This window comes from Triticum urartu, chromosome 7 (assembly GCF_003073215.2).
Source record: "Triticum urartu cultivar G1812 chromosome 7, Tu2.1, whole genome shotgun sequence".
Taxonomy (NCBI): Eukaryota; Viridiplantae; Streptophyta; class Magnoliopsida; order Poales; family Poaceae; genus Triticum; species Triticum urartu.
The window spans coordinates 148,142,695-148,213,926 of record NC_053028.1 but is presented as its reverse complement, the minus strand read 5'-3'; the positions used below and the strand labels follow the sequence as shown (position 1 = coordinate 148,213,926).

Sequence of the window (71,232 nt, the reverse complement as noted above, 5' to 3'; positions counted from 1 at the left end):
CTTTGTTCTCATACATGGATCCCATCTCAGATTTCATGGCCTCAAGTTATTTCATGGAATCTGGGCTCATCATCGCTTCCTCATAGTTCGTAGGTTCGTAATGGTCAATTAACATGACCTCCAGAACAGGATTACTGTAACACTCTGGTGCGGATCTCACTCTGGTTGACCTACGAGGTTTTGTAGTAACTTGATCTGTAGTTACATGATCATCATCATTAACTTCCTCACTAATTGGTGTAGGAGTCACAGAAACAGATTTCTGTGATGAACTACTTTTCAATAAGGGAGCAGGTACAGTTACCTCATCAAGTTCTACTTTCCTCCCACTCACTTCTTTCAAGAGAAACTCCTTCTCTAGAAAGGATCCATTCTCAGCAACAAATATCTTGCCTTCAGATTTGTGATAGAAGGTGTACCCAACAGTTACTTTTGGGTATCCTATGAAGATGCACTTCTCCGACTTGGGTTTGAGCTTATCAAGATGAAGCTTTTTCACATAAGCATTGCAACCCCAAACTTTAAGAAACGACAGCTTAGGTTTCTTGCTAAACCATAGTTCATACGGTGTCGTCTCAACGGATTTAGATGGTGCCCTTTTTTAATGTGAATGCAGCTGTCTCTAACGCATAACCCCAAAACGATAGTGGTAAGCCAGTAAGAGACATCATAGATCGCACCATATCTAGTAAAGTACGATTACGACGTTCGGACACACCATTACACTGTGGTGTTCCAGGTGGCGTGAGTAGTGAAACTATTGCACATTGTTTTAACTGAAGGCCAAACTCGCAACTCAAATATTTTACTTCTGCGATCATATGGTAGAAACTTTTATTTTTGTTACGATGATTCTCCACTTCACTCTGAAATTCTTTGAACTTCTCAAATGTTTCAGACTTGTGTTTCATCAAGTAGATATACCCATATCTACTCAAATCATCTATGAAGGTCAGAAAATAATGATATCCGCCGCGATCCTCAACACTCATCGGACCGCATACATCAGTATGTATTATTTCCAATAAGTCAATTGCTCGCTCCATTGTTCCGGAGAATGGAGTTTTAGTCATCTTGCCCATGAGGCATGGTTCGCAAGTATCAAGTGATTCATAATCAAGTGATTCCAAAATCCCTTCAGCATGGAGTTTCTTCATGCGCTTTACACCAATATGACTTAAACGGCAGTGCCACAAATAAGTTGCACTATCATTATTAACTTTGCATCTTTTGACTTCAACATTATGAATATGTGTATCACTACGATCAAGATCCAACAAACCATTTTCATTGGGTGTATGACCATAGAAGGTTTTATTCATGTAAACAGAACAACAATTATTCTCTAGTTTACATGAATAACCGTATTGCAATAGACATGATCCAATCATATTCATGCTCAACGCAAACACTACATAACATTTATTTTAGGTTCAACACTAATCCCGAAAGTATAGGGAGTGTGCAATGATGATCATCTCAATCTTGGAACCACTTCCAATACACATCGTCACTTCACCCTTAACTAGTCTCTGTTCATTCTGCAACTCCCGTTTCGAGTTACTATTCTTAGCAACTGAACTAGTATCAAATACTGAGGTGTCAGGACCGGATTTTCGGAACATTATTTCCCAGAAAATGGCCCTTGTGCTCACCAGCCCTAGGATTACTGTTAGCTGATGAGGCACCAACTTGATACAGAAACTCCAAGCAAAGTACATCATATGTAGTACAAGACCATTCTGGCCTATGAGTACAACAAAATGGTTTCTAACGGTTGATGGCGGAAGCGGTTTGCGGATCACCAGCGTCTATGGGACTCCATTTCCCACAGGAACAGCTGACCAGGATAATTCCTATCTTCGCGAGGCTGCTATCTCCATTTGCGTAGGTTCCGGGGCTGTCATCGCAACGCTCCTCTCCACGCAAGAAATCTGGCCAAGACAATAGCCAGGGACAAGCTAGTGAGTACTTTTGAATGTACTCGCAAACATTGTGAACACGGGTATAATATAATGAATGAATAAACATGCTCTGAAATTTTCTATGATCACAACATCATTCATAAAAATAAACCATGATGCATGCAAGCAGGTTATTCATGTCAAATATGACTATGCAATCAGAGAGTAGAAATAGAATGCACCGATCGGGTGTCTGAAGCGACGCCTCGAAAGGATAATAATGTAAAGCATGCCTCAGTAGGGCGTCTGAGCGACACCTCATAAAGGGCTTATATATGAAAGATGTAACAAGCATGCCACAGTCGGGCATCTGGGCGACACCACATAAAGGGCTTATAAGTAATTGAAATAACAAGTAGGCCACAGTCGGGCGTCTGAGCGACACCACATAAAGGGCTTATAAGTAATTTAAATAACAAACATGCCACAGTCAGGCGTCTGAGCGACACCACATAAAGGGCTTATATAAGAATAATCACATTGAATATCCGAGAGGTAGAACCACCCCAGGGATACTCAATAATTCAAATAATACAAATGGTTAGTCCACAATAATAATAACCATAATCATCACATGTCATAGGTCATAATCAATGTTCTGGTTTTGTAGTTTTTCCTCCGAAGACCGACACTTGACCCATCCCAGACTGTAGTCCTTAACCATGGACACGGATATTCAAATAGGTATAATCTCTGCAGAGGGTGTACTCTTTACCCACGAGTAACGGATTTCTTTAGTCCACCGGGACTAATTCCGTCTACGGTCTTTTGATTGAAAACACACCTGACTACACACACCAGCCTAACTCACCGGTGTCTGGAATCACCCTTGGCACCTGTTAAGCAAAACTCTAAGTGGGAAGGCTACAACCTCGACTAGCATGGGATCACAAAATTTATACCGCGCGCAAACTAGGGGAGCTACGCCTTCGGCTACAACCGAAAACACCCATGCCCCCGAACTAGGTGGCATGCCTACCGGATGCCTCCGGTATCTTCCACCATGGCCTCTCTGTACGATGTGTGCTAGGAAAGGGGTTGGCAACTTACTAAACCGTACCCTACCTATGGCAGGGACAAGTGGTAGCACGAAACAAGTATGGGGGTTACCGGAACAAGACTCGATCTATGGCCGACTCAGGAGGTTTAAGTATTCCCTACACGGTTAGCATAACAATTATGTTTCAGCCAACAAACACAATCACCACTCATCATGCCTCACTATGTTGTACCAGACACAACCGTCTCAACGAAGACTGGAGACAAGCTCGTGTGTACCCAAGACAGAGACTTTCCCGGCTTCCTTCCGATAGGCACGAAAAGCATACGAGGGTAATCGCTATCAACATATCAAATTTTCCATAGCACGGGGTCATCAATATGCACTTATGAGTAGGGTCATATCATCACATAAAGTAACGAAAACTCCGAGACAAGGTGGTGTTGTACTGGGTCAAACAACATAGATAATATTATGCCAGGGTTCAAAAATGCTTGCCTTCAAGGTGTGGAGAGGTGAGGTCCCTCCAAAACTTTTGCAAGTTATAATCTCCCCTCCAAATTCCTATTTAAAAGAAATATTCAAATAACGCATACTTTAAAAACAGTACAAAAAGTTGTCCCAATTATTTTTGAAATAAATCTTAAAATAAACTAGGTGAAATTTGAGAGAGGTAGGAAAAGGAATCAACTCATTTGGAGGTTTATTTTAAAAGATATGTCCAGTCAAAGTTTAGTCAAATTTCTGTTTTTAAAATAAAAACACAAAAAGAAAACGGTTCGAAAGGGAATACGCTTTTGAGGTAGAGGAGACGTACTATGGGTTTTACGCCTCCACTTACGCCAGCGTGGACCGGCTCGTGGTCACTGACAGTGGGTCCCTTGGGCCCACTAGTCAGGTTCGACCAGTCGCCCCCCGCCTCCTTCCTCCTATGGCCGAACAAAGGCGGGGCTCCGGCGATCGACGTCAGCGATTGGCGGCTCCTCGCGGGCTCCGGAGGGCATGGATGGATCCGCCAGCCCAGGGCAGTCCTCCCTGTGGTTGTTGGGTCGGCGGGGGTGGAGGGAGTCGCCGGCGGCGAGCTTCGCGGCGGAGGAGGCTTCGGTGGATTTAGGGGCTCGGGCTACGGTGGTTCCTGGTCGCGTTTGAGAGGAACGGTCGTGCTGGAAGAGTGGGGAGGCTCTGCTAGCGATGCACGGCACCGGAGCGTGGCGGCGGCCGCACTGATCGGAGACGAGGAAGAAGACTTCCCCCCGACAATTTGCTGGCTGTGGGGGCTCCATGGGGATGGCCTGAGGCTGCCTGAGTGTCTGGACGAGCTCGGGGGCCCTTCTTATAGGCGATCGAGGTCGGTTCTGCGGCGGCCATGGATAGGATCGACGACGAACTGCCATTCTGTAGTTGCGGGGCGACGTGGCGGCGACGTGCGCTAGGGGACGAGCTTGCAGATAAGCTTGAGTTGCTCCAGGGGGCAGCTGGCGAGCGAAGGTGGCTCGGGCGGCGCCGTCCGCAACAGAGGCTGCTGTGGCCGGCCGCTAGCTATTGTGGCCGACCTGACGGCGGCATTATAGGGCTCCAAGGACGACTCTGCGGTGAGGGAGGGGGCGGGCGTGTTGGCTGCGAGTGGGGAGAGGCCAGAGCGGGCACGGGGAGGCGGTAGTGCGACGCAGCGACTCGGTACGCGCGTGTGCAAAACGTGCGCTCTGGGCACGCCCAGCGCACGCACGCTGCCTGTTCGGCATAATGCCAGGGCATGCTAGGAGGCTGTGGTGAGGTTGGGGATTAACAGGTCGTGGTTAGTGTCATCTAGGAGCTTAGTGGACGTGCTAGTTTGTCCAGAGGTGCAAGGTCATAGTGCAAAGACAAAAATCATGCCAAAATTGTCCATGCCCTCAAGGTGTTTGACAGAATGCCAATGTCATCTAGGCAACTCTTGGGGTGGCCAAAAACTCCAGATCAGTGCCTCTCTAGATGTAGGTAATGATGGCAAGGTCATTTGGGCAAAGCCAGAAACTTGCTAATGCAAGTTTTGTAAATCTTCAGTTTTGGACAGAAAGAAAAAGGCCTCATTGCATTTACTTAAAATCCTCCAATGGGTCCACTCTCCTGGACTTAAGGGTTTTGTAGGGTGAGCTATAAGCAGGAGAAAGCTCAAGGGCACTAGAGCAAAATAAAATAGGGTTGAAGTAGAAAAAGCCAAACTGGACCAGAAAGAAGATGAGGTTGATTCACTCAAATTTTTCAAAGAACATCACTGGGTTTTTGCATAAAGTTGAATTATATGCTACCACTAACATCCCATAATTTTGGTGGAAGCTTTAAAGAAATATTTAAATAGGTTGTAGTGAAAAATTACCAACTGGACCAGTTTTGAAAACTTGGGCTAAAGTTCAAAATATCCAATGAATGAAATATATTTTTGCATAAAAGTGATTTAAAAACATCACATGACATCCCCAAATTTTGGTTGGAATTTTAAATAAATTTATCAAAGGGTTGTAGTGCAAATAGAGCTCCAAAATTTAAGAAAAAACACTTTTAAGGAATAAAGCTCGGAGAAAAATAATTATGCAAATAAATCCACTGATAATAGAAATGTTTTTCTTGAGGGAAAAGGCAAGTCCAATAATACATTTGGAAAGTTTTCACTTGGGGTAAAAACTCCATAAAAATCAAAGAAAGGAGTGGTTCTGGAATCAAGGAAAAACCAGAAAATGAAAATTTTAATTTCCTGGCAAAATTTTAATAGACAAATCATGTTTAAATTTTTGGGGTGTCACAACACTACCCCCCTTAAGAAAAATCTCATCCTCGAGATTTGGTAAAAGCTGTTTTTTTTAAATATACTCTTACCAAAAAATAACCACTGTACTATGCAATAAAATGTGGCTACAGTGAGAGGGCAATAAGTGGTGTAAAACTACAGTGTGGAACACTGGCGTTGCGTGGAAAAATCCACGGTTAGGGGAAAAACGAGAGATTTCTATGTTGGATACAGTAAATTTAGAATAAATTATAAATTCTAAAATACACTGGCCGTACCCGAGGGCACAGTGCTCTCTCTAGCTGACAGATGGACCCGGGGCCCACTGTCAGCCTCTTCTTCTTCCTCTGGTTCTCTCTTCTTCCTCTCTCCCACGCGCTTTTCCGCGCTTTCTTCACCGGCGATGTCTAGCGCGTAGGGCATCTAGGCCGTACTGCGGTAGTGCGCGGCGTGCTAGCTGCCGGCGTAGCGTGCACTCACCTCGTGGGCCAGCGCGCTGTCGGCACTGCTTGCGGATTCGCCTCCGAACACCGGCGATCGGGCGACGAGCGGCGCTGGTGGACTTCGCCCACCGTACACCGATCTCGAGCTATAAAATGGCCGAGGTGCTTCTCTCTTCTTCCTCACACCTGGCCTCGCTTCTCCTTCTCCTTCTTCCTCCTGCATTTCCGTTTACAGAAGCTCGAGACGAGGCTCTAATGGCGGGGGCGGTGCCGGACTGGTACATGATCCTGGTGTGCGGAGGGCTGGCGGCATTGCTGGGGTTCTCCGTGCTCCTGTGCGCGATGATCCTTGATGATCGTCGTGATGCTGCCGCTCGAGTGTTGGCTCTCCGCGGTGGTGGTGATCACGAGGATTAGGTGTGGTGTCGGGTGCTAACTGTTGTCGGTGTGCTGGAGGTAACGTGCACCTGGATGATTACCCACTGATCTCTCCTTCAGAGAATGTGGTGTGCTAGGGAGGTGATCAGTTAGATGTAACATAGTTACGAGGTTTCGCAAGCAGTGTATGTGTTCGAGTGGTTGTGGTTATGAGTCTGCTGTCGTGGTGCTGCGTGAATAAAAATCCATGTCGCGAGGAGATATACGCTGCAGCAACTCAGGGAAAAGAAATCTCAATTCGGGATTTATTGCGAGTGAAAATTAGTTAAATCAATAGCAGTAAAAACCACTCATATTGATTGAAACCAAATAACGTATCCGCCGCACAAACTCAGGATACCACGCATAAGTTACAACACAAAAATAATTGCTGGAACAATAAACGTAGCAGTGATGTCTAGAATGAAAACGGTAACTGGACGGGGTCCCGAGAAAACGTCGCTGGCACTGGGACACACTCCTCTTCTATCGGGGGAAGCGGATTGACTAGTCGATGAATACGTCTCTCCTGGTTGGGCCTCAGTGGTCTGTCGATGGCGATCTGAGGATTTAAATTAGCGAGGCTCTGGAGATAGCCCATTACTCGCTGGGTCAAACGTTCTTGAGCGATGACATACTGGACAAGGTTGGCCAGTACTGGGTCTCTCTCAATTCGTCCACCGGGAAAGGATGCTACTTCTCCGGGTGCAGCGCGGCTTGGAAAGTAATAATACCCTCGTTCGCTGGCATAAGGTACCGCGAATCGAAGGCGAACAGTTGCTTCATGTGCAGTAGCTTCTATGGCCATTTGCGGAGTCGGCATAGATTTCCCCAGGAAGGAGACTTCCGTTGGGTCTTGGTTTGAGTTTACGGGAGGGATGTGCACTACTGCCCAATATTTCGAGGTGGATGAGGTGATCCTTGATTTGAGCAGCTCGTACTGGGGTGGCTGGGTAGAACCCATGGTACTGCAGGTAAAGTCCCACAATATTTTAATGAAACTCCCCGGGGTTGCATCTGGGGTTCTCAGATAAATGCTAGGGCTCGGCATGGCAAGAAATGGTTGAGAGGGTGGTGTACAAGGTGAGGGGTAATTGGCAAGGTCACGAGGTGGCCTTTTATATAGCAACTGGGCTGGGTTATTTACCGCGGTGAGGGGTACTAGTTTGTCGGTCCTGCTCTCATGGGGTCGGGGTCCAGGCCACAGATACACACATCTCACAAAAGTGACGTGTTACTGTGGGTGCCGTCGGGGTTGGTTTTTGGTAGCTACGCCCGGAATTAAAAATGCAATTGTACATCAACATACTTAGGCACAAGTACTATTTAAAATAGGGCGCACATGCAGACAACATTGTGGCGATACAAGATCACACAATTTACAGGGTGTGGACATACTAAGACTCGGTACTACTCGAGTGACTTAGTCCACCTCGTTTATATCTAAGCGGGTGTGCCTTGTGGTTGTCGAGGCTTCTCCACGGGTTTCACCATCGGAGTTAGCTGCAGGGGTTGAGGAACTGTAGGGTCCGGGTAGCGATGATGACCATCGCGGGGATTGTTGGCCACAATCCCGTTGGAGCGTGTTCCCAAAAGGCGACGAAGCACTTCTGGGGTCATCAAAGCACCTTGGTCGATGGCTGGGGCTGACCTCAAGGTCTCAATCGGTTGTCCAAACAGCACGACTGGGTTGTCGGTGTCGCGCTCATCTTCTCTTCTTGCTGGGGCTCGGCGGATCAGTTCTCCTCGAGCTGCGATCAGATCAAGGGTGATTTGATCGAACAATTCCTCTAGTGCACTTACATAGCGCACCAGATGCAATAATGCAGGATCCGTCTCATGATCTCCATTGGCAACTTGGGGTGGTCTACCATACCCGTCACGGCTGGGGTAGTAGTAGAACGAGCGACAGTTAACTCTGGGCAACAAGTGCCGGAGTTGAACTATAGCTTCTCGAGTAGCTGGATGGCTTGTGGCTCAAAGGAAGTTGTCCTTCCGGTGAACCTGTAGGGGCGTTCTGGCGATAGACCCCTACCATAGATGTGCACAGTGGCCCAAAATTGACGGCTCTCACCGCTCATGGACCCCTGGTACACAACATATTCTGGGGGTTCTTCTAACGCGAAGGCACGGCGGGTGAGGTTTGCTAGCACGGTCACAAAACCTCCAAGGTTGGTTGCTGTGGTCTCATTGTGAACAATGGGTCCAGGCATTATAGCTCGGTTTGGGGTAGAGGCGGTGCTGTGCTGGGTTGAGGCTAGCGTGCCCTTTTTATAGAAAAAGGGGACGAAGTCTTCCTTCGCACGCTTGCGAAAAAGACTATTTAGGGGCCGGTCACTGGCGCGTGATCGACAGGCTAGGCTGATAGGTTGGGCACCGACTGCCAAAAAGGTGTCGGGTCACTGTGTGGCTATCTTACACGAGAAGCTTGGCCGGGGTTTGGTTAAGTTCTGGTGGGTTGGTTAACCTAGGTTTATCGACCTGGCTAAGATAGGATTAGCCAATGGTCAGCCTGGCTCTGATACCAAGTTTGTCAGGACCGGATTTTCGGGACATTAATTTCCCAGAAAATGGCCCTTGTGCTCACCAGCCCCAGGATTACTGTTAGCTGATGAGGCACCAACTTGATACAGAAACTCCAAGCAAAGTACATCATATGTAGTACAAGACCATTCTGGCCTATGAGTACAACAAAATGGTTTCTAACGGTTGATGGCGGAAGCGGTTTGCGGATCACCAGCGTCTATGGGACTCCATTTCCCACAGGAACAGCTGACCAGGATAATTCCTATCTTCGCGAGGCTGCTATCTCCATTTGCGTAGGTTCCGGGGCTGTCATCGCAACGCTCCTCTCCACGCAAGAAATCTGGCCAAGACAATAGCCAGGGACAAGCTAGTGAGTACTTTTGAATGTACTCGCAAACATTGTGAACACGGGTATAATATAATGAATGAATAAACATGCTCTGAAATTTTCTATGATCACAACATCATTCATAAAAATAAACCATGATGCATGCAAGCAGGTTATTCATGTCAAATATGACTATGCAATCAGAGAGTAGAAATAGAATGCACCGATCGGGTGTCTGAAGCGATGCCTCGAAAGGATAATAATGTAAAGCATGCCTCAGTAGGGCGTCTGAGCGACACCTCATAAAGGGCTTATATATGAAAGATGTAACAAGCATGCCACAGTCGGGCGTCTGGGCAACACCACATAAAGGGCTTATAAGTAATTGAAATAACAAGCAGGCCATAGTCAGGCGTCTGAGCGACACCACATAAAGGGCTTATAAGTAATTTAAATAACAAACATGCCACAGTCGGGCGTCTGAGCGACACCACATAAAGGGCTTATATAAGAATAATCACATTGAATATCCGGGAGGTAGAACCGCCCCAGGGATACTCAATAATTCAAATAATACAAATGGTTAGTCCACAATAATAATAACCATAATCATCACATGTCATAGGTCATAATCAATGTTCTGGTTTTGTAGTTTTTCCTCCGAAGACCGACACTAGGACCGACACTTGACCCATCCCAGACTATAGTCCTTAAGGACACGGATATTCAAATAGGTATAATCTCTGCAGAGGGTGTACTCTTTACCCACGAGTAACGGATTTCTTTAGTCCACCAGGACTAATTCCGTCTACGGTCTTTTGATTGAAAACACACCTGACCGCACACACCAGCCTAACTCACCGGTGTCTGGAATCACCCTTGACACCTGTTAAGCAAAACTATAAGTGGGGAGGCTACAACCTCGACTAGCATGGGATCACAAATTTATACCGCGCGCAAACTAGGGGAGCTACCCCTTCGGCTACAACCGAAAACACCCATGCCCCGGACTAGGTGGCATGCCTACCGGATGCCTCCGGTATCTTCCACCATGGCCTCTCTGTATGGTGTGTGCTAGGAAAGGGGTTGACAACTTACTGAACCGTACCCTACCTATGGCAGGGACAAGTGGTAGCACGAAACAAGTATGGGGGTTACCGGAACAAGACTCGATCTATGGCCGACTCAGGAGGTTTAAGTATTCCCTACACGGTTAGCATAACAATTATGTTTCAGCCAACAAAACAATCACCACTCATAATGCCTCACTATGCCGTACCGGACACAACCGTCTCAACGAAGACCGGAGACAAGCTCGTGTCTACCCAAGACAGAGACTTTCCCGGCTTCCTTCCGATAGGCACGAAAAGCATACGAGGGTAATCGCTATCAACATATCAAATTTTCCATAGCACGGGGTCATCAATATGCACTTATGAGTAGGGTCATATCATCACATAAAGTAACGAAAACTCCGAGACAAGGTGGTGTTGTACTGGGTCAAACAACACACGATAATATTATGCCAGGGTTCAAAAATGCTTGCCTTCAAGGTGTGGAGAGGTGAGGTGCCCTCCAAAACTTTTGCAAGTTATAATCTCCCCTCCAAATTCCTATTTAAAAGAAATATTCAAATAATGCATACTTTGAAAATAGTACAAAAAGTTGTCCCAATTATTCTTGAAATAAATCTTAAAATAAACTAGGTGAAATTTGAGAGAGGTAGGAAAAAGAATCAACTCATTTGGAGTTTTATTTTAAAAGATATGTCCAGTCAAAGTTTAGTCAAATTTCTGTTTTTAAAATAAAAACAGAAAAAGAAAACGGTTCGAAAGGGAATACGCTTTCGAGGTAGAGGAGACGTACTATGGGTTTTACGCCTCCACTTACGCCAGCGTGGACCGGCTCGTGGTCACTGACAGTGGGTCCCTTGGGCCCACTGGTTAGGTTTGACCAGTCGCCCCCCGCCTCCTTCCTCCTCTGGCCAAATAGAGGCGAGGCTCCGGCGATCGACGTCGGTGATTGGCGGCTCCTCGCGGGCTCCGGAGGGCAGGGATGGATCCGCCAGCCCAGGGCGGTCCTCCCTGTGGTTGTTGGGTCGGCGGGGGTGGAGGGAGTCGCCGGCGGCGAGCTTCGCGGCGGAGGAGGCTTCGGTGGATTTAGGGGCTCGGGCTACGGTGGTTCCTGGACATGTTTGAGAGGCTGGGCAGCTCCGCATGATCAAGTGGAGTCAAACGGTGGTGCTGGAAGAGTGGGGGAAGCTCTGCTGGCGATGCACGGCACCGGAGCGTGGCGGCGGCCGCACTGATCGGAGACGAGGAAGAAGACTTCCCCCCGACGATTTGCTGGCTGTGGGGGCTCCATGGGGATGGCCTGAGGCTGCCTGAGTAGCTGGACGAGCTCGGGGGCCCTTCTTATAGGCGATCGAGGTCGGTTCTGCGGCAGCCGTGGATAGGATCGACGGCGAATCGCCGTTCTATAATTGCAGGGCGATGTGGCGGCAACGTGCGCTAGGGGACGAGCTTGCGGATAAGCTTGAGCTGCTCCAGGGGGCAGCTGGCGAGCGAGGGTGGCTCGGGCGGCGCCGTCCGCGGCAGAGGCTGCTGTGGACGGCCGCTAGCTGTCGTGGCCAACCTGACGGCGGCGCTGTAGGGCTCTAGGGACGACTCTGCGGTGAGGGAGGGGGCGGGCGTGTTGGCTGCGAGTGGGGAGAGGCCAGAGCGGGCCCGGGGAGGCGACAGTGCGACGCGGCGACTCGGTGCGCGCGCGTGCAAAAAACGTGCGCTCTGGGCGCGCCCAGCGCACGCACGCTGCCTGTTCGGCATAATGCCAGGGCATGGTAGGAGGCTGTGGTGAGGTTGGGGATTAACAGGTCGTGGTTAGTGTCATCTAGGAGCTTAGTGGACGTGCTAGTTTGTCCAGAGGTGCAAGGTCATAGTGCAAAGACAAAAATCATGCCAAAATTGTCCATGCCCTCAAGGTGTTTGACAGAATGCCAATGTCATCTAGGCAACTCTTGGGGTGGCCAAAAACTCCAGATCAGTGCCTCTCTAGATGTAGGTAATGATGGCAAGGTCATTTGGGCAAAGCCAGAAACTTGCTAATGCAAGTTTTGTAAATCTTCAGTTTTGGACAGAAAGAAAAAGGCCTCATTCCATTTACTTAAAATCCTCCAATGGGTCCACTCTCCTGGACTTAAGGGTTTTGTAGGGTGAGCTATAAGCAGGAGAAAGCTCAAGGGCACTAGAGCAAAATAAAATAGGGTTGAAGTAGAAAAGGCCAAACTGGACCAGAAAGAAGATGAGGTTGATTCACTCAAATTTTTCAAAGAACATCACTGGGTTTTTGCATAAAGTTGAATTATATGCTACCACTAACATCCCATAATTTTGGTGGAAGCTTTAAAGAAATATTTAAATAGGTTGTAGTGAAAAATTGCCAACTGGACCAGTTTTGAAAACTTGGGCTAAAGTTCAAAATATCCAATGAATGAAATATATTTTTGCATAAAAGTGATTTAAAAACATCACATGACATCCCCAAATTTTGGTTGGAATTTTAAATAAATTTATCAAAGGGTTGTAGTGCAAATAGAGCTCCAAAATTTAAGAAAAATCACTTTTAAGGAATAAAGCTCAGAGAAAAATAATTATGCAAATAAATCCACTGATAATAGAAATGTTTTTCTTGAGGGAAAAGGCAAGTCCAATAATACATTTGGAAATTTTTCACTTGGGGAAAAACTCCATAAAAATCAAAGAAAGGAGTGGTTCTGGAATCAAGGAAAACCCAGAAAATGAAAATTTTAATTTCCTGGCAAAATTTTAATAGACAAATCATGTTTAAATTTTTGGGGTGTCACATGAGGGGTTGCTATAAACATTAGTAAAGTACACATAAATAACATGTATATCAAATATACCTATGTTCACTTTGCCATCCTTCTTATCCGCCAATTACTTGGGGTAGTTCCGCTTCCAATGACCAGTCCCTTTGCGGTAGAAGCACTCAGTTTCAGGCTTAGGTCCAGACTTGGGTTTTTTCACTTGAGCAGCAACTTGTTTGCCATTCTTCTTGAAGTTCCCCTTTCTTCCCTTTGTCCCTTTACTTGAAACTAGTGGTTTTGTTTACCATCAACACTTGATGCTTTTCTTGATTTCTACCTTTCGTCGATTTCAGCATCACGAAGAGCTTGGGAATCGTTTCTGTTATCCCTTGCATATTATAGTTCATCACGAAGTTCTACTAACTTGGTGATGGTGACTAGAGAATTCTGTCAATCACTATTTTATCTGGAAGATTAACTCCCACTTGATTCAAGCGATTGTAGTACCTAGAAAATCTGAGCACATGCTCACTGCTTGAGCTATTCTCCTCCATCTTTTAGCTATATAACTTGTTGGAGACTTCATATCTCTCAACTCGGGTATTTGCTTGAAATATTAACTTCAACTCCTGGAACATCTCATATGGTCCATGACGTTCAAAACGTCTTTGAAGTCCCGATTCTAAGTCGTATAAGCATGGTGCACTAAACTATCAAGTAGTCATCATATTGAGCTAGCCAAACGTTCATAACATCTGCATCTGCTCCTGCAATAGGTTTGTCACCTAGCGGTGCATCAAGGACATAATTCTTCTGTGCAGCAATGAGGATAAACCTCAGATCACGGATCCAATCCGCATCATTGCTACTAACATCTTTCAACTCAGTTTTCTCTAGGAACATATCAAAAATAAAACAGGGGAGCTAAACGCGAGCTATTGATCTACAACATAGATATGCTAATACTACCAGGACTATGTTCATGATAAATTTAAGTTCAATTAATCATATTACTTAAGAACTCCCACTTAGATAGACATCCCTCTAATCCTCTAAGTGATCACGTGATCCATATCAACTAAACCATGTACGATCATCACGTGAGATGGAGTAGTTTCAATGGTGAACATCACTATGTTGATCATATCTACTCTATGATTCACGCTCGACCTTTCGGTCTCAGTGTTCCGAGGCCATATATGTTATATGCTAGGATCGTCAAGTTTAACCTGAGTATTCCGCGTGTGCAACTGTTTTACCCCCGTTGTATTTGAACGTAGAGCCTATCACACCCGATCATCATGTGGTGTCTCAGCACGAAGAACTTTCGCAACGGTGCATACTCAGGGAGAACACTTGTACCTTGATAATTAGTGAGAGATCATCTTATAAAGCTACCGTTGAACTAAGAAAAATAAGATGTATAAAAGATAAACATCACATGCAATCAAAATATGTGACATGATATGGCCATCATCATCTTGTGCCTTTGATCTCCATCTCCAAAGCATCGTCATGATTTCCATCGTCACCGGCATGACACCATGATCTCCATCATCTTGATCTATATCAATGTGTCATCACATGCTCGTCTCGCCAACTATTACTCTTGCAACTATTGCTATCGCATATCGATAAAGTAAAGCAATTATTTGGCACTTGCATCTTATGCAATAAAGAGACAACCATAAGGCGTCTGCCAGTTGCCGATAACTTCAACAAAACATGATCATCTTATACAACAACTTATATCTCATCACGTCTTGACCATATCACATCACAACATGTCCTGCAAAAACAAGTTAGACGTCCTCTACTTTGTTGTTGCAAATTCTACGTGGCTGTTACGGGCTTAGCAAGAACCATTCTTACCTATGCTTCAAAACCACAACGATAGTTTGTCAAGTTGGTGCTGTTTTAACCTTCGCAAGGACCGGGCGTAGCCACACTCGGTTCAACTAAAGTTGGAGAAACTGACACCCGCCAGCCACCTGTGTGCAAAGCACGTCGGTAGAACCAGTCTCGCGTAAGTGTACGCGTAATGTCGGTCCGGGCCACTTCATCCAACAATACCGCCAAAACAAAGTATGACATGCTGGTAAGCAGTATGACTTATATCGCCCACAACTCACTTGTGTTCTACTCGTGCATATTACATCAACGCATAAAACCTGGCTCGGATGCCACTGTTGGGGAACGTAGTAATTTCAAAAAAATTCCTACGTGCACACAAGATCATGGTGATGCATAGCAACGAGAGGGGAGAGTGTTGTCCACGTACCCTCGTAGACCGAAAGTGGAAGCGTTAGCACAACGCGGTTGATGTAGTCGTACGTCTTCACGATCCGACCGATCAAGTATCAAACACACGGCACCTCCGAGTTCAGCACACGTTCAGCCCGATGACGTCCCTCTAACTCCGATCAAACCGAGTGTTGAGGGAGAGTTTCGTCAGCATGACGGCGTGGTGACGATGTTGATGTTCTACCGACGCAGGGCTTCGCCTAAGCACCGCACACGGCTAAGAGACGATCAACTTGATCAACTTGTGTGTCTAGAGGTGCCCCTGCCCCTGTATATAAAGGAGCAAGGGGGGTGCGGCCGGCCAAGGGGAGAGGCGCGCCGGAGGAGTCGTACTCCCACCGGGAGTAGGACTCCCCCCTTTTCCTAGTTGATTTAGGACTTGGGAGGGGGAAGAAGGAAAGAGGGGGGCCGGCCCCCTTTGCCCTAAACCAATTCGGTTTGGGCCTTGGGGGGCACGCCCCACACTTCCCTTGCTTCCCTCCTTTTCCACTAAGGCCCATTAAGCCCCCGGGGGGTTCCGGTAACCCCCCGATACTCCGGTAAAATCCCGATTTCACCCGGAACACTTCGAATATCCAAACATAGGCTTCCAATATATCAATCTTCATGTCTCGACCATTTCGAGACTCCTCGTCATGTCCGTGATCACATCCGGGACTCCAAACAACCTTCGGTACATCAAAACATAAAACTCATAATATAACTATCATCGTAGCGTTAAGCGTGCAGACCCTACGGGTTCGAGAACTATGTAGACAGGACCAAGACACGTCTCCGGTCAATAACCAATAGAGGAACCTAGATGCTCATATTGGCTCCTACATATTCTACGAAGATCTTTATCGGTCAGACTGTATAACAACATACGTTGTTCCCTTTGTCATAGATATGTTACTTGCCCGAGATTCGATCGTTGGTATCTCAATACCTAGTTCAATCTCGTTACCGGCAAGTCTCTTTACTCGTTCCATAATACATCATCCCGCAACTAACTCATTAGTTGCAATGCTTGCAAGGCTTAAGTGATGTGCATTATCGAGAGGGCCCAAAGATACCTCTCCGACAATTGGAGTGGCAAATCCTAATCTCGAAATACGCCAACCCAACAAGTACCTTCGGAGACACCTGTAGAGCACCTTTATAATCACCCAGTTACGTTGTGACGTTTGGTAGCACACAAAGTGTTCCTCCGGTAAACGGGAGTTGCATAATTTCATAGTCATAGGAACATGTATAAGTCATGAAGAAAGCAATAGCAACATACTTAAACGATCGTGTGCTAAGCTAACGGAATGCGTCATGTCAATCACATCATTCTCCTAATGATGTGATCCCGTTAATCAAATGACAACTCATGTCTATGGCTAGGAAACTTAACCATCTTTGATTCAACGAGCTAGTCAAGTAGAGGCATACTAGTGACATACTGTTTGTCTATGTATTCACACATGTATTATGTTTCCGCTTAATACAATTCTAGCATGAATAATAAACATTTATCATGATATAAGGAAATAAATAATAACTTTATTATTGCCTCTAGGGCATATTTCCTTCAGGTCTGTCCAACGGCGGCTAGGTTAGGAGCGAACCAGACTGGAGGCTGGAGCGAATGAATTGGGATTTTTCCTGCTGTCGATCGATATGGGAGGCGCTCGTTTGGGCCGCAAGCCTGCTATAGGGCCTGCCTTGCACTTATGTTATTGGCCCATCCAAATTGAAACGTTTTTCTTCATTTTTTTACATTGCCTGCTCGTGCGTTGGGACGAACAAAACTAGCATGGGCCAACCTGGACGACTCAAACTAGGTGCACACTTTCCAGCCACCTGAGGCGGCCGCACATACCAGCCCCTATGGTGGCGTCGCCCCTTTTTGCGTGTATGATTGGATAGTGAAAAATATTCCAGTGGCGCTTTTGATTTACCCATAGAATGGTTGAATTGCTTGTTTCTATGAACTGAGTTCGTCAATAATGTGAAGGATGCCAGTCTTTTTATCCTATTGTAGATTGCTTAGGTCTCGATATGCCAAAAGTAATCGCATGAAATATACAGTAAAAGCCAGTGTGATGTGTTTGGCTACAACTAGTCTGACTACACGTCCTCATATAACATATCAAGGACGCACCATCTTACCAGATTAACCATTCGACTTACCCATGCAGTGTGGGAAGAAAGAAGTATTGGGACTGCGTATCCAAGCAATTGATGCCATGGACTCCTTCGTACAACCTTGTAAGCGAAAAAGAAGTTGCAGTGTGCCTGTACAAAGAACTAGAGTAAGTTCAGTTACCTGCTTCTCAGAATTTTACTTAGCCACTTATTGCAAAATTGTTCAATTACGTTGCTTGGCTTAATTTAGTTTTCTATTGATTACATAATGGCACAGCCTGTTAATCATATTGTAGACTGCGCCTATCTATGTGTTTGATACTTACTGTTAAGAATTACCTGTTTGCCTTAACTTAAATATCTACTTGTTTGTTTAACTGCTTTGCTACTGCAACAGCGGGTTACAATGATGTTAATAACTACTTTTCAGCATCCAATTGAAACTCTTTAATTCCTTGTTTGTTTAACTGGTTTGTTGTTATAACTCCCAGTTGAGATGTTTTGCTAACTTCAACTTTTTTGAATCCAATCGGAACTTTAATGGCAAAAAAGGTTAGCCCAAGATCAAAGAGCGAGGTCCCCATGGACGTTTCATCATCCCACAGCAGTGGCACCGGCCCAATCGTGCATTATGAATTGCCAACTGCTGATGCTCTAGAGGCTAAACTAGTGGTAGAAAGAGATTCTGCTTCTGCACTTAGAGATGAAGTTGACATGTTGAGGAAGCAAATAGCACAATAACAAGCAGTACTCAAGACAACCATTAAATATTTGGTGGATATCAAAACGAAGCAAGCTGAGACTGACCAGATTGTTAAGGTCCTGAAGGAAAGAAGGAAATTAAATTCCTACTTGGTAAATCATAGGTGAAATGTTCTTTCCATAGTTGAATAACCTTTGTGTTGTCTGTTCATGTAATCAATCAAACCATTTGTTTTAGAGATCATGTAATAATTGTTTTTTTGTTTTTTGGTTTGTAATTTTATTTGAGCACAAGTCTGTATTAATTGATAAAGACTCGGAGACATTTCATTTGGGTTGCTGTGCCAGACCTACAAATATGCCAATCGGGCTGAATGTGCATTCAACAATAGTAGTAGTATAGATGGACCATAAGTGCCACGCATCGGAAAGGGCCAAGATGCTGGCTAAAAAAAGGATGTTGTTGTAGCCAAAAAAAAGTATAGCGGCCTGGCTTATGTATGTTAGTTGATATTATTGATCCATATACTCTATAAGTGTTTATATGTCTGTTAGTTCTATACATTCTTGGTTGATTGACTCGGTATTTGAATCTTGATGCATCGCTTGTGTACATATCTAAATGGGAGTACACATTATGTTGCGTGTGACATTTGAGTTGGACATGAAGTGTTCCAAATATTCGAATTCACCTTAAACTGGATTCTAGTTTCTGAATTTGAGTATCGGCATTTGTAAACCATATTCATATATGACAGTGGAATACATCTTTGTTGTCCTTTTGAAGATATATAAAAACACAAAGAATGATTTATAAAGATTCATATAGGAATACAAAATTGATTCGAATTTAGTTGCCAGGGTAAATGTGGATGCTTATTGTCCCAAAATTCAAAAGAAAAAGCAAAATGTCCACTCCCACGTCGGCTGCTCGAAGCCAAGTGTTTGGGAGATGGAAATTACTGTCTACCCATTACACGGACAATCCATCAGCCCGATTTCCACTGCTCTAAATAGGGGTAGGTTAGTAACTTCAATTAGACGTGACACGACCGCCTCTGAGCCCATTCCGACACTGTGGGCGTCAAACATGGGCGGCAAAACTCATTTGATTCAAGTTCGTCCGAAAGACCTCTGTTTCTCCCTCCATTCCCCATTCATACACGGGGGGCGGCAAAACAAACTCGACTCGGCCGAAATCGACGTAGGCAAATATTTTCAATAGGGGCAGGTTTGTAACTTCACTCAGACGTGACACAACCGCCCTATCTATCAGCCCCATTCATACACCGTGTGCGCCAACCATGGGCGCCAACCACCCTCTCCTCGCCCGAAATCGCTCTGGGAAAATATTGGCGAGATGCGAGATTACCATCCTATCCCCAACCGACGAGACGTCCAAATATTAAACGGGGGCTAAGTTCGTAACTTTCCCATATTTCAGACAGGCCCGTCCCAAAAACATGGTTCCCCGTACCTCTCCCTCCATTTTCCCATTCATACACCGTCCGCGCTAGAACACCCCATCCCCACACCAGCCTCCGTCCGCCACCCCATCCATCGCCGCCGTCCTCCACCACATCCATCGCCACCGTCCTCCACCATGCCGGAGCACCTACCAAGACCGCGTCGTCCACTGCTAGAGATGGACGTTTCTCATCCACGGCGACGGACCAATAGCCTTGCATCGCGTCCTCTCGCTTCATCGGCGCCGTCGTCCTCTTTGTCGGGGCCGCTCACACGACCTTCTCTTCCACCGCAACTGGACTTATCCCCCGATGCACCTGTCTACCGTCGCAGATCTGCTTCAACGCCACCGACAGCCATCACACCCCCGATGCCTACACGGTGCCGCAAGAGAGGTGGTACTTCATATCTCCTCAACTTTTTGATCTCAACCAAAAAATAGATCTTAACTTGGTTACTCTACTTTCTTTTCAGCTCTTAGAATTTAGTTCTTAGTTCGAAGCAAACAATGGATGCTAAATATCATTTCTCCGGTTTGCAGCTTCAAATCTGCCATGGCATAGCCATAATACGGTTTAATTGATCATGCTTAGGGTTTAATTGATCATGTTGGTTCTGTGGTGGTTTCTTTAATAGAAATCAGAGGGGAAACCCTCTTTTGCTAAAAAAATATTCTTAGAGTTTCCCCCTTTTATGATCACTATACGATCAGAATACGTGCTTCGTGTCATAATAACACTGCTCCACCCATCAAGCTAAACAAGCTTAGTTGTTCAAATACGAATCTGATATTATTAAAACAGAGTTGTTTAATTGGTTAGCTAAATGATCCTAAATTAGTTTCAAAAATGCATGTTCGACGCTCAGGTGTGTATCTCTACAGGGTGCCCACGGTGGGACGGCCCACCCTGGGATTTTGGGTCGTCCCAGGCCCCGATTCCCCTCTGTTCTGTTGCGCGCTTCCGATCCCTACTCGCCCCCAGCCGCCTGCCTCGCCGGCGACTTGCCGTCCCCAGACGGCATGACTCTAGGAGGAGACGCCGGACTAACAGGAGGCCAGGAGTCACTCGCCCAACAGCGTCACCGTTGCCCGGGCGCGCCGCCGTGCCTACCTTCCCAGTCCGTTCAGGGCTCAGGCATGCAGCACCCACCAAGCCAACCCAATTTATCCTGAGATACATCCTCAACACTCAGCAGCCACTCCTCATCACCCATTTTCTAATTGATTCATTACTCATTAGGCAGGACTGTCATTAGGGTTTGTTGTGTGCTCAGTGCTACCTACACTTAATGGTTCAGATGTATTTCGGTAATCTTTAGTACCTCTAAAGTTCACAGGGTTTTCAAAATTCCGGCCCTCGGAACAGAAACTAGTCATTTTGGATTGTTGGTCGTAGTGACATTGACCCATATTACTACTGCAAGCCAGGTTTGTTGACAATTTTACTTGTCTTTCTTACTCATTCGATATAATATCCAATTATTCACGTCGATTAGTTGCAAACAATAAGTGCTAGACAAACTTCTTCATTCAGATTTTGGACGGTCTCTTACTGTAGTTACAATTCTGCATACCTGTCCTAGTAAGCTCACAAGTAAATGATTGATTCACTACATCTATGCTTGCCTTGTCATATTTGTTGTCAATATTCTTTTAGGGTGGACCAGCCTGTTTCTAAATACTGGAACCATAGACATGAGTGAATAGCATTTCTCTATGTGATCTCTTCCATCATGTGTGGGTAACGAACACTGCATTGTATAGAAACAAAGTGTCATTTCCAGCTTTTACATAGGATTCGATCTTTTACATGGAATACAATCTGCCTACTTGCTTTGTGTCGCACTACCAACACTCCACCCTTGAAGCTAAACATTAAGCCACTCATAATTGCTTAGTTTATTTGTTCAAATACGAATTTCATATGATTCTAATGTTCCTACTTCAGTTTTGAAATGTGTGTCTGCCTGTTATAGAGACATAAGGGGTTTGTATTTCTGTGTGTGGTCTGGTCAGCACGGTTGGGGAGGTGAACTTTGCATATGCAGGGGTTTATAGGGAGACACTCTCTAAGTTGAATCCGCAATGCATTCCATAGATAATCTGACTACTTTTTATGTTTTCATGAATCTCAGATTCTGAACAGCATCATAAAGATTATGAGCTTGCGCGCATGAAAATAATAAAGCAGAACAATGCCATGGCTGTCAAACTTGGCATTGAGGGACTGAAATCAAGTCTGGATGCAATGCAATGCAAACGCTCTCCACCTACCGATTCATGCTCAGAATATGATCCTAACAGTGATTCTGAGCTAGAGGGAGACCTAAGTCAATGTAGCTCCCTAGTGGAGGAGTCAGAGGAAGATGCCCTATCTTATTCACCCATCAAGGTACTTGCTCTAACTTTCCAAGGTTACATTGCTCGCACATATCTTGCAACTGATGCTTTGCATTGCTTCTACTTTGTTGAACTGCCATTAGCTTAGTTTACACATCGTGTATGTGAATACGCCCTGCCTATCCATTTTCAGTACATATTCCATCTGTCATCATACCATATTTATCCATTCAAATGTTGTTCTTGTGTATCAGACGTTCAAAAGGAAGAGGGCGATTGCTGATCGTGGAGGAGCACAAGCAAAGTATTTGGAAAAAGTAGTGGCACTTGATAAATCAAATAGCCCATTAGGTGTAGTTGCAATATCACCTGACCCACAAAATACCCCAACTCTAGCAGACTCTAGCCCTACTACACTGGTCATTTCTGATGCCCCAACTCAGCAGACCCCAACTGCAGCAAACAGTATGATTATGCCAGTTGACATAGCACCAGCTGTACGACACAAAACCCCCATTCCAGCAAAGAGTACACCAAATCCAGTTGCCAAATCCCTTTTCGAACCAGAGAGAGCCCCAATTGCAGCAAATAGGACCCCTGTTCCATTTCTTCCTAGTTTAGAAGACGAAGCTTATGTTGTTGTCAGGAACTTTGTGCGCATATTTCCTTCATGGAAAGATTATACTGCAGACACAGAACAATTTCCAGTCTTCCTCCGCAACTTACGCGTAAGTAATGTACTAATGTTATTCATGGTCATTACTGCATATGTTTCTGCTGACAGAAGACACAAGATTTCATTCTTTTAAATAAGCGAGGAGCAAACTGGATTGTAATGATGAGCAAGGGTTGGTTGCGCTTTTCAATCACTCATTGATGAAGTATCGTTCCTACCTAAGGCAAGCGCACTTCAATGGCAAGCCTCTGAACGAAATTTCTATAAAGTCTCCAGTGCTACATTTATCCGACGGTGACTGGAATAATCTTGTTACACATTGGTCTCGGCTGCAGCATAAGGTACTGTCTATGATATCACATCACAATTTGAACTACATTTTTGCATTTGCCTTAATGTCTCACTTGTACGAAAACTGTTAGCAGAAGAACATTCGTCTCAAGGGACCATAGAATCTCGCAATTATACTGCACACTGCATTGCTCTTGTGAGTACTTCTTGCCCTATATGACCATACTTACTTTCATAGTTGTTTGATTATGTAGCATCACTGCACATGGGTTAGCCTCGTAATCGTCCATTTGGTGGACATTATAAGATCCGTATGGACTCTTACATAAATTTAGAATCAAACCAATGCTTTTGAAGAGGTTTAGCTCTGCAGTCCTCTTATAAGGACTGAACGTGGTCTATCACTGTACTTACATTAACAGCTACTCCCTCCGTCCCATAATATAAGAACGTTTTGTATAGTACACCATTGTTCAAAACACTCTTGTATTATGGGAAGAGGGATTGGTTCATTTTGTAGCATTCTGCATCTTATTTCCCTCGCCCACCATTTACTAAAAAAGATCAGATCTATATTTAATCTTACCAATAAGTAGAATACACAGACAATGCCAGTGCAGAAGTGTAGCCCATTGCTCTTGTCAGTACATTTTGTCCTGTAACGCTTGTACTTCCAGGGATTGGTAGTTGATTATGTAACATCAATCTGCATCTTATCTTCATTATCCTCTATCCCTTCTAGTATTATCATATCTATAATTACTCTCTACAAAATGTAGAGTACAGGCAATGCTTATGAAGAAGATTATGTGCTGAAATTCTTGAGTTATCCTTCCCTTGACATGGAGAAGGGCATTATAAAGCCGGTGTTAACTATTAATGTAAGTCAGTCCTTCTAAAGCCTTTATCCTCAACTGTTGTTTAATTTTCTCATACTCCCTATCGTTTACTGCTGTTTAGTTTGCTGTTTCTACCAAAATGCATGTTTGTAAGAACCGTAAGTTCTAAGTTTTACTTGTAAAACCAAATTCCTTATTCATACCATGCACATTACTTAATACTCCCTATATGTATGCTTGCTTTTGTGGATCTATAATCCAGTGTGTGGTGAAGCAGCCCATGTTTACACCTTGTCATCTCTTGTTTTATCTTACTGATGTGGCTGATGATATGAACAACATGCCATGCACATTATCCAAAATAGACACAATGATTTTCTTTGCCCTTCATCTATGCTTGTTATGTTGACATGGTAATCCAGTAGTGTGGTGAAGCTCCCCGCATTATGAACAATGCCAAATTATGCTATTGATATTTTGAACTTACTCTTTATTTTTTAATTTGAAATTGGATAGAATTGACAGAACAGTTATCATCTTTGTTTATACACGTGCAAAACTTGTCATCTCTCTAATTTGTTTCAGGGTGATATGCCTGATGGCATGCACAAGTCTATTGAAGGTTGTGAGACAAACCCAACATATATTGCAGCAAAGAAGGCAAAACATCTTGAAGATAGCGAGACAACCCCAAAGTCTTGTCTTGATGCAGTGTTCAAGTTACTTGGGACTAATAGTCAGACAAGCTCACAGAATTCGTTGTCTGAATCAGTTCGACTTCTTCGGTTCCAAGTTCTAGTAGAAAGGCATTCTACCACTCAACTTCGACTTGAAGTCCTATCTCTAAGAAAGATTGCGGAGAACACCAATGAGAACCTCATCGCTAAACAACTACACCTGGAAGCTATGACCGACATGCTAGGCCGGTCTCACAGCCTTGCTCAGCAGCTTGCGCAGCAGTTCCCCCGCAAGGCTAACCTTTCTTGAACTGTCTTGGAAGTGGTCTCGGTTCAGTATTATTTTGTTACGCTGCAATGGTGCCCAGTTTTTGTAATCTGCTTCTTCGTTGTGCTTTATGATCACTGGTGGCGAACTTCGATGCCCAGTGGATGTAATATACCTTAAATCCTTTATTGTATAGTGTAGGTTTATTCTTAGTTACTATGCCGTAATTTCTTTATTGTATAGAGTATGTTTGGTCTTAATTCCTACTAGTTACTGCCATCATTCGCTATCTGAAAAAAATCAGATGTAGTCGACCAGACCGAAACATTCGACTCTAACGGGCCAGGTTTTTAGCGGGCCACAATTGGGCCAGCCTGTGTCTTTCTTGGGCCCGAATGATTGGGGCCTTCACACATTGCGCCGGGCCCAAACTTACACCGGCCTATATTTTAGTTGGGCCTTTTGTCGACCCAGTGCTTAGTTTGGCCCAGGTAGCGTTGGGCCATTAACCGGTTGAATATTGTACTGGCCTGTTATGGCCGAGATGAAACCACGGGCCTTTAGCAGGACAAAATGCATGTTGGGCCTCAATTTTCACTAGTCGTCGACGGGCCTTCAGCAGGTCGAAATGTAGACCGGGCCGTTTTGGGCCCAGTTAGCTCACGGGCCGTTACCAGGCCAAAACATATCTCGGGCCTTAGTTGGCCCACTGATATCATGGGCCTTTAAGAGGCCGAAAGCTTAGCACAGGCATCAACGGGCCGAATTACGCGACAGGCCTTTAACAGGCCCAAAGTCACATTGGGCTTAACTGTTGCCACCTTTAGCACGGGCCGTTAGTGGGCCCAATGTCCCGTCGGACCATATATGGGGCCCATGGGCAGCACGGGCCATTCCCAGGCCGAAAGTCACACCGGGCTGAAATGGGCCCATGTCTACATCAGGCCTCTAATAGGCAAAAAGTCACTGGGCTGTAGTTGGGCCCAAATATTCGGCGAACAATTAACGGGCCAGATCTGGCTTCGGGCCGCAAATGGGCCCAAATATTGGGTGAACAATTAACGGGCCAGATCTGGCTTCGGGCCGTAAATGGGCCCAAATATTGGGCAAACAATTAACGGGCCAGATCTGGCTTCGGGCCGTAAATGGGCCTTTATTAAGCAGGCTGTTATTGGGCTGGCCCACTAGTACCTGATTAAGTTCTATGGGCCTTTGACTGGGCCGGCCTTTTTAACCTATATGGGCCTTTGTTGGGCCCAGCCACGTGTCGACGTATCATAGGCATGTCTCCTCCAATGGACGGGCGACATCTGGCCCACTGACGAGCTGACAGGTGTTCCCTTCGGCCAATCAGAATTTTACACGTGGAAATTTTCCATTGGTCAGGGCTGTTAACGAGTTATCGGATCCAAAATCCGACCCGATAGCTTAACGGCGTTCCGTTACGGTGGATGCCACGTGTCGGTCACCCTTGACGAAAGCACTTCTGTGACACGCGATTTATTGTCATGGAAGTGGACACTTCCATGATGATAATTTTGGTAATGTCATGGAACACTTCTACGACAGCACAGGTATGACTATCTTGATTCTGTCATAAAATCATCATGGATGTACATGCATGACAAAAAACGCAACCTACTATGACAAACACGTATCATCACGGAAGTGTATTTTTTTGTAGTGATATATATATCCTCTACAGCATTCACTTATTGTTATTTCTTCAAGTTGCTTGTTCTGCTAAGTGAATGTGATCGGACCCTTCCCCCTCTATGCTAAACTCAACCCAGTCTATTCACAAATTCTTCACGTGCATTCTATTTGAAACTCGTTCAAAATCTTCACTGTGTCCTTGTCAGCTGAACAAATTGCGAAAGGAACTTTAAACTTATCTTATCTGAATTTTCGGCCTTTGCCGCTCAAACTGTTACACCTTCCACGATAATACTTATCCTTTTCACCCACGATCATCACCTCTCAATACGTGGGTGACACATGTCACGCGAATGAGAAGGGTCAGGGGCACGTTCGTCCTATTTCCTCGGGCGAGCAGTTTTTCACTTCGCCTATAAATACTCCTCTCCCTTCCTCACTTCGTTTTTACTCCGGTCGACCTCACTCCCTTGCTCGAGCTCTCAAACCCTAGTGCCGCCGCTACTTCCATCGTCGCCGGTGAGGAAGAGCTTCACTGCCTCGACCTTGTCATCGCCGTACTCACGCCGGACACGGATTTCTTCACTCCGCCGCCGCTGTAGCTGTCTTCCTCAGCCAAGTTAGGGCGTGGAAGATCTGAACCCATGAGCTTCAAATCTACACTTCCCAGTTCGTCGTGTTCTTCGTCCAGGGTAATTAAAAGTTACTTTTACTACCCTTGTTGATTCGGATGTTTTCTTCAAATCCTCAAAAGGTGTTTATTCTTCAAATCCTCACACACTGGACACCTCACATATCATATGTTCTTGATATGTTTCTCTAAGCAACATTTTTCTTCAAGATTCCTCAATTGTGTGGATTTTTAATTTGCACAACTCTGGAACCTAAGTCAAAGAACACTTAGTGAAATTCTTCAAGACTCAACTGGTTAAATTCCTCAAACTTGTTCTTATTGCAAAACCTTCTGAGAACGCATATGATCTCTCCAAATTCCTCGCAACTATACTCTGTTCATAGGTACACATGTCCGTTGCTGAATCACTAGGTTCTCATCAACTTAACTCATTTGCGGCGTTCCTCGAAGAAAAGTTGCATACCTCTTCAGAGAACTCAATCGTTCAAAACCCTCAACTGAAGAAAATGGCAGATGGCAAGAAGCCACAGAAAGGAGGAAAGAGGCCTGAGGTCAAGACTGCGTTTGAAATCCCTGAGGATATCTACAAGGATTATTGCACTCCTAATGAGGCCAAACATTGCAAGGAGGACAAAAATCAGCGCAAGGTGCGCATACAAAGGATAGAGAGGAGATGGGCACGGGAATGGAGGGAGTACATATATGTTACTCCCAAGTATATGAAGAAATTCGCTCTTAATCCTCCATGCCCAAGACCTCCATTGGCACCTGGCCAAGAAGCTGATCCCACCAGCCTCAAACATGGTGAGGACTATCCTGATGAATGGGCCAAGCGCCAGGCCAAGCTAGCCAAAGTAGCTAAGGAAGCAGTGGGGAAATTTAATGAAGACTCTGCTGCTGCTGCCGCCACTGCTAAGGCCTCTGCAATCAAGCCAAAGAAGCCTGCTCATAAGTCAAGTGCTTCAACCCTGATGCCCTCACGGCCAAGTTCCTCAGCTATGCCCTCACGGCCAGATTCTTCAAAGCCCTCACGACCAATTCATCAAGCCACACCAGCTCCTCCAAAGTCCTCGGCTCCTCCGTCAAAATCCTCAGCACATGTGCATCTCGCCACGTGCCTAAGGACAACAAGCATCTCTATTGCCTCAGGAGCTTCTGCTAGTTCTTCAGATGCACCAAATTCATCAATTGGCCCCTCTCCACTGAAGACAAAGGCCACTGCTGGACGAGGCTCTCGACCAAATCCTCACAAGAAGCAGGTCGCCTTTCAAGAACCGTCCGAAGATGATGAAGCTGATGATAAAGAACTCACTGAAATCATCAGAGATAGGCAACACAGGGCCACTAGAGCCAAAGGCAGCAATGTGCCCTTGATGCTGGATCTGAAGTTGATCCTGGACTTCATTGACTTATGGCACAAGGACCCCAACACACCTCTGCCTGAGCTGAACCTCACTCCTGGTCAAAGTCATGTACTGACTCACTTCATTGATGAAGAAAAATGGAAATTTGAACAGGGAAGGAGGGTGAAGAAAGCGCAATACAAGAAAGAGCGCTTTCTGAAGCAAAATGTTCTGAAGCTTTCACCTGAAGAACTTGTTGCTCTTCAATCTGAGATCAAGAAACTGAGTGATGAATTTCATCGCTACTATGCTGACTAGCTTGGAGCCAAAGTCAGATTTATAAAGATAACTGAACAGTTCACTTCCAATGTTGCAGCCCCATCGCAACTAGAAAATCCTCAGGCTGAAGCATCTGCTCAGCCTAATGAAGAAAATGCCAGAACTGCTGATGATACTCATGCTGCTGAAGAAAACGCTAGTACCAGGGCTGATGACTACATTCCAGCCGTTGAAGAAATTGCCAGGGCAACCACTAGTGTTGCGCCTGAAGAATATGAAGAAGTTAGGGCAACTGCATCAGTTGTGCCTGAAGATCTTGAACCAAATTCCTCTGCTCCTCCTGTGCCTACACCAACTCCGATCCTTCCATCTACATCAGATGTGAAGAAGACCAAGGTTGCAGAGCATGCAGCTGTGAAGAAAAGGAAGGTATCAACTACATCAGATTCTTCAGCTCCGAAGAAGATGAAGCCGCTGACCAGCTCGTTTGAAAATCCAATTGATGTTGTTCCTATCTCATCCATGCCATCAAAGGACCTTGTACCTTTTGATGAAGAATACGTGATACCAAGCGGATACGATGACGACATTCCTTTTGCTGCTTCTTCAGAGCAGTTGGATGAAGAAATTGAAGCGGATGCAATCCCTTCAACCCTAATAGTCTCATCGCCCATGCCTCAGTTTACTGCTGAAGAGGCCGGCGTTGAAGAATTGAATGAAGAAGAGGATGTGGACATTGGATGCACAACTCCAGTGTTGAACGATGACTTTTGGGAAAGTCAGCACCCCAATTCTCTTCTGTTCACACCCCTCCAACAAATTCCTCAGTCTCATGTCACTACTGAAGTACAAATGGGATATGAAGAACCTCGTGCCACTCCCTCTGTACAAGAAGAGATTCCAACCACTAGTGCTGAAGAAAATTTTAATGAAGAATTGAAGACCCAGGCTGCTACTGAAGAAGAACCTGACATTCCTCAGCCTGTGGATCCTGAGATTGCGATTCCTGAGGTGGTGATGCAATTGACCGATACCCCTCAGCCCAAGCCAAAGGACCCCTTCTCGAAGAAGCAGAAATTCAAGACTGATGACTTCTTCGGTGAGCATGTATTCTTCACGGACTACAATCCTTATGACTCTGCTCGTCTTAGGAGGAAGCGCTTCTGGACTGCCAGCCAGGCCAATTTCTATTCTTCACTGCTCTTCAACAAGGATAAAGTCTTCTACCACGAGCATATTCCTCACGTGGACATGGAATCACTGCCTTGCTTCTCTCCTATCCTTAGTGTGCTTCATGACGCAGGCCTCCTCAACTTTTTCTCTGACATTGTTGATTGGAATGAAGAGCTTATTCTTCAGTTCTACGCAACACTGCACATCACAGGTGATGCTGATGATATCAACACTTGGGTATTGGATTGGATGACCGATAACACTCACTATAAAGCACCAGCCTCTGAATTACTTCATGCCCTGCCCATCAGTCCACCCCTTGAAGGAGCCTGTTGCCTGTACCAGGAGCCTGAACTCACTACCCATTACATGCAAGTGTTAATGAAGCCCCTGAAGCCCGGTCAAGCCCCAAGGACCAAATTCCTCGTGAAGGAATTGCTATATGTGCCCAGAACAGTCTATCGCATTCTGACAAGGACAATGAGTCCTATCAAAGGCCACGACTCGTCTGATGAGGAAATTGTTGGCATCATGAAGAATCTGCTATTCAACATCATACATGGCATTCCTGTCGATTATCATGATTTCTTCATGAGGACTCTGGCCAATGTCGCACTCTCTCCGTTTGAGTTGAAGCCTTGTGCTCCTTGGATTATGAGATTCCTCGGAACAAGGTCTTCACTAAACTACAAGGCTGACTTTTAGAATCACCTCAGCTACCTGCCCCCAATTGAAGTCCTCAAGCAGACATATTCCTCGGTTGATGAAAAGGGCAAGGCAACTGCTGTCATTGATGAAGGCATTCGTCCATTGGATGGTCAGTTTCGCAAAGCTGCATCTTATTCCACCAATGATGACTCTGCCACTCATGATTCTGCTGCAAATGCATCCAAGCCAAATCCTCAAGCCACAGCTCCCAGGGTGATGACTGACCGTGAGCTGCTTCTTAGTCTTCACCAGAAGGTGGATCAAAACCATAAATGGGTTAAGCGTCAGTTTGGTTCTCTTCTTCACAACATGACTGCCACACATAATGCAGTGAAGAAAAACCATTACTACTTCCATGAAGTTTTCGGTCGCACCTGGGCTATCTTATGACATCAGTATGGTGAAAAAGATCTGAAGCAAATGGGTCTCAAGGAGAACTTTGATTGCTCTGCACCTCCAGTGAAGAAATTCAAGAAGGTCAAAGTTCCTTCCTTGGTGTCCAGATCATATTCTTCATCTCGCGACACCGACGAGTATGAAGACTTGGACGACACTGCGGCAGGCCCTACAAAACAAACGACCCCAACAACGCTGGCGCTCCTCCATCAACTTGATATTCCTCGGAGGCGCTAGTCCTCATTTTTTGATCCTTTTGGTCATTCGATGACAAAGGGGGAGAAATTTGAGTTAGTCTTCAAGCGGGTCTACTTATATGGGCGTTTTTTCTAAGTTACAACTCTTGTTCTTTTGAAGACTTTGCTGGATCGAGTTGTAAACTTAAACTCTATGGTGGTCTGATACTTTTGCTGAGTTTTTCTGCATGCTTATTCCTCATTAATGTTAATGCACACATGCTGAATTACATCAGTCACCATATTTCATCATGCATCTCAAATTCTTCATATTTTATGTTAAATGCGTGTATGAATTACAAGATATAGGGGGGGATCTCCATGATTCTACTCTTCAAGTGTGCATTGCTTCAAAAGCAAATTCCTCATTATGCACATCTTCAGGGGGAGTTCTTCTATAACTTGCAATCAAATTCCTTAATGTCAGTATTTACATTCATATGTTTATCCCCGTTGAAAACTTAACCTATATTGTCATCAATCACAAAAAAGGGGGAGATTGTAAGTGCATCTAGTGCCCCTTAGTGGTTTTGGTGTATTGAAGACTTATAGGTTAAGGGACTGATGCGTTTGTGAGTGTACACAGGTCTATAAGTCTATGAGGAGTTTGATATTTACAGAGAAAGTTGACCCCTAAAAATGAAGTTCTTCGACTGAAGACTTTGGATTTCTGAAGACTTTGAAAGTGAAGAAATTGATGTAATCCTGAAGACTTGGTATTCATTCGAGGAACATGAAGCATGAAGACTTTTGTTTTCGTAGTTTCTTTTTCTCTTTCTTGAGTCATAGGAAACACCGTACTGTTAAAGGGGGTCGAGGAAATACTAAGGAAAAATTTCCATGTGATGCTCAACTCAAATCCTACACCTACCAATCCCTTCAAGTGAAGCCATTGGAAATCTCATAAAGCTCAGTCAATTTCTTCAGTGACAGAGATGAAGTTCTTCTGGTCTCTGAGGAATTTGTTCTGACTGAGGAGTTAGGAATTCGCCAGCGCGGATTGCCTGCACAATGAGGAACATGATAGCCCTGAGGAATTTGCTACTCAAAATTCCGACCGTTGCTGTGCTATGCGCTAGCTGTCCCAAAATATCTACCCACCTAACGGTCATATCATTGAAGGGCATTTATGTCTTATCATGTCGGGCTGCTCCCTAGGCTATAAATATCCGCCCCCTACAACCACTAGCTGGTTGGCTGCTCCGAGAGAAACTGACACTTGTCATTTGAGAGCATCCCATCCTCCGAGGACTTTGAGTGAAAATCATCAAGTAAGGAAAACCCAAACCCAAACACCTACAAACCCAAAATGATTGAGTATCACTGAACAGATTGATCCTGCGTGGATCTGGCGCTTGTTACCTTTGAAGACTGTGCATCTTCCAGACGGTTAGGCGTCATGGTCTAGAGCATCCAAGAGGAAATTGTGGATCGCCGAGTGACCGAGTCTGTGAAGGTTTGGAAGTCACCTGAAGACTTACCACGAGTGATTGGGCGAGGTCTGTGTGACCTTAGCTCAAGGGGAATACGGTGAGGACTGAGTGTCCTGAGCTGCGTGTTCATGACTGAGTGTCCGGGACTGTGTGTCCTCAGGTTTAAATACCTAGCCGCCCTAACCAGACGTACAATGGTCACAGTAGTTGGAATTGGTCTACCAAATCATTGTCTTCACCAAGCTACCTGGTTCCATTTCCTCAACCCTTCCATTTCCTCATTTCTGTGTTGTGTGCTTGTTCATATCTGTTTGAAGACTTTGACTGAAGTCTTTCTCCATTTCCTCAGCTCAATTTCTTCAGTTTATCCGTCTTCATTCTGTTTATCCTGTGTTTACGCTTTGTGTACTCTGTGCTTGTTTTCATTTCATCATGAAGACCATGCTTATGTTCTGTTATGTTTACATCTGAGTACTTATTCCACTGCAAGTAGTTCTTCACTCAGGAATTTCCTCACCCTGGAATTCCTCAGTGAAGAATTCATAAAAATCGCCTATTCACCCCCCCCCCTCTAGTCAATATAACGCACTTTCATTGACCATATCACATCACAACATGCCCTGCAAAAACAAATTAGACGTCCTCTACTTTGTTGTTGCAAGTTTTACGTGGCTGCTACGGGCTTCTAGTAAGAACCGTTCTTACATACGCATCAAAACCACAACGGTGATTTATCAAGTTTGCTGTTTTAACCTTCAACAAGGACCAGCCGCAGTCAAATTCAATTCAACTAAAGTTGGAGAAACAGACACCCGCCAGCCACCTTTATACAAAACTAGTTGCATGTCTATCGGTAGAACCGATCTCATGAACGTGGTCATGTAAGGTTGGTCCGGGCCGCTTCATCCAACAATACCATCGAATCAAAATAAGACATTGGTGTTAAGCAGTATGTCGATCACCGCCCATAACTCTTTGTGTTCTACTCGTGCATATCATCTACGCATAGACCTGGCTCGGATGCCACTGTTGGGAAATGTAGCATGCAATTTCAAAAAGTTTCCTATGCTCACGTAAGATCTATCTAGGAGATGCATAGCAACGAGAGGGGGAGAGCATCTTCATACCCTTGAAGATCGCAAAGCGGAAGCATTTATCAATGCGATTGATGTAGTCGTACACCTTCACGATCGGTCCCGATCAAGTACCGAACGTACGGCACCTTCGCGTTCAGCACACGTTTAGCTCGATGATGTCCTCGCCTTCTTGATCCAGCAAGACGGGCGAAGTAGTAGATGAGTTTCGGCAGCATGACGGCGTGGTGACGATGTTGGTGAAGAACAATCTCTGGAGGGCTTCGCCAAGCACAACGGAAACTATGACGGAGGATAAACTAGAGGGGACGGGGTTGCCGGCACACGGGCTTGGTGATTCTTGATGTGTTCCAGGTGCTAGCCCTGCCCCTCTATTTATATGTTGAGCCCTGGGGTCGAAACTTGGAGTAAAAGCCTCCTCAAAGTCGGTTTTACCCGCAAGGAAGAGTCCTTCTCGGACTTCCAGGACCAGATGCCACGGTCCTTGGTGTCTGGCCCAGACTCCATGGGCCTCGCCGCCTGGCCCAGGGCCATACGCCAGGGTCTCCGGCGTTTGGCCCCCTGGCCTCCGCAAAACTCCTTTTTCATCGACCTAAAGCCTCGTGGGCTTCACCCCTTGGCCGAACCATATCATCCTATATATCAAGCTTTACCTCCGGACCATTCCAGAGCTCCTTGTCATGTCTGTGATCTTATCCGGGAATCCGAACAGCATTCGGTCACCAACATACATAACTCATATAGTACTATATCGTCAACGAACGTTAAGCGTGCGGACCCTACGGGTTCGAGAACTATGTAGACATGACCGAGACACCTCTCTGGCCAATAACCAATAGCGGAACCTAGATGCCCATATTGGCTCCTACATATTCTACGAAGATCTTTATCGGTCGAACCTTATGACAACATACGTAATTCTCTTTGTCTATCGGTATGTTACTTGCCCGAGATTTGATCGTTGGTTTCTTCATACCTAGTTCAATCTCGTTACCGACAAGTCTCTTTACTCGTTCCGTAATGCATCATCCCGTAACTAACTCATTAGTTACATTGCTTGCGAGGCTTATTATGATGTGCATTACCGAGAGGGCCCAGAGATACCTCTCCGATACTCAGAGTGACAAATCTAATCTCGATCTATGACAACCCAACAAACACCTTTGGAGATACCTGTAGAGCATCTTTATAGTCACCCAGTTACGCTATGACATTTGATAGCACACAAGGTATTCCTCCCGTATCCGGGAGTTCCATAATCTCATAGTCAAAGGAATATGTATATGACATGAAGAAAGCAATAGCAATAAAACTGAACGATCAATATGCTAAGCTAACGGATGGGTCTTATCATTCACATCATTCTCCTAATGATGTGATCCCGTTCATCAAATGACAACACATGTCTATAGTTAGGAAACTTAACCATCTTTGATTAACGAGCTAGTCTAGTACTGGCTTACTAGGGACACGGTGTTTTGTCTATGTATCCACACATGTATCAAGTTTCCGGTTAATACAATTCTAGCATGAATAATAGACATTTATCATGATATAAGGAAATATAAAATAACAACTTTATTATTGCATCTAGGGCATATTTCCTTCATGTGCATGACACATCCTTGATTGATAATTATGTAAATTTATTGACACAAATTAGGACTTCATTGAAAGTAGTTTTTCGATGTAGTATTTAGGCAAGATAGCCTTGGTATTAGGCATTATAATCTATGGAGATAGTAGTGACTAACATGGCTTAGCCAAAATATATATTGACAAGATACTAAAGTTGTTTGGTATGAAAAAGCTGAGGTCACATAAAAAGAGTTCTAAGTAAGAATTAGTATCATGAAATATTGATGAGAAAAATAAACACTTGAGATTTCATTCAGACCTGCATTTTGAAATTAATCATGTATTTCATGGTATGTAAACAACCAGATATGTCCTGTACGGTAAATTTGGATGTCGCGGTTGCGAGGGGGCATCGATTCCTCCTTCACGTCCTTTGTGTGGGGGGATGTGTGGCTTCTCCTTCATGCGAAGCACGGTTTGGATGCCGCAATTGTGTTGGGGGATGCGTGGCTTCTCCTTCATGCGGAGCATGATTTGGATGCCGCGGTTGTGTTGGGGGGACGCCGGCTCCTCCTCCATGTGGCAGAGAGGCGACACCAGCTCTTGCTGGACGCGGTAGCACAACGGGGAGTGCAGCTCCTCCTTGACGGCAGGCGGCGGCGAGGGGGCATTAGGCCACGTTTCTGGAGCAACTGTTATGTCAGCAACTCGATCTGATGGACGAACTCCTCGCCCGTCCCCACGTCCTACGAGAGGGGGCGCGACTGCTGACGGAGCGGATGATGATGATGATCTCCTCCTTGTCGGGGGAGCCGACAGCCGTGGAACCCGAGGACCTCGAAGAGCAATGACGACGACGCCAAGATTCGTCGCCACCGTTGCTGCCTGTCGATACAAAGAAGTACAACTTGGGCATGGTGTGGATGAGGAGAGGAGGAGTTTAGAGAAGCAGTTGAACGCGAAGGTGTGGATGTGGACGTTGTTAGAGCATGTATTGAATAGGCACGACCAAGCCAGGTGAACGGACGGTCAACCCGCTTCAATGCGGCGCAGCGTCCGAGGTTGGTTTCTCGGGACGACACGCCCGCTTTAAAGCATCGACACCCATCTAGTTGCGTCAGGCCTCCCGTCCGGTCACATCACGCGGCATCAATTCACAAGAGCGGGTTGAAAATAAACTTCACAAGAGCTAGTTGTTCTGCTTTGGTAAGGCCAAAGAAGAGCAAGACACATATAGACAATTGTTTGGGTGTGAATTAGGTTCTTTGCCCTTCAGTTATTTGGGCACACTGATTCATCACTGTAAGTTATCTAATAAAGAATGGAAGTGCATCGAAGATCGAATTGAAAACAATCCTAGTTGCTAGAAGGGCAAGCTAATGTCTTATGGAGGTCGGCTAGTGCTGATCAACTCAGTACTTACTAGTATGTCGATGTTCCTACTATCTTTCTTCGAGGTACCGAAAGGGGTGCAGAAGAGACTTGATTTCTTTCGATCTCGATTTTTCTGGTAGTCAAATGAGGCCAGGAAGAAGTATCGTCTCGCACGATGGGATATTTTATGCCGACCCAAAGACCAAGGGGGTCTCAGTATTGAAAACCTAGAAATTAAGAATAAATGTCTTATGAGTAAATGTCTCTACATGTTAGAGACAGAGCCGGAGAGTATGTGGGCACAGATACTATGCAATAAGTATCTACAGTCGAAAATGCTAGCCCAGGTCACCGTGAGGCCAACTGACTCGCCATTCTGGAAGGGACTCATGCGAACGAAAGATTTGTTCTTTCGTAGGGTCAAATTCTTGGTTGGCAATGAGATGTCAACAAGATTTTGGGAGAATACGTGGTTAGGGGAGACACCACTAGCCATACAATACCCCACCCTATATAACATTGTTCAACGCAAGGAGGATTACGTAGGCACAATATTTCAATCGAATCCCTTGAATATTCAGTTTAGACGTGCGTTAGTTGGTGAGCGATGGAATGCCTGGATGCACTTGGTTCGGAGATTGATAGATGTTCAGTTATCCGACCAACCCGATTCGATGCACTAGAAGTTAGCTAGAAATGGGGTGTTTATGGTGAAATCTTTTTACATGGATTTAATTAATCCTAGCCCAATCTCGAGATCGTTACATATTTGGAAGGTTAAGGTTCCCTTGCGCATTAAAATCTTTATGTGGTTCGTACACAAGCAAGTGATACTCACCAAAGATAACTTAGTAAAGAGGTGGTCGGTAGGTAGTTCCCGTTGTTATTTTTGTGATCATCATGAAACAATACAACACTTGTTCATAGAGTGCCCACTCACGAAATTGCTTTGGAGAACAATCCATATAGCCTTTAACATTACTCCTCCAGTTAACATTGAATCGCTCTTTGGGACGTGGTTAGCTGGGGTTGATCATATTACTGCGGCTCGTATTCAGATTGAAATATGTGCGCTTATATGGGCTATATGGAATTGCAGGAATGATATGATTTTTAACAGACAACATACTTTAACTTTCTTGCATGTCATTTTCAGAGCTATCGCATGGATCCGTACGTGGTCCTTACTCACTCTTACGGACTCCAGGGAGCCTTTGGTTACTGGGTGCAAGCAGTGCGAGATGGTAGCACGGGCTATGTTCAACAGGTTCGGATGATGGTCGCATAATAGGATATGAGTCTAGGGAGTTTGTCCTTTACATTGTCATACCGGTTGTGATTTTGAGCATTCACTTTTCTTTTACTTTTTGCTCCGCTTACGAGCTGTAATACTTTTATGACTTTGTGCTACTTTGAGACTAAGAGCATCTCCAGCCGCGCCCCCAACAGGCCCCCAGGCCACTTTTTTGGCGCCGGCGCCGAAAAAACGCTCCAGTCGCGCCCCCAGGACGCTAAAATCTGCCGGTTCGCCCCGTTTTTGGGCCCGGCGATCGCAGGCCGAACCCGGCGCATTGGGGGGCACTCGGGGGCTCCGGCGCAAGAGAAAAGCACGGCTGGCCCACACCATCAGGCGAAAAGTCAAGTTTTTCTTCCCCGGCTCGCCTCCCACCCCCCGCGCGCTCGGCCGCCAACAGCTGTATCCCGGCGCCGCCCACCGCCCTTCACCGCTAGATAGCCAATCCCAGCCGAAAAAAGAGCAGAGGTTCGGCGAGGCATCCCCTCCACCAGCAGCTGAGCGTTTTTCATGCTGTTTCCGGCCGCGGAGGGACGGTTTAGCGGCGGGTACGCGCCCACCGGGCGCAAGGTGTTCGGCGATTTTCCTGCCTCGGTGATGGACTTGGACGACGAGGAAGCGCTCGCCGTGCTGCTGGAGGAGGAAGCCGAGGCCGACGTCCAGGAGAGGAACATCTCATGGTCCTCGCCGCCCTGCTGGCGAGCAATGAAAAGCCGCGACGAGGTGGCTCGGCGCCGAGGTGGATGAAAGCAAAGAACCGGCATCGTCTTGAAGGCTACTGCATGCTCTACTCCGACTACTTCGCCGACGCTCCACTGCACGGCGACAAAACATTTCGGCGTCGTTATCGGATGAGCCGAAAGCTTTCCCCGGGATTGTGAATTCCATCCGGGAGTTCGACAACTACTTCAAGTGCAAGAAGGATTGCACCGGCAAACTTGGATTCACCTCGATCCAGAAGTGCACGACAACGATGAGGATGCTTGCATACGGAGCTCCCAGTGATTCACTCGATGGCTATGGGCGCATGGCCGAGTCCACCACCATTGAGTGTTTCTACAAGTTCTGTCGGGCAGTGGTGGCAGTGTTTGGACCGCAATACTTGCGAACACCCAATGCGAAAGACACTACTCAGATCCTAGCATAGAATGCAGCAAGAGGATTTCTTGGAATGTTTGGAAGCATCGACTGCATGCATTGGAAATGGAAGAACTGCCCATTTGCTTGGCAGGGGATGTACAAAGGCGCCAAAGGCGGTTGCAGTGTGGTACTTGAGGCGGTGGCCACATAGGACCTTTGGATTTGGCACACCTTCTCTGGTATGCCAGGAACTCACAATGACATCAACGTGCTGCAGTGTTCCCCTGTCTTTGCCAAGCTTGTTGAAGGTCATTCTCCTCCGGTGAATTTCGAGGTCAATGAGCGGCACTACAACAAGGGGTACTACCTAGCTGATGGCATCTATTCGAGATGGTCTACATTTGTGAAGACTATCTCAAATGTTGTGCTAGGAGGCAAGAAGTCCCACTTTGCCAAGGTGCATGAGGCTTGCAGAAAGGATGTCGAGCGGGCTTTTGGTGTGCTCCAATCTCGATTTGCTGTTGTCCGCTACCCTGCTCAGACCTGGTCGAAAGATCAAATATGGGAGATCATGACTTGCTGTGTCACCTTCCACAACATGATCATCAAGAGCGAGCAGGAAGAGCCAGTGTTTGACACTTAACCATACTACAGGCAGGGTCCTCTAGCCGAAGTTGATCACCAGGTACCGGCAACCTGGATTGCCTACCTCGGTATGCGTCAGGAGATCCGAGACCCACAGGTGCATCATCAACTGCAGCAGGATCTGGTGGAGCACCTATGGAGGCTCAAGGGCGACGCGGGCTCGACGTGTGATGAAATATGAGTTTTTATTTGTTGAATTATATAATTTGTATTGAACTATTTGTTGTTGCACTATTTTGTTGAACTATTTGATTTTCTGTGATGAACTATGTGATAAAAAATATTTATGTTGATAATTGAACGCCGAGCCATGCCAAATATGGGCTGATTCTCGCCCATACGAGGCCTTTATTTGCCGAAAGTGGGTCGAAAACTGGGCCAATCTCGATGCCTGAGGGGCGACCTGAGGGCGACGACTGGATGCCCAACCGCCCCCAGCGTCGATTGTATCACCGGCTCGCCCCCAGGGAGCAATTTTTATGCCTCCTAGGAGGGCAACGGCTGGAGATGCTTTAAGATGGTTGCATGCATCGTTCCGATGCAGAGACCGAGGGCAAGCCTTCTTTTCCAAAAAAAGAAATGCGGCATCAATTCAGCCCCTGCTGCTCCGGGCCAGCATGAATGCGGCGCGGAAATATTGCTCATATTACCGGCCTAAGAGCAGCTACAACGGGGACGCTTAGACTGGGCGCTAGGATCAAATCCCCAGTAGTTAAGCCTAATATCCCGGCCGTTTTTTCCTATTCCCGGCTAAGCCCAGGATTCAGGCTAGCGTCGACGCTACTTCTGGCCCTAGGCGCTAGCCCGTTTTTTCTTTCGAGGTATGACACAAAGTGCGTCCTGTTAAGCACCTGTACCTTGTCATTGCCGTTGGAGGACTGGATGCTAACACCGCTGCTATATGATTTTTTTTTTCTTGTATTTCCTTAAGCGCCCATGCAAGCGCCTAGGCATTGAACATGCCCTAAAGGCACATATTATTCCTAGAGGAAAAACAAGCATAAATGTTTTTTTCTTTGTGCTCAATCATCATCATCAACGCCGCACGACACACGCCCGAATGGCCGGATGGATATGCAGCAGCGTGGAGTGGTGGGCGTAGCAAATCCCTCTCCCTTTTGACGAAAGTAGGAGCGCACACCGCACCAACTCCGCTGCTGCGTGCGCTGCCGCTCGTTATTCTCTGCTCTCTGCCAAGCCTCCCCCTCCCCCCTCTCCTCCCTCCGCAGCTCTGAGCTGTGCTGCCGCCGCTTTCACCTCCACTAATCATCATCCCCATCGTCGCCTCCTTTCTCCTCTCCTCTCCCTCCCTCCCTCCCTCCCCCCGATCCTTCCTCCTCCCACACGCACCTAGCCATCGCGAGGCGGCGAGAAGAGCGGGACGCGGGGGCTGCGCTGGCCAGCGACGGGGAGGCGGACGGGGAGGGGGAGGGGATGGCGGCGGCGTGGGGCGGCACCACGCAGAAGTGCGCCTCCTGCGGCAAGAAGGTGTACCCCGTCGAGGAGCTCGCCGCCGACGGCCGCGCCTACCACCGCCCCTGCTTCCGCTGCCACCACTGCAAGAGCACCCTCCAGGTCAATTCCCTCCCCCCTTGACCAGAATGAATCATGCGAGCCAACTAGAGTTCCACTGTTCAGATGATGGTACAAATAAAGTGCTAGTACTAAAGTAGGACGGATGCTATGATTTATAAGATGCTTGCATGCTTATCCCCCCGTGATTCAGGCTATTATTGCGAGCTTTATGGGAGGTAAGTACTAGTAATGCGTACCTGGGCATCATTAGCTTGCTTATGATTGTCTGTCCCTGTTCAAATTGTTCAGTTGATTGATGCGTTGGTTAGTGCTTGTACTTGCTGTGTGGGTTTCTCCTTCTCAACCACAGCCAGTTATGAAGTTAGGCTGCGTGTTCATGTCAACCGCAACGATTTTGTCCATTTCACATCCTGCAGGTTGTTCAGCAGGGAGTGGTAATGAGTGCCACGCGGTTTAAGGCATCTCTAACGGCATTCCTTTTCTTCTAGAATAAAAGACATGATGTTATATTATGCATTTAACTTTATTCGAGGAGTCCATCTTCGTTGCACAATGTGTCATACTATTTAGTATGATTAGTTCTCTGTACTTGCCTTTCCTTAAAGAAACGGGCAAGACAGCATAGCACATGCAGTTCAGTGATGATTTGCCCATGGGTGGAGTGGACCCCTTGAGCCCTGATCTGTTTTATGATCCCTGTAATTCTCTTTTAGTGGCATAAAAGCAGTTTATAGCTATGATAAAGATGTAGCCAGTTGACATGATGAACTACCGATAAAGCCAAAGACAAATTTAAGTTCATATGCGCTCTTAGTCCTAGATTGGAAATGGGCTCCTTGCATTATTGAATATTCCTTCGGACCACATGCTTGACATAGTCTATACTCTATTATTTGAGAACTTAATTGTTTTGCTGAAAGCAGAAATGCTCGCATTAAATCTTTTATGCTACATCATATTACTTGGCACTGGTACCATGTTTTCCTGTTTGTGGCTAAAGCTACATCTTTGAAACATAAAAGTAAAGTAACATTTTAACTAAACCTTTTCTTTTCTTTCTTGTTTGTTCTGCAGTTTAGCAATTATTCTTCCATCGAAGGTGTCCTGTACTGCAAACCTCACTATGACCAGATATTAAAATCAACTGGCAGTTTGGAAAAAAGTTTTGAAGGTACTGAAGGCAACACTTGATCATTCGCACTCAGATGTCTTTATTTTCAGGATTATTTTGTCATACTATTCTCTAAATTTGGGAGCAATTCTGTATTATGTCAGGTGTGACAAGATCAGCTAAATCAGAAAAATCAAATGGACCCAAGGTATTGAGCTTCTGTAGGACACGCCTTTTGTGTGGTTGAAGCATATTCATAGTATTGAAATTGTTTGTCTTATGTTGCGATATACACAACAGTATGTCCATTTCCTCCTTGATATTTTTCCAAAATGCAGGGCCAGCAAAACAGCAGATTCTCTAGTATGTTTGTTGGCACGCAAGACAAGTGCGTAGTTTGTAACAAGACTGTGTACCCTCTTGAAAAGGTCAGTATTATTTAATCTTTGGCTGCTACTTTAATGCACATTAAACCATCAACTGCCCAGAAAAATAAGTATTCTGTGTATTTGGTTCTCTCTATAATGGCCGGAGTTACTGTGTATGTAAGTTGTACAGAAGAATTGTCGTTTGTCCTGTCATCTTGCTAAAATTTTCATAATTCATGACAAGACTAGTTTCATGGCAATTGCAAATGTAATAAAACGTGTCATGTTTATTATTAGAATTACGATCTGGCAGATTCCCACATCTAATGCAGTTCTCTAATCCCACTTGCAAGTACTCCCTCTGTAAACCTTATATTAGTTTACGGAGGGAGTAGCAGGGAGGAAAAAAGAACTAATCAATATCTCGCCCACGAGCCAAATCATTTTTTTTTGGGTGAAGAGATGTTATACCAATCCAATAGTATGTGTTGGGTCTTTAACGCCTTCTTATAACATAGTGCACAGCTGCAGAAGTGACATCTAATTATCATCAGCATCTATGGCAGATCCAATAAATGCCTATAATGTTTGCATTTTTAGCAATATTTTTTCTTTGAATGTCTTTCCTTTCTCATTCTATCACTTCCTGTATTTACCTTATTGAACTTGTTTTTGATTCAACTAATTTCTTTCAGGTTGATCTTAACGGGGGCGCGTATCATAAATCATGCTTCCGTTGCACCCATGGTGGTTGTACACTCAGCCCATCCAACAATGTCACACATGAAGGCAAACTTTATTGCAAGACCCACCATTCTCAGTTGTTTATGGTCAAGGGAAACTTCAGTCAGTTCGAGGAGAACACTGTAAATGCAAAAGTGGCTGTCGAGAAACTACCAGAAACTGGAGAAGCCACCAACAAGCCAGGTCAAGGTGATGAAATCGGTGAGAAGACCTCAGAAAATGAGCTCACAGCTGACAAACCATCCCAAAATGATGTTGCAGCTGAAAACCCATTGCAGAGTAGCATTGATGTTCCTAAACCATCAGAAAGCACAGTCGAGAAGTCAGCAGAAAGTGAAAGTGTTACTGAGAGTGAGTCAAAGAGTCCTGTAGTTAACAATAAGCCATTTGAAAGCAGTGCCGAGAAGCCACATCAGAGCAGTGTGGTTGATACTAAGCCATCAGGAAGCAGTGCGGCCATAAGAAAACCATGGCAACGCAGTCTTCCCACAAATAAGCCGTCAGTGATTAGTGCATCAACTGAAAAGCCATCACCGAGCGATGCAGCCATTGAGAAGCCGTCATCCAGTAATGGGTCTAATGGGAAACCGTCGGACAGCAGCACAGGGGTAAAAAAGTCATGGCAGCACAGTGTAGCTACTGAGAACCCACAGCAGAGCATGTTACCATCGGATAAGCCAGCATCAACCAGTGCAGATGATGTGAAGCCATCAGAAAGCGGCAAAGTGGTCAAAAAAACATGGCAACGCCCTGTGGTTGCTGAGAACCAGAAACAAAACAGTGGACCAACCGAGAAGCCGTCACCGACGAGTGACACAAAGCCATTAGATAGCAGCACAACAATTAAAAGACCATGGGGCCGCAGAATAGCCAGTGAGAAATCTCTGCAGAGCAGTGAGGTTGATATGAAACCAGTGGAAACCAGTACAGTGGTTACTGTTCTACAGCAGCCCAGTGAGGAACCTCCACAAACCGATGCAGCTGTGCTACAGCAGCCCAGTGAGGAACCTCAACAAACTAATGCAGCTGTGCTACAGCAGCCCAGTGAGGAACCTCAACAAACTAATGCAGATGATGTGAAGCCTTCGGAGGACACTGCAGTAGTAGTGAAAAAGCCATGGCAATTCAACACGAGAACCGAGAAGCAACCCCAGAGTAGTGTAGTTGATGCAAAGAAAACTGAAAGTACTGGAGCGATCAAACGGCAGTGGAAGCGTAACACGCCGTTTGAGAAGCCATCACAAAGCAGTGCAGCAGCAGCTGTGACAACAACACAAAGCAATGTGACCGTCACGAAGCCAGCCCCGAGCAACATGGCTGTGAAGAAGTCATGGCAAAGAAGTACAACTCCAAAAAATCTGGCAGCGAGTGATATGGCTACCAATAAAGCATTGCAAACCAAGGCAGTGATCGAGAAGCCATCACAAGAAAGTTCTCAAGAGAAACCATTACAAGAAAAGACACCTCAAGTCACTGTGATCACCGAGAAGCGATCGGAAGAAAGTTCTCAAGAGAAGCCATCTCAAGAAAAGGCACCTCAAACTGCTGCGATCATCGAGAAGCCATCACAAGAAAGTTCTCAAGAGAAGCCATCTGAGGCAAAGACACCTCAAATTGCTGCAACCGCCGAGAAGCCATCACAAGGAAGTTCTCAAGAAAAGGCACCTCGAAAAGCTTCGATCACCGGGAAGCCATCACAAGAAAGTTCTCAAGAGAAGCCATTACAAATGAATGAATCTTCCAAGGAGCAACTTCAGACTGAAGATATTGTTGAGAAACAACTTCAAAGTGAAGATATTGCTGATGCTACACCACAAAGGGACCTGATGACACAAGATGATGTCTCCCTCAAGAAGATACCAGAGCCTCAAATTGATGCCTCTTCTGCCGAACTGACGAAGGATCCATCAGAGCAAGATGGGGCTGCATCTGGTGAGAACTTGTCAGAGTCTCAAAGTAAGCTAACTGTTGAGCAGACGTTGGAATCCCAAGACGCTGTGGTTCCTCAAGAGGCAACTGACCAGATAATGGAATCTAAAAATGATGCAGGCATTGAGCAGTCATCAGAATCTCAAAGTGTTGCACCGGCAGAGGTTCCAGTGGAGCAACCATTGCAACAACAAGAAGATGCATCTACAGAGCAGCCATTGGAATCTCAGCATGAAGCAGATGACAAGGATCAAACAGAGCCTAGTAGTGATGCAATTGCTGAGGAGTCATTGCAGCTTCAATTTGACACAGCTGCCGTGAAGTTATCAGAACCACAAACAGATGCAACTGCTGATCAGTCGGCTGAGCAGCTACCAGAACCTCAAAGTGACGCATCAGTGGAGGAACCAGTAGTCCATCAAAGTAACGTGTCTACTGAGAAGCTATCTGAGTCTCAAGGTGATGCAGCTGCTGTTGAATCATCCGGACAGCCATCAGAGCCTGAGGAGCGATCAGAACGTCAAATGGATGCAGCTCCTCATAATTTAACTGATCAGCCATTGGAACCTCAAAAGGATGTATCTATTGAGAAGCCACTCGAAACTGAGACTAACGTTGTTACTGATAATCCATCAGAAAGTAGCTTAGCTACTGAAACACTGCCTGAAAGCACTCCAAAGATCAGCACTGCCACCGAGGAACCTGCACAGCGTGAAATTTCTGATGAGACACTGCCTCAAAGCATTGCATTAGATACAACACCAGAAAGCGCCACATCTGTCGAAGAACCCACATATGTCGGTGAGGCCATCGTTGAGATATCAGAGGACAGCTCAGCTCCCGAGAAGCCATCAGAGGATGCCGTTACTCCTGAGAAGCCATCAGATGAAGGTGAGGTAGGTGTGGAGCCAGCAGAAGACAATGCAGCTCTTAAGAATCCTTCGGAGGAAGATGAGGTGAGTGCTGAGCCATCAAACAACACAGTGGATCTCGAGAAGCCATCAGAGGAAAAAGATGATGCTATGAAGCCAGTAGAGGACAGCGTGGCTCTTGAGAAACCAACCGCTGACAAACCTTCAGAGGAAGACAAGGTGGGTGCTGAGCCATCAGACGAGAGAGTGGATCTTGATAAGCCATCAGAGGACAGCATGGCTGTTGAGGAGCCAGTCACCGACAAACCATCAGTGGAAGATGAAGCCAGTGCTGAGCCATCAAACGACAGAACAGATATCGAGAAACCATCGGAGGAGAAAGAAGACGCCACTGTGAAGTCATCAGAGGATATCACGTCTCTTGAGAAGCCAGTCACTGACAAACCTTCAGAGGAAGAGGAAGAAGGCGCAGCCAGCGAGAAGCCGTCGCATGACGATGCTGTCATCGAGGCGCCATCGCACGACGACATGGACTCGGCCACCGACAAACCCTCACCAGCCACAGAGACAAACACATCAGCCTGAGCTCACCGGGACAGTGGTTAGCCGAGCACAGACATCCCTGTTAGTGAGCTTCAGTAAACAGTTCTTAACCGGGAGAAGGATCGATACTACCGTTGTTTGATAGTTTTGCGTGCCATTTTTGTTTGTTTTTGTCTGTACAATGCTTGAGTTGTAAAATTTGAGGGAGAAAAGAGAGAAGGATAGGGAGGGTATTTACTTGGTTTACTCACTCACAAGCAATAAGCCCCTCCCCACATTAGGAGGAGGGCAGCATTGTGGTCTTTTACCTTTTTACGACAGATATTTCTGTTGGTGTGGTTTGGTTTGTTGCTCATATTTTTGTTGTATATCAGATGATGTACATGACAGTTTGGTTCAGATTTGTTTGTGCTTGCTGAACCTGAGCTGTTTCAGAATTGCTTTGCCTGTGTGCTATGGCTAGATAGATAGATATTTGAGTGTTTGCTCTGTCCTGTGGTCGAAGACTCGAAGCTCAGCAGCAATGTATGCCCTCATGCAGATGTGCTGTGGCCAGATAGATATTCAGAACAACCTTCCATAAGGAAAAAGTGCTAGAACAACCTAAAACCTCAAAACCCCAGCGGCGACGGACGGAGGGAGGGAGGGAGCGAGGAGAGCTCCGATGGCGCCGAAGCGGAAGCCGGCGGAGCCGCCGAGGGACGCCGAGGGGATATTCCGCGGCGTCTCCGCCTTCTTCGTGCCCCACGGCGTGCAGTCCCGCCGCCTCGAGGTCGCCGCTTCTCCCCCCCTTCCGCCGCCCCTCCGATTCGCCTTCCATTCTTGCTTAGGTTTTTTTGGATTGCGGCGGCGGCCCTCGCAGGTGTGGAAGCAGAAGCTGGTGCAGATGGGGGGCCGGCTCGAGAAGAAGGACGCCGACGCCAAGGGCGCCAGGATCAACCACGTGCTCGCCGCCGACGCCAAGGCGCTGCTCCGGGAGCTCACCGCCGACTGGCTCCACCGTTTCCAGGGGGTAATACTAGCCGCTCTCTCCGGCCCCCTTCGGCTCCGTATAACCCTAGTCTCTCCACTCTCTCCTATGCGCAATCGTGCATCTGCATTGAGCTGTGAAAGTTTTGCTATTAGTCCTTTGGGGCACTTGCCAAAGTAATGTGGGTGTCAAATATCCCTGCTAGTATGGGAAGCCTTCTGAGAGGCTGCAGCGAGTGCCTGTATTCACCCGTGCATTGGATTTTCATCGCAGAGTGTTGTGTCCTTCGATTGGCTGGAGGAATGCCTCAAGTCTGGCGAGAGGCTGCCCGAGCACAAGTTCACCATCAACTACGAAGAGGAATTTAAACCCAAAAAGGCAGCTGGTGCCGGAGGTACAGGCGCGTCCAATCCCGCGAAGAGGAGCAAAATGTCATCCGAGGATCCTGAGAATCACAAAGGAACTGGTGGACAGGGTGTGAAGAAAGAGCTAGCTACCAGAGAGCATCAAGACGCCAGTACACATGTGCATGATGGTTCTGGTGTCCAAAAGGGGCCTGGCCAGCTTGCACATAGCCAGACTAGCTCTGGGGATACCAAGGACACCGTAGGGTCTCTTGATATTGAGGTATAAGCATGACCTGATAAACCAATGTGCCTGAACCATCTTTTCTCTAAAGCTTAAATTAGCTTATTTTGACACACATATTCTTCTATAGTTTGTCAAAGTTTATACACGGTGAGCCATCAAAAAAGAAGAATATTATTTCTAATGAACTTTGAGCTATAGATTGTACTTATGTCTGTTGAATATTGGAATTCAACCCTGTTGCCCATTGGCAAGCAACTTTATATCTAATCAAGTTTTCATCCATGGAGTGTGCAAACTTGAAAGTCTTCACTTCTCAGTTCTGGGCTTTATCTCATTTTGGCATAGATGGGGTTTTCTGCTTTGCATGCTAATTCATTAGTCATACAACCAGGAAGCTTCTTCTGGGGAACCCACAACATATGCTCCACCAGACCTCAACAGGAACATCACTGAGATTTTCGGAAAACTTATCAACATATATAGAGGTAAAGGACATTGACACATTGTACAAAGTAATGTTCTCATCATTTTGTTGATTGTTGTGAAATTTTATGTTTCTCTTGAAGCCATGGGAGATGACCGGAGATCATTTAGCTATTACAAGGCCATTCCCGTAATTGAGAAACTGCCAATTCAAATAGAAAGTGGCGACCAAGTTAAAAACCTCCCCACCATTGGGAAATCTTTGAAAGACCATGTATGTATGTCTCATTCTATCATTCTTCTTGCTGTTTGTTGGTGATTGCTAGTGTAGTGCGCAACTCTTTCAACATTTTAACAAGCCGTCAAGTGTATTTTGGACTCCAATGTAAAAGAAACTAATACTCCTTCCTGTTACATAATAATATGATGGGCTTAATTTCTTTGTCTTTTTTACTGGAAAGAACTGTTGCCATTTTCGCTGATAGCATAAAACCTAAAGGTGCCAGATGATGCTGAACAGTTGTAGTATGGGCCAAATGGAATTTGAACATAGAAGTTCCAAGAAAAGATTGATTTTGCATTCATCATTTGATTCACAGATTAATGAAATAGTGACAACAGGGAAGCTTTCCAAACTGGAACACTTTGAGAATGATGAAAAGGTAACCTAATTATGAGCTAGGACTACATTCTTAAGCATTATTCAATTGCATGTCCTGATAATAGATTTGCATAATTTTGAAGGTACGGACTGTCAGCCTATTCGGTGAAGTTTGGGGTGTTGGTCCTGCAACTGCTCTTAAGTTATATGATAAAGGACACCGTACTCTTGATGACCTTCGGAAAGATGACTCACTTACATATGCTCAAAGGACTGGCTTAAAATTCTTTGATGATATCAGACAAAGAATCCCTCGGCATGAGGTATGTAATTCGTGGACTTGTTTTCCATTAGTTAATAGATTTTTGACTCAGCCATGCAACACAGCTCACATTACATTCTTTTCTTCTCTAGGTCAGTGAGATGGAGAAGCTTTTGCAAGATGTTGGGAAGGATATCTTGCCTGGAGTGAGTTACAGAGACCATTTTGAGGAACAATTTGTGCAGAACACACATAAGCTGTTAAGGCCAATCAATTTCCTATGGTTATTTCTAAATTCGTCATGTGTGATTATTATTTGAAGGTGATAATTGTATGCGGAGGATCATACAGACGTGGAAAATCATCTTGCGGCGACATGGATATTGTAATTACTCATGATGATGGTAAAAGGTATACTTCAAAGCATGTGCAACCAGGTTTAGAACCGGACAGACCTTGTCTAATGATTTTATATTTACATATCGGGAGAATGTATGCTACTATGGTCTACTCAGTGTAAGCTATAATATTCTATTGAATTCAACACTAGCTAGGAAAATAAAAAAAGAGGATAAGACAGAACCTCACAATCAGTCTGAGGAGCAGTTTAGTTATACAACATTGTTATCTCATTCTTGTAACTTGCAAGTTTAGATTGATGACATTCTCCGCTATAAGGATGGCAATTCGTATTTATGCAATTACAGTTTGGTAGTACAAGAAGTTGTGATTCGACTCTACAATTCTTTGCAGTCATGTAGGTTTCCTGCCGAAGTTTGTTCAGAGGCTGAAGGACATTAATTTTTTAAGGGAGGATCTTATCTTCAGCATAAACAGTATTGAGGTATGTAGCCACCAGTTCCACAGAATTTGGGAAGATATATTATATGGAAGAGATAGCATATAAGTAATAATCCGAAAAAACAATGTGGTGATAAAAAAGTAAAAAGTTATAGTATCTGATAAGGTCTTTTCTAAACTTCCTGAAGAAGTGTGTTAAGAAGGTCTGAAATGCAGGGAACTGACAGCGGGGTTGACACATATTTCGGTCTTTGCACATATCCTGGACGTGAGCTGCGGCATCGCATTGATCTCAAGGTATGGAGCGCTTCCACTATTCCAGTAGGGATACATTCAGTTATATTGACGTTTTTATTCTTCAGTTAGCACGATTTGTTTCTTTTGGAACTGAAAACCATAATTCATTTTGTATCGCTGTCTGCCTTTTGGTGTTGGCAGGTATACCCAAGGAACAGGTATGCATCCGGGCTGCTAGCCTGGACTGGAAATGATGTTCTAAATCGACGGTATAAATTCGAGCTCTATGCATACGTCATGCCATGGTTATGAAAATCCGACTTTATTCTTTTGGAATAACTTGTACAATTACAACGTGCAGATTGAGAATACTAGCAGAATCCAAGGGCTACGTGCTTGATGACACTGGTTTGTATCTTGCTACACAGAGCAGTGGTGGAAAGCGCGTAAGCACACACACTTGTTCGTCGGTCATTACAATTCTGTCTTCCTTCATTTCTCTGTCAGCATTTCATCGTTTATCGTGAATTTCACAGGCGGGGAGATCAGAAGCTATAGTTAACTGCCACGAGGAGAAGGATGTGTTCGACACACTCGGGTTCCCGTACTTGGAGCCTCATGAACGAAATCTATAGCTCTGAAGAAGAATGTAGCTTTCCCAGACCTGTGTAGTTTTGTTCTCCTTTGTACCACAGGCCCACTGGTAGCTGTTTCCAAACCTGTGTGCAGCAAACGTAGATTTGCGGGATCGTATATATTTTGTTGTTCTGTGTTGTATTGTAGATCAGTAGCTGGAATGTTCGTCGTGGCGCATGAATCTAGGGACAAGTCTGTAACTATTTTGTTATACACAACCGCTTTGCCTTCACAATGGACACTTGTGATTTCTCTTTGTGAGACATGGTTTTCTGCAACTACATGGCCATATAAGATGGTGCTTTTCTGGAATTTAACAAGAAAGAAATGCATTTCAAAGTACTTAATACAGAGTAAAGTTGCAGGCAAAATGTCACAAGCACATCGTGAGAATGTTGACAAGCCCAGGGCATTTGAAAGCCTGTTGCACTGTAAGATAATCCAGATCCAAAAACTATCCCCTTCCTTGGAAGTTAACCGGATCTAAAAGTTAGCACGCAAAGTGGGAACATCTGACCGATGTTGCGATATATGCTGCATTCCAGCCAGCACTTTTAGCTACTTACTGAAAACGGAGCTCAAGTTCCAGGCTTCAAGTCAAACTAACCACAATCACCTACATAATTGTGAAGATTACTTACATCTCCTCTACCTACACCTACCGAGAAGCAAACAGCGGCAGCAACAGCTGTGATCAATAAGAACTGTTGCTGGGACCGCCACCGAGCATTTCCTCCCTGTCGATGAAACGCTCGAGAAGCTCCCGGTCCTTGATCACCAGGCACTTGTCATCTTTGCCGAACCAGTCGTACCGATTCCTTGCAATGTAATCGTAGGCTGCGTCCCGCAGTGGGACGGGGATGATCAGCAAGGAGCTCAGCACCGAGTAGGGAAGAGGCAGGTATGATGCAACTTTCAGCGCAGCTGCAAGCCAAAAATGTTAAGAATGTTCAGTGCCATGACAACCAAGAGATCAACTGCCATGGAATAATTGTACTCGAATTGTTTTTGCTGAACTGAGTATGTTTTTCAGTTCAGTGCAGTAATATCCCACATAGCTCTTGTTTATAATTTGCAACAAGCATATGGAAATCTGAAACTATTTGTATACTTTCAGATTTCCGATGCCTCAAGGACTGATTAAACTACAAAATAAATTAATTAAGTATTTACATATCTCAAATTTTACACAATTGCAACAACAGTTTAACACTGCAATAACGTTTGGTTGACCAAGGGATGGGCCAAACAATAGCATAAATAAGTTCAGCAAAACAAGCTGAAGTATAGATGGTTTCAATGATAGGTAAGGTGCTTCCCTATCCTTCACAAGCCTATCGAAAGATTAATTCTGCAAGTGCCCTGACTCATAAGAAACAACAAGAAGGGCAAGGTAATTGGCTCCTAATTCATTAGATATGACAAATACTACCATATTTCATACTCTACTAGTAGATAACTGAAATAGAAACCAACTCTAAGGATTCAAGTGGCACTCGTGTTAGCATTCTGCAGAAAATGACAGGAATTCACCCTTAAAGCAAGAATTCCATCTCAGGTGAAGCTACCTGCTACTATTCTCAGCACCGAAAAATGAAAACACCTCAGCATCACATTGCTAGTAACCTGTCAGAAAAATCTTGACAGGACACACTTACCAAGAAAAGCCTGCTCTGAATCTGAAGGAGGAGGATACTAACCAGTGGAGCCCTCGTAGTAGGCCTCAGGGCCCTCGATGAAGAGAACGCGGCGGAGCACGTCCTCCCGGTCCATGCCCACCAGCCTCAGGTACGGCTCCGCGGCCTTGGACTGCAGGCAGCAGAACCTGATCTTGGCGTGCTTGTCCGTCCTGAACACCCACTTCACCCCTGCATTGCAAAAACCGCGAACAGTTCAACATCACAAGCGATTCCCAGGCGCAGCAAAGCAGTACCGTCGAACGCGAATCGCTCGGCCCAAATCAGGCCACGGTTCGAGCCCAAATGGTGCCCAGGAATGAGGAATCGAGGAGCGTGTGTCCTAGGGCTGGGCCGCGTGCGCTCACCGCGGTGGCAGAGGTGGCAGACGCCGTCGTAGATGAGCACGCGCGGCTGCAGGACGGTGGGCACGGTGGCCGCGACGGCGGCGGCCCCGACCCCGGCCGGCACGGGCGGCGCGTCCTCGTCGACAACGATGTCGGTGGCGGCGGCGGCGGCGCCCGCCGACGCGCGGCCGCCGAGGCCGGCGAGCGACGGGGCGAGGCGGGGGCGGAGGCGGGCGACGAGGGTGCGGGCGAGCATTTTTTTTTTCTTCCTTTACTCCCTCGCGGCGAGGTGGCGGTTCTACACAGGTCTGGGTTTCCCTTTCTTGTTCCTTCCCCTCTGCTTCAGGTTGCTGAACACTTTCTCTTCTGTTTTTTTTTCTCACCGTCCCCTTTTCAACGCTGACCGCGGATCCCCGGGGCTGCTTCGCTTGGAGAGCAAGTCGAATGTGGTGGGCCTTTTCCTTTCTGTCCTTTTTATGCATTTTTTTATTATTCTCTGGTCTTAAATGTAAGTCTTCACGTGAACTTGATTTTTTTTTTGGAATAACTCGACTTTGGGATGTTTTCTTAAGAGGTAAATACACCAGGAGTCATAGAACTTGCACGTGACGGTCAGTTTGGTGCACAAAGTTATAAAATACGTGTTTCTGGTCATCAAACTTGCACAAACGTTCATATACGGTCGCATTCCATGTACGCAGATGTATCTATGGCCTATGTGGCATACCAGCATGGCCAGGGCCCACTGTAAGCCCACCATGCAGGTAGATCTGTAGGCTTTTTCTTTATTTATGTATTATGCACCTATTTTTTAAATTATTAAGCCCCTAAAATAAAATAATTTTTTATTTACGTATAAAGCCCCTAAAATAAAATGGAAAAATAAGGGATGGTTCGGTTACAAACTAGGGACGTGTCCCTACTAGGCTTGGGTTAACAACCACCAAACCAATGACCATTCATGTCTAGATATCACGAATAGTTTTTATATCATATAAACACGGCCGAAAAATCAATTTTGCAAGAAATGTAACCCCAAAAAGGGAGCACCATGGCTCGACTATGTGACCTCGTGGTCAACGTTAACTAAGATTACCACCGGGCTTCGACAACACAACATATCAAATGGGACAAATATTTTTCATGTTGTTATTCCTTCTTGTTCTATGTAAGAAAAAAATTATATTATTGTGTTTGTGATATTTAATAAATGTTTATGTGTTACAAAAAAAGTTGTGTGACATTTAAAAAAAGTAAACATTGTAAACCACATTTGTGTAATTAAAAATGATACGTTGCATTTTAAAAATGTTCATGCATTCCAAAAAAACTGGTCATGACAATTTTTAAATGCCTATACAATGTATAAAACAGTTTGTGTAGCTTTAAAATGTTTCGCACCATCCGAAAATGTTAAAAACATAGTTGAAAAAAGTTTCAAAACTTTTCAAAACTTGTATTTGAAAAAAATGCCAATCATACACTTAAAAAGTATTAAGCATATATTTTTTAAATACTCCAAACATAGATGTATACTGGAGTATTTAAAATATATGTGTATCAAAACATAGATGTATACTGGAGTATTTTAAACATCAAAACATATATGTATCACATGGAGTATATGTTTCAATACACATAAGTTTCAAAACTTGTATTTGAAAAAATGTTAATATGGACGTGTTGTGTTGATTAACATTTTTCCAAATACAAGTTTTTGAAACTTTTAAAATGCTGCGTACCTTTTTTGTAACACATAAATATTTTTTGAATGTCACAGACACAAGAATATAAATTGTTTTCTTACATCTGGACGTGTTGTGTTGTCGGTGGTAATGTTAGTTAACCTTGAGTACAAGGTCACATGGTCGAGCCACGGTGCTCATTTTTTCCGTGTTACATTTCTTGTAAAAATTATTTTCAGTCAATGTTTATATGTACAGAAATTAGTCATGCTACATAGACATGAATGATCAGTAGTTTGGTGGTTGTCCGTGTGACTACTAGGACACGTTGCAGCTTCAAGACCCCACATCGCTTGTTTTTTCATTTTATTTTTAGAGGCTTAATACGAAAATAAAAAAAGCCAAAGGCTTCTCTGCAGATCTACATGCTACAGCAAATGACAATGGGCCTTGGCCACACTGGAATGCCACATAGCCTATGGATACGTCCGTGTACATGAAATGTGATCGTATATGAACGCTTGTACAAGTTTGATGACCGGAAACATGTATTTTACAAGTTTGTGCACCAAACTGACCATCGTGTGCAAGTTCTATGACTTCGGGTGTATTTACCTCTTTTTTTAAAGTGGAATATATTAATATCACGAAGATACCAATTACACCCAGCCTCTGCACCAACAAGATACCGAAAGACGATGCACATAGCCAAGAACAAAAAAAAAATATAAACAAAGACCCTATTGTAATGATGAAATACTCGCAACAACAACACTCTAACCACCACCAAAGACGCGAACCAACCTGTGGTTGAGATGGTTAGGTGGACAGTGATATGTCGGCTCAGTCTCTCGGAGGTGCTCATAGGGGTAGTGTGTGCGTGTATGCATTCATAGGGATGAGTGTATGCGCGTGTATATGAGCGCTTGTGTCTGTACTGATGCTAAAAAAACCACCACCAAAGACAACACCCGAACCGCAAAAGTCCTTGAGCGTCCCCAAAAAATCGTCGTATCTCCGGCGTATAAGTATAAATTATTTGCAAATTTAAGTATATATTAAACCAAAATTCACAAAAACTTCCAGCTAATCTGATTGGAACAGTAGTTCAAGAGCAAAACTTTCCACAGGCATGTCCATATAAATGTTAAGCACGAAGCCACACCATACAATTCTGAATTCATAGCATTGCAGCTGCTCCAAATTAGCCAGTAGATGACTCGCAAGTCATGGCTCAAGGAAATATACATTGATTGGTTCGCACCTATTTGTTCTTTAATTACGATGACTGGGAGGCACACAAAGAACACCATCGAGCTGTTCTACTATCCTGCCCAAAAAAAGAATGTGACTAGGGACAAGAATGAAATAAAACCTACTCCCTCCGTCCACAGTGTAAGATGTTTTTGCAAGCTAAAACAACTTGCAAATCCGTCTTATATTGTGGGACGGAGGGAGTAGTACATAACAACTAATGTTCAACAATATTTCTATAACAGATCAGGTTCTGAATCCTCAAACGTTCGTCAGGAAGCTACCAATGCAATTTGCTATGTCTCACAAAGTCAAGTCAGGACAACAGTAGATTTAATGGGAAGGGATCATGCTGATGGTTTCCCACTTTTCCTTCTTTCGTCAGGCCAAAATTAGTCACAGCTCAGATTACACTTCTGCAGAAACATTAGTCACTACTATGACGATGGGGTGAAAGATGACTCTACGGCTTCACATACTCGCGGATGAACTGCTCAACTGCTGAAACATCACCAGTCAGACCAGCACCTTCATCAACTATCACCTTGTTCTGGCACTGGCTGAAGTTGAATGCCTCTCCAGGTAACCCAAGTTGGACTTCATCACTGATGTCAGCGGATGATATGGCGTTCCTTGATTCCCGGAGCTTGTTTCTACAAAAAAAAAATTAGCACAAGTTTGTGTCAGTCAGTCAATGCAAATGGTTCTGTTATGCTCCCTCAGGTGTTTCAAGATATATGAGTGGTTACAGAGTGACCTCCGATGTTCCAGGATCAGGGAAATATCAGTAGAATATACATGTATGTAAGCATTTTTTTTGGCAGCATAATATACACAAAAAACAAACGAGTTCATTCAAGCTGCACTATTAATCTAGCCAATACATATAATTCACAGAATTTACAGAGCGACCTCAACTGTACCAGGATCACGGAAATATGGATAGAATATACATGTATGTAAACATTTTTTGCAGCATAATATACACAAAAACAAACAAATACATTCAAGTTACAGTACTAATCTAGCCAATACCTATAAATTCACAGAATTATTAAACACGCCAACCCAAGATGATGCATTCTAAGTTCCAACCATGCAAGAATGTTGAATATGAAAAATGAAACATACACTTCTTTCTCCAACTGCTTCTTGATGAACTCCTTTGAGTGAGCTGTAACTTTATCTGTCTTGTTGCAGAATATCAGAACAGGAATCCTTTTCTTCACTACAGTTGCCTTCGTCAAAATGTCATACAAGTACCTGTCGTGAGAGTTAAAGAGAAAACTGTCAGGCGGTACGAACTGCATCAGATCAAACATTTTTATACATGTTTGAATATGAAATAAGGTCCTAGTCACACTCCTAGTTTGAATACAGCATATGATTGGGTTGACAATCAAAGTTTGCGAAATTGGACACCATCAAATTTTCCAAACAACACCAAATAACAGAAAGTAGGTCAGCAAAATTACTCCGCAGCAGCTTGCATGCTAGACAAGAAATCTAGAGCATCCACGACAAAAACAATCCCAGCTGCCTGAGGCAGGACTTCATCAAGCTTCGATTTCAGCCTTGCATGACCAGGAACATCGATAACATGAACAGGTTTTACTTTGCCTTTCTGTTGAGTGGAAGGGAACAAAGTAAGTAAAAATCTTGCAGTCAGCAAACATATGTTTCTATAAGAAAACGGTAGCCTTGATTCTACATAGTTATATTAATATCAAGGTGTAGCAGGGATTCATCTCCAAAAAGTTCTAACCCTTTCCAGCTCCGAGTGCAGAACAAATGTAGCATTGTTATGTGTCATCGAAGTCACGGTTCCCTGATGTGATGATCCATCGCGAAGCTAAAAACGAGAGATGGAAAATTAGCACAAAACCAAAAGATAATACAAAGAAACTGTGTAATTCCTCCACTGGAAAGATAACTAAAACTAAAAAAGGAAATGAAAAGTAGTCTTTGTTCTCCAAAATCTTGCCATGCAGGCATGCACTATATAAAATCATATATACAGTAAAATCAAGGGGGCGAGGCAAGAGATGCACGACAGATAACAGTATGGCACCAACGCAACCTGAGTGGAAATTCAGCTAAAAGGCCATGTCATAAGCTACTGAACAAATTGCGTCAAAGGAAGCATATACAAGAGCAAATTGCAAACAGAATATCATAACATCATTCTCGGTGTTAGTCATAGACACATGCCCCATCTTTTTTACCAAATCAGAAAACTGAAATCCATGTCAATTCACAAATGTCATATGCTATATCGAAAAAATCATTGGCAAATCAGACACCGGATGTCAGTTTTGAAATTAAGGCCTCTGTCAGAGTAACACCTGTTATGCCTAACTTCTAAAACTTGACAACACAGAGATAAACAGCAGCAATCAAGTTTGTGAGGCAAGGCATGCATGGCCATTACTCTCGTCATACTTTATGATATCATGTTAATCCATGAGGAGTTGAAAAGTTGTATCACTAGATAAGGGGATGCACAAAAGAAAGAGGACCACATACAGAATTGGAATGATACCTGATAGAAAAGAACAGTTTTGCCGCTGCCACTAAGCCCGGATAGAACTATGGTGTTAGGTTTCGATGATTTCAGACAAGAAGCTGTTAAACAATCAAACATACAAAGCAACTGCGTGTTAATTACTACACAAATAGTACCAATGAAATAATACATCGCAAAAGCAGAAACCTAAGCAAGCATAATGAATACAGCAAGACATTTTACATCATTGGGTGCACCCATTATATACACTAAGACATTAACGAGGAGTAATAATGTCACACTTTTGAATATAACTTATCTCTAGATTAAGAAACACTAGTCCCTCCTTTTTTTTAGTGCCACGCATATTATAATGTCATTGCCATTGTCAGATGCCCTGACATTTGAGAACTTGTTAACTGTAACATCTGGCAGTATTATCATTCTACAAGGCACATGCACAAATAATATGGATGAATCAACAGGGCATCACTCCTACCTTGTTACAACTTGTAATGCACAGCAAAGCATGTACCATAATCAGCTGAAGCATGAAGTTTAACTGGAGCTTCCAGTATCTCTGCTTCCACTCAAGTTAGTTCAATTCCAAAATTACCAGCCCATCACAGAATACTATGAATTACAACTGTACGACAATTCTCCGCATGATCCAAGGCACGGAATCGATTGTGCTTCAATCACATTTGAACCCAGTGTCAGTATAACTACAGCTAACTACAAAATTGGTCACTCACTCCAGATCCTCAGCTAGTTAATACGTCAAACAAAAGGGACAACTATCACACATAAATTGCTTCCAGGCAAATTTGAAAGCGTACTCAAGCCAGTTCCCCGTCACTACCTTCCACATCTACCTAGGTTTCCTAACAGCAAGCACGATACCGCGGGACTCAGGGGGGTTTGGCATTTCACCTGCGACCAGCACCAGAATCGTTACAATAATCACGGCGACCGCGACGTAAATCTGCTCCGGGGGTTGCTGGCGGATCCAGTGCTCTGCTTGGCCCGCCCACGCCTCTGCTTGGCGAACCCACTCATCCATCGTCGCACAAGCACGGAGAGGGAAGGAGAGGCCGAGGTGGGGGGTGGAGGGAGCAGCTGTGTGGCGCCGGGAGATCTCGGGGGAGGGGAGGGGAGGTTTCTAGAAGGAAGGTAGGAGAAGCGAGAGGAGGACGACGAGGCGCACGGGAGGAAAAAGGGGGAGGCTGGGAGGAAAAATAAAAATGAAATTGAGACACAGAAAAAAGAGTTAATTACATGAAACCACAACTTCAGGTCAACTTATAACAGATTACCACAACTATTGGGTTATTTATCACAGAACCACAACTCGTGGGCTAATTGAAAACGCTGCACCCAAATCCTCATACCTGCCTCTCTAATTGCAAAACTGACAACTTGGGCCCATTTGTCAGGCCCGACGTGGCTGAAACTTGCCACGCCAGCAGCTCCAAAGTGGCACCCTGAGCCTCTCTCTTCGAATTAATTGGCCCGAGGCCCAAGCACGACGGTCCCCCTCCTCCTTCCCTATTTTTCTCCCTCGCACGAAAGGGAAGGAGACAGCAGCGATTTCGCGGCGGCGACGAGGGGATTCGGCCGCGACCTGGCGGCGACATGGTGTGGAGCGATGCCATGTCTGGCCTCGAGTTAGTTCTCTTCCTCCCTCTTTTTACTCCGTCTAAATCTGCTAGTGGCGACTTGATTTGGTTGTGTATTTGGGGAAAAAACGGCGAGATTGTCTGTACTGGATGATCGTTGTAGGTGTTTTTGGCCGATGTAGTCAAAATCGACCTTAGGCTTGTCATCTTTGTACAAAATGTTGAGACTTTCTTGCCAAATGTTGAATCGACCTAGGGTTTGCGAATTTAGTGAGGTTTAGAATTTCCGCTCTGATTATTGTTGTTCCAAGACAATTTTTTTTATTGTTTGCAGACCTGATGATCCACTGTGGTTAGTCAATTTTCTGTCTCATGAACTGGAGTGTGAGATCAGAACCATAGGCAGATCAGACATGTGCTATGAAAAGCTTCTTTTGTTGAAGGATTTATCAGGGTTCAGTTCTGATGAAGACATGTATTATTTTAGGGATGCAACAGCTGCTGGTTTAGATGGTTTGGAACTAATTGACAGTGAGCAGAAAGTAAAAGCAATGGTTATGCAGTATGAAAACTTGAGGGTTGTGGACATAAGAATCATGAAGTCAGAGTTCAGGGGGAAGAAAAGGAAATCAGCATATATGAATGATGTGTTGCCCTCTCAACAAAGTGTTAATCAGCAGAGCAAGGGCATAACAAGGGCAGTAGATCCTGCCAACATAGGCAACAGCGGAGCACACGAGGAAGGATTTTTGGAGGAAGAAAATTTGTCAGATGGAGGTTATGATGAAGAGGAACTTGAGAACTTGAGAGAGCTGAAGAGACAAAAAGAAGAACATCTTGAGGGTGACACAGATGTTGAGGAATTATTCCCAATGATTGATGATTTTAGTGTTATTGGCTCTATCGAGCCACCTGCTATGAAAGTGAATGTTCCTAAACCAAGTTCAAGCAGACCAAACAGAGGGCAAGCAAAATTCAGCAGAGCATCAGCTAGCATAGGCCCTGACAGACCAAACAAAGGAGAATCAACCTTCAGCAGAGGAGAAGAACAATTCAGTAGAGCATCAGCTAGCAAAGGACCTGAAATCAGAGCATCAGCTAGCAAAGTACCTGAAATCAGAGCATCAGCTAGCAAAGTACCTGACAGATCAGGGGGGAGAAAAGGAAGTACAGCGAAAAACCCATTTGAGGTGCCTGATTCAGACAGTGAAGACATTGGGGGAGATTTAATTGCTAGCGATGACGATGGATTTGAACAACCCATTTCACTGGCACCCAAGTTGCAGAAGAGCAGAGCAAAGCCATTAGCTCCTAGAGTATGGTTTGATGAGAGGAGGGAACTTGTTGGTGATCAGTTTTGTTTGAACATGTGTTTCCTAGATATTCACCAATTCAGAAGGGCACTCAAGGACTACCATATAAAAGAAAGCAGAGACTATATGTACCTAAGAAATGACAAAGACAGAGTGAATGTTTGTTGTGTGGAGGAGCATTGCCAATTCTATATGTCTACTTCAGGGATCAAAAGGGAGAAAACAGTTTGCATAAGGAAGATGACATTGCCACACACTTGTGGCATTACGTATGAGAGTTCAAGAATAAACAGCTCATGGCTCAGCAAGACTTATGAGGATAATTTCAGAAGTGATCCTGAATGGAAAGTCAGTGCTCTGATTGACAACATTAAGAGGCAGTTTGGTGTTGAGATCAATCCAATGATGGCATATAGGGCAAGGGCAAAGGCTGCAGATGTGGTACTTGGGAACCACAAGGCTCAGTATTATAGGATTAGAGACTACTTGCAAACTGTGATTGACACTAACCCAGGTTCAAGATGCATTGTCACAACAGAAATGCAAGAACCACCAGCTATGAACCCTAGATTTCATGGTTTATTTTACTGTATCAATGCTGCAAAGGAAGGTTTTTTAAATGGCTGCAGACCTTTCATTGGTCTTGATGGTTGCTTTGTCAAATTGACCACAGGAGCTCAAGTGTTGGCTGCAACAGGAAGAGATGGCAATAATAATTTATTTCCTTTTGCATTTGCCGTGGTGGGGAAGGAAGAGACAGAAACTTGGACATGGTTTCTAGAGCAACTTAGAGAAGCACTTGGTGGTGAAGCTGGACCACACGGCCAATTTACTTTCATGTCAGATAGACAAAAGGTATTTTTTTAACTTGTTGAACATAGTTGAGGCATAATTTGTATGCTTATAGTATAGTTGTTTAAACATTGTTGGGTCATAATTTGTATGCTTGTGGTCGAAGTCGAGAGTCTCGAGGTTGTTGTAAGGGTGGGTGGATACCTCTATCCATGTGGTCGTGTGTCTTTATCCATGTGGTCGTGTGTCTTTATCCATGTGGTTATTTAATATAGTTTCATAATACAATGTACTGTATTTAATACAATGTTTCTTGACTGCTAGGGCCTGCTCAATGCAATAGATGCTGTCTTTCCCAATTGTCCACAAAGGTTTTGCCTCAGGCACATTTATGCAAATTTCCAAACTGCTGGGCATAGGGGTGCTGATCTAAAGAAATTGATGGATAATGCTGCTTATTCATGGAACAAAAACTTCTTTGATGCTCACATGGCTGATTTGAAAAAAGAGAGTGAAAGTGCATGGGAATGGTTGAGCAACATACATCCTAAACACTGGGCCAGATGGGCAATGGACACTACATGCAAGACAGATTTAGTAGTCAACAACTTGAGTGAAGTTTTTAACAACTATATCCTGGATGTTAGAGATAAACCAATTGTCACCATGATAGACAGCATAAGAACTAAACTACTGGTTAGATATGCCATAAATAGGGAAGGTGCAGCTGATTGTGCTTGGGAGATCACACCAACTTATGCCGAAAAACTAGAGTTGGAGAAAATGGCAGCCAAACCATGTAGGCCAGTTCATGCAGGGCAGGGACTGTATCAGGTAGCAAGTGGAGAGAGAACATATGCAGTCAACATTGTCTCTAGGACCTGTGGATGTAGAAAGTGGGACATCACAGGGGTGCCTTGCAAGCATGCAGTGTCTTGCATCTATAAGAGGAAGGAGCACCCAGAAGATTATATCAGTGACTTCTTCAAAAAACATATGTACCAACTTGCATACAACAACATGATCTATCCAGTGCCTGACAAAAGTGGTTGGACAAAGACTGACACAATAGACATTGATCCCCCTATTTTTACAAGGCATCCAGGTAGACCAAAGAAAAATAGAAGGAAGGGAATTCATGAGGTGCCACAGCCCAGTGGCAACAACAGGATGACAACCACAACTTGCTCAAACTGCAACCTACAAGGTCACAAGTACACGCACCGTGCTCAACCTTTGAGGCCTGACTTGGAGATTAGGAGAAATAAGCACAAAAGTAATAGAAGGATACCTGACTATGTTATAGCACAAGAGGAGGAAGATGTGGCGCAAGAGGAGGCATATGTTGAACAAGAAGGGCTTGGCCAACAAGAGGAGTATGTAGCACAACCAGAAAAGACAATGGAAGAACAACTAGAAGAACTAGCAGAGGCGGCAGAGAGAGAAGTTGCAGAGAAAGAAGCTCAAATTGCGGCCAAGCATGCTGCCCAGGTGGCTGCACAAAGATCAGCTGTTGCAGCCAAGAAAGCAGCTCAAAAGGCACTTGCAGCAGCTAAGAGGGCTGAACAAAAAGCAAAAACGGCAGCACTTCTAGCAGATCAAAGAGCACAAGCGGCAGCTCAGTTGACAACTGAGGAGTGTGAAGGAGCACAAGAACAAGCAGCAGAAAGAGTAAGATTTGTGCCAGCACCAAGAGGTGGAAGAGGAGCGACAAGAGGTGGAAGAGGAGGAAGAACAACAACTACAAGTGGCAGAACATCAGCAACATCTGCAAGAGGTGGAAGAACAACATCTGCAAGAGGTGGAAGAACAACATCTGCCAGAGGTGGAAGAACAACATCTGCAATTTTACAACCAACTCCAACAAACATGGTAATTCACTAACTGTAGTAACCACCTATTTTTATTCCACTAACTGTTATTTCACTAACTGAAATAACTATATACTGCTATTTCACATGATACTAGCCTTGGCATCCTCCTGGCCCAAGCACTGGTGGAGGCAGGGGCATGGAAAAAATGCCAGTCACAAAAGGCAGGGGCACATCAACAAATGGCAGGATGATGGGCTACTTCACAGCCAGTGGGAACTACTAGGAAGAATGAAAATTAGCATCTTTTTGTGAAAACCAATTTCCATATACTTGTGAATGCGTGAAACCTTTTGGTGTCTTCCTGGGACTTGCTAGTGATAGTGCAGTTGATGTTATTTTGTAAGTGCAGTATTGTAAGTCTGGCGACAGAAAATCCTGATGTTATGCTAGTAAGTGCAGTGGCACAAATCATATTATTAGTTTGTCCAGCATATGTGAGCCAGTATCATGTTCTGGTCATAGTCTTATTGACAAATGAAAATGCACAGGACACATACAAGATACTCTCAAATACCACATGTTTGAATTGTATTTAATCTCAAATACCACATGTTCTCTTCCACCAGATACATAAATACTCATAACACTCAAAGCCTAAACAGGAAAACAGAAACTAAAACTCCTCCAGCAAATGCAGCAACTGCCAGTTTGATTTTGTTATTGATATATTCTTCTTCCCTTCTGCCTCTTTCCTCTTCCTCTTCTCTTCATTGAAAAGAACCCAGATTTTGCTATGCTCCTCTTCTTTTTTTTCAGAAAATGCAATTACATGCATAGCTCATAATAAACTAGCCCAACCAAATAAATTGCAGTGCCTTGTTCATCATCCAGCGAAAATAAAAGAACCTTACCATAGCCATGGCCAATGTGCATCTAAAAAAATAGAATATTGCCTCAATTCTTATCCCTAATTCCCAAACAAATACGCACCGGCTCAATTCAGACCCTATGTGCGCTGTCCTCTGCTTCAAATCCATAGCAGAGAGTATCCATTGATGGCAGAGAGAAATGGTTGTCTCCTTCCGACGCGGGCAGAGAAAGGAGTGGGCGGCAGCGCAGTCTTCGTGTGCAACGGCGGCGAGGCCTTCGTGTGCGGCGGCGCGGCCAGGCCCTCGCGTGCGGCGGGGTTGGCGGCGCGGTCTTCGTGTGCAGCGGTGGCGAGGCCTTCGCATGCGGCGGCGCGGTGAGGCCGAAGCATGCGGCGGCGCGGCGAGGCCCTCGCGTGCGGCGGGGTTGGCGGCGCTGACGGCGGCGAGGGTGGGACAGAAAATGGGGGAGAGTGGGAGGAGCCAGGCTGGCGTGGCAAGTTTCAGCCACGTCGGGCCTGACAAATGGGCCCAAGTTGTCAGTTTTGCAATTAGAAGAGGTAGGTATGAGGATTTGGGTGCAGCGTTTTCAATTAGCCCACGAGTTGTGGTTCTGTGATAAATAACCCAATAGTTGTGGTAATCTGTTATAAGTTGACCTGAAGTTGTGGTTTCATGTGTCTGCACGGCATGGCCCAGGTCGGCCCATTTTATAAACGAGCTGTGCTCACTTCAAGGTCCACGCATGGCACGTCTGTCTATATTATCTAAAATATTTCATCTTCACTAACCTATTTCCCTTGATATGCAGGCTATCCGCATCGTCAATCAACGTGCAACCATCCACCTAAGCAAGTCTGCGGAAAAATTATATGTGATCGCCTAAGCCAAGTCATCTTTATTTCTTCTATCAGGTTGTGTGGCACGCACCCACTGTACTGGAATACCAAACGGTGGCCCCTCCATAATCCATCCACCATACTGGAAGACCAAATGAGGCCCACTTCAGTTTTCTAATGGCCCCTGCTCCTGTATACTTCTCCATACAAACCGCGGTCAAATCTTTTGCCAACTGTATGAAATCTAAATCACAGGTAGGCAGCAAGTAGCAGCGCACTTATGCCCATCGACTTGAGGAATATGTTTGGGAGGCAATGTTAGCACTCAAACACAGTTCCTCAACTATCCTCCATTATCACAGCTCGAGCTACAATTCACATATCCATGGAGAGGAGGGAGAAGGAGGTTTAACTGTTACAACACGAAAGAGGAAAGTAGCTATTCCTGCCAGTCGTTCGCCAGCCACTCACGCGCTATCGACAAGCTTAAGTACATTGCCCGCATGGGCTCATTCCGGGCCAGCCAGCCGAGCCGGCAGGCGAGGCTGTCTTCTGGGCCGGCCCACTCCTGGTGCTTGATCATCTGTAGCTTCTTCACCTTGACCGTTGCTGCTGGCAATCCCTCCCCTGTTAGAAACAGCTTGCCCCCAAGCCGGTGCTCTGGGAAACTTTTGCTTGAGTTGCACCTTGTCTTCCCATGTTGCCATCTCCACGGGAGTGTTGCTCCACTTCACCAATACTTGCACCAAAGAATTCGATCTGCGACGCACCACTCGCTGTTGCAACACCTGTTCTAGGAATTGAAACTGCATATCTGGAGAGGGCAGTTGGGGTAGTACCTAATGAGTTAGGCTGTGACGCCCCAAGACCGGAGATTCAGATGCCATCCATGGATTCCGGGTTTCGTCATGTGTTTTGTTTGCTTGTTGCTTTCCCCTTTGCATCATGTGCCTTGCATCATGTCATCATGTCAATATGCAACCCGTCTTAAAACCCACTAAATAACTTGTGTGGATCTTCGATCCATTTAAATCGAGGGAAGAGTGACTTCTCTTTATAACATTATCCTCCTAATATTTATGGAGCTATTATAAATATTCCATTTATTTGGAATTCACCTTAACACACTTGCATATTAAATCCCTTGGCCTTTTTCTTCTTCAAGTGTTGACTCTCTAACCTTGCCTTATATTTCTTTCATCATTTTCCGGAGCTCCACCAAAAATCCGAAAATTTTTGGACACCTCTAATTCCTAGTCCTTGTTCAAACCATTTGAATTAAATTCAAATGACTTTGAATTAAATTCTTGCAATCAGGCCTCTCCTAATTTTCGTGGACCGTGCACATCTTTACGAGTCCGTAAAAATTGTCCCCATGCCCAAATTCCATCCCTAACCCTCTCTTAATTTTTTTCTTCTTCTTCTATCTATATTTATTTTCTCTCTCTCTCTTTTTGGTTAAGAGAAGAGAGTGTGAGAGAGAGAAAGAGCCCAGCCAGGATCCAGGCGCAGCCCCTTCTCTTCTGGGCCGGCCTTTTTGGCCCACCTAATCCTACCCTAGGCCCACTCTCTCCCTTCTAACCCTATCCCCTCACCACGCTCTCTCTCGTCTTCCCCTCGCGCCGCCAGGAGGCAGAGCGCCTGCCTCGCTCGACCCCTCCTCTCGCCCGTACCCCTCGTTCCCCATCTCCATCTCCCCCTCTCGATCTTGCGCGCCTCCCTCTGCAGCGCTAGTCCCCGACCGCGCCTCCTCCAGCCACCTTCCATCGCGTCGTTCCCCGCTTCTACCGTCCTCCACGCCTAGCAGGAAGACCACGCCGCCTGTCCCCTTCGTTCAGGTCGGAGCTCGCCGGGGCCCCTAGCACCGGTTGCCATGCCGCCTTGAGCACCCGCGCCCGCCGCGCGCAAGGCCACCGGACCAGCTCATCGGAGCTCTCAACGCCGGCGACCTTCAAGACCTCTTCCCTCGCGCCTCTTTTTCCTTCTCTTTCCCTCCTCCACCTCTCATCTCTCTTGTTCTCTGTAACAGGAGACCATCTCATGGCCGCCGAACCCCTGCCTCGACTCGGTTCTCACCGGGGACGCCGTCAAACGGACGGATCAACACCTCCCTCCGTGCCCTACATCCCGGAGCCAGCCGCCTCAAGCCCTCGTTCGCGTCTGCGCCAAGTCCAGTGAGGGATCGCCGTACCGTTGACCGCAGCGACCTCCCTTGCTCCTTTTAGTGGACCACGAGGCGTGCCCCTCGCAACGTTCCTCCAGCAGGCCCAGCTCCGTCGACCTTTGCACACGCAGGTCCAGTGCACCCACCACGGCCTCCCCTCCTTGCGTGGGTTGCGCCCCTCTCCATGGCCAAGACCGGGACCCCGTGAACGTCAAGTTCCTCCACGACGCCCGAACGACTACATGACGACCCTGGACATGGGATTGCAAAACGCCAAGTACATGGATAGGCCAAGTTCCTCTCTGAAACGGGTACGAATACGCCCGGCGATGCGACAAGTACCTCTACCGACGACCCAGAACATCTACGAAAACGTGTACCACTACCGTCGTCATGTACCACTACTTCCCTCAATGGCTCGTGAACGGCTACTTCCTCTACGAACCGGTCCTCTTCGAAACACACGCTTCGAAGGTATAACCGCTGAGAATGAACGCCCGTGGACGAATGCATGAGTTGTATGAGATGCATGTTTGGATGTTGTATCCGCCCGTGAACGGTAGTTGTTCCTCTTTGTTGCCACGTCGTCGACCCATGGGAACCCGGTAACCGAGATCACCCCATCTTCTTGCATGACACACTCGCACCCACTTCCTTTTGCACCGGTATCCCCGTGAGCTACCGGATCATCGGAATGTTGCCGCGGCATCATTTCCGTTTCGTCGCCGTGGTACACCTTTCTTTCTACCATGGTGACACAAATGCTCTCATCACGCTCATGTCAACTTTTAATAATACTTGCATAAAAACTTGATCATGTCATCCGCATCATGTTAACAACATTAAGATGGTTTAAATTTTTGTTTGCATTAATTTACTAATGCATATGGGGATTTACCGGATTTGTTGTTTGCTATATCCGGCCCCATTTAAATTGTTTAGATAAATAATCCCTTTATGTTTCACCTCTTGACATGCTTAACAACATTTAATATTTTTGGGTACATAACCGAGAGAGAACTAAATAAGTCATGTGGTGTTTCGTCAATATGCAACTCGTTGCATATTGATCTCCACTTAATTTGTAGTTTTGTTTGTGCACTTTGCCATGCCATGCATATTTAAACCAGACATGCACCATACTTGGTTGTGCATCATGCCATGTTTATGTGATGGTTGTTTACTATGTTGTGTGCTTCTTTCCGGTGTTGCTTCTTCGGGTTGGTTCCGATTACGTCGCGTTTGTGAGGATCCGTTTGTCTACGTCCGTTTGACTTCTTCATGGACTCGTTCTTCTTCCTTGCGGGATTTCAGGCAAGATGACCATACCCTCGAAATCACTTCTATCTTTGCTTGCTAGTTGCTCGCTCTTTTGCTATGCCTATGCTGCGATACCTACCACTTGCTTATCATGCCCCCATATTGTTAAGCCAAGCCGCTAACCCACCTTGTCCTAGCAAACCGTTGTTTGGCTATGTTACCGCTTGCTCAGCCCTTCTTATAGCGTTGTTAGTTGCAGGTGAAGATTGGAGCTTGTTCCATGTTGGAACATGGATATTTTGTTGGGATATCACAATATCTCTTATTTAATTAATGCATCTATATACTTGGTAAAGGATGGAAGGCTCGGCCTTATGCCTGGTGTTTTGTTCCACTCTTGCTGCCCTAGTTTCTGTCACATCGGTGTTATGTCCCTGTATTTTGCGTTCCTTACATGGTTGGATTATAATGGGAACCCCTTGACAGTTCGCCTTGAATAAAACTCCTCCAACAATGGCCAACATTGGTTTTACCATTCGCCACCTAGCATTTTCTTTCCCTTGGGTTCTACAGACTCAAGGGTCATCTTTATTTAAACCCCCGGACCAGTGCTCCTCTGAGTGTTGGTCCACCTCGTCAGCCGCCGGTGGCCACCAGGGGAAACTCTGGGCTGGCCTACTGGAAGTTTGGACAGACTGAGTGTGCCCTGAGAACGAGATATGTGCAGCTCCTATCGGGATTTGTCGACACATTCGGGAGGTGTTGCTGGACTTGTTTTACCATTGTCGAGGATGTCTTGTAACCGGGATGCTGAGTCTGATCGGATTGTCTTGGGAGAAGGAATATCCTTCGTTGACCGTGAGAGCTTGTGATGGGCTAAGTTGGGACACCCCTGCAGGGTTTTGAACTTTCGAAAGTTGTGCCCGCAGTTATGGGCAGATGGGAATTTGTTAATGTCCGGTTGTAGAAAACCTTAAGTTGACCTTAATTAAAATACATCAACCACGTGTATAACCGTGATGGACTCTTCTCGGCGGAGTCCGGGAAGTGAACACGGTGTTGGAGTTATGCTTGACGTAGGTTTCTCTAGGATCACTTCTTGATCATAGATTCTCGACCGTGCTTTTGCCTTCTCTTCTCGCTCTCTTTTGCGTATAGGTTAGCCACCATATATGCTAGTCGCTTGCTGCAGCTCCACCTCATACCTTTACCTTACCTATAAGCTTAAATAGTCTTGATCGCGAGGGTGTGAGATTGCTGAGTCCCCGTGACTCACAGATACTTCCAAAACCACTTTGCAGGTGTCGATGATATCGTGCACGTGACGCAACCAAGCTCAAGGAGGAGCTCTATGAAGACCATGTTCTTTATGTTGTTCCGTTTTCCAGTTGATCAGTGGTGGAGCCCAGTTGGGATGATCGGGGAGCTGTGTAGCATTTGGGGTAGTCTTCTTTTATTTTGGTTCCGTAGTCGGACTTGAGTGCATTTGGATGAATGTAACGCTTTATTCATGTATTGTGTGAAGTGGCGATTGTAAGCCAACTATGTATCTCTTTCCCTTATGTATTACATGGGTTGTGTGAAGATTACCTCACTTGCGACATT

At 45.2% G+C, this 71,232-nt stretch overlaps 4 protein-coding genes across 5 annotated transcripts; 2 read left to right on the top strand and 2 right to left on the bottom strand.

Annotated features, from left to right (window-relative positions):
* Positions 1–41,010: 41,010 nt before the first annotated feature.
* On the top strand, positions 41,011–47,391 carry LOC125518708 (cell surface glycoprotein 1-like). Its single transcript, XM_048683536.1, has 5 exons — positions 41,011–41,443; positions 42,479–42,575; positions 42,680–42,723; positions 42,854–42,943; positions 43,579–47,391. Exons 1-5 carry the CDS (start codon positions 41,303–41,305, stop codon positions 47,011–47,013), a joined length of 3,807 nt encoding a protein of 1,268 aa, XP_048539493.1. The 5' UTR covers positions 41,011–41,302; the 3' UTR covers positions 47,014–47,391.
* A 114-nt stretch (positions 47,392–47,505) lies between these two features.
* On the top strand, positions 47,506–51,770 carry LOC125518710 (DNA polymerase lambda). 2 transcript variants are annotated; one of them, XM_048683537.1, is made up of 14 exons: positions 47,506–47,743; positions 47,834–47,983; positions 48,215–48,568; positions 48,924–49,017; positions 49,099–49,229; positions 49,555–49,617; positions 49,700–49,879; positions 49,971–50,024; positions 50,141–50,229; positions 50,572–50,662; positions 50,836–50,916; positions 51,058–51,125; positions 51,218–51,302; positions 51,393–51,770. In XM_048683537.1, the coding sequence occupies exons 1-14, from the start codon at positions 47,636–47,638 to the stop codon at positions 51,489–51,491; spliced, it is 1,647 nt and encodes a 548-aa protein (XP_048539494.1). In that variant the 5' UTR covers positions 47,506–47,635; the 3' UTR covers positions 51,492–51,770. The 2 variants fall into 2 exon arrangements, with proteins under 2 accessions (XP_048539494.1, XP_048539495.1); XM_048683538.1 differs by having other exon boundaries at positions 49,099–49,233; positions 49,577–49,617.
* A 106-nt stretch (positions 51,771–51,876) lies between these two features.
* On the bottom strand, positions 51,877–53,860 carry LOC125518711 (uncharacterized protein YuxK). The gene is made up of 3 exons (XM_048683539.1): positions 53,537–53,860; positions 53,193–53,360; positions 51,877–52,416 (listed from the first exon to the last, which is right to left on the bottom strand). The coding sequence occupies exons 1-3, from the start codon at positions 53,769–53,771 to the stop codon at positions 52,187–52,189; spliced, it is 633 nt and encodes a 210-aa protein (XP_048539496.1). The 5' UTR covers positions 53,772–53,860; the 3' UTR covers positions 51,877–52,186.
* Positions 53,861–56,675: 2,815 nt separating this feature from the next.
* On the bottom strand, positions 56,676–60,190 carry LOC125521201 (signal recognition particle receptor subunit beta-like). The gene is made up of 6 exons (XM_048686259.1): positions 59,894–60,190; positions 58,997–59,079; positions 58,220–58,306; positions 57,930–58,078; positions 57,586–57,717; positions 56,676–57,107 (listed from the first exon to the last, which is right to left on the bottom strand). Exons 1-6 carry the CDS (start codon positions 60,021–60,023, stop codon positions 56,918–56,920), a joined length of 771 nt encoding a protein of 256 aa, XP_048542216.1. The 5' UTR covers positions 60,024–60,190; the 3' UTR covers positions 56,676–56,917.
* Positions 60,191–71,232: the final 11,042 nt, after the last annotated feature.

Coding starts and splice junctions, on each gene's coding strand:
- LOC125518708 (XM_048683536.1), top strand. CDS start 41,303: ATGGCGGCGGCGTGGGGCGGCACCACGCAGAAGTGCGCCTCCTGCGGC. Junction 41,444..42,478: donor ACTGCAAGAGCACCCTCCAG/GTCAATTCCCTC, acceptor TTTGTTCTGCAG/TTTAGCAATTATTCTTCCAT. Junction 42,944..43,578: donor CTGTGTACCCTCTTGAAAAG/GTCAGTATTATT, acceptor AATTTCTTTCAG/GTTGATCTTAACGGGGGCGC.
- LOC125518711 (XM_048683539.1), bottom strand. CDS start 53,771: ATGCTCGCCCGCACCCTCGTCGCCCGCCTCCGCCCCCGCCTCGCCCCG. Junction 53,361..53,536: donor CTGCCACCTCTGCCACCGCG/GTGAGCGCACGC, acceptor TTTGCAATGCAG/GGGTGAAGTGGGTGTTCAGG. Junction 52,417..53,192: donor CTACTACGAGGGCTCCACTG/GTTAGTATCCTC, acceptor TTTGGCTTGCAG/CTGCGCTGAAAGTTGCATCA.
- LOC125521201 (XM_048686259.1), bottom strand. CDS start 60,023: ATGGATGAGTGGGTTCGCCAAGCAGAGGCGTGGGCGGGCCAAGCAGAG. Junction 57,718..57,929: donor AGCATGCAAGCTGCTGCGGA/GTAATTTTGCTG, acceptor CTCTCACGACAG/GTACTTGTATGACATTTTGA. Junction 57,108..57,585: donor AAGCAGTTGGAGAAAGAAGT/GTATGTTTCATT, acceptor TTTTTTTTGTAG/AAACAAGCTCCGGGAATCAA.
- LOC125518710 (XM_048683537.1), top strand. CDS start 47,636: ATGGCGCCGAAGCGGAAGCCGGCGGAGCCGCCGAGGGACGCCGAGGGG. Junction 47,984..48,214: donor GGCTCCACCGTTTCCAGGGG/GTAATACTAGCC, acceptor TTTTCATCGCAG/AGTGTTGTGTCCTTCGATTG. Junction 50,917..51,057: donor GGCATCGCATTGATCTCAAG/GTATGGAGCGCT, acceptor TGGTGTTGGCAG/GTATACCCAAGGAACAGGTA.